This window comes from Zalophus californianus, chromosome 8, assembly GCF_009762305.2.
Source record: "Zalophus californianus isolate mZalCal1 chromosome 8, mZalCal1.pri.v2, whole genome shotgun sequence".
NCBI lineage: Eukaryota > Metazoa > Chordata > Mammalia > Carnivora > Otariidae > Zalophus > Zalophus californianus.
Genome location: NC_045602.1, coordinates 52,722,537 through 52,780,598, shown reverse-complemented (window position 1 = coordinate 52,780,598; position 58,062 = coordinate 52,722,537). Strand labels below are relative to the sequence as shown.

Genomic DNA, 58,062 nt, shown 5'->3' with positions numbered 1-58,062 from the left:
ACTGTAACCCATTCCTCATTCTTCTTACCCCACTCTGTATAATACATCATTTGCTTATTTGTTCTAATTACCATATCTCCTTCCACTAGAATATCAGCTCAATTAAAATAAATATTTTAAAAAATCTGTTTTGTTCACTGATTTTTCTCAAGCACCTAGAACATTGCTTGCCACTTAGTAGGAACTCAATAAATATTTGTCCAATGAATGAATGCTTTTTGCACTGGGTTTTATACTCCCTTTTCCAAGTTCAATATTTCTTTTTATCCAACTTCTGCTCCTTCCATCCACACTGTTCTTTATGTTCACATACTGTATTTTGTTTTGTTTTCTTTTGGAGGGGCGGGGGAAGAGTGGAGGTGGGGTATTTTACTTACAAAATGGGATCTTATAATACCCATCACTCAGCCACCAGTTTTTTTAACCTAACAATACCAGGAGAGGTCCTACATTCTTTTTAATGCTTGCATAATGCTCTACTATGTGATAAGGGCACATTACTTTTATTCATATCTGCCATTACTTTCCACCTTGGACCACCCCATCCCTGGTCGCCCTCATTTTCCCTTTCACTGATCACTGTTTACCCATTCGTCTTATGCCCAACAGTCCCCGGAACATAGTGGTCACTCAGTAAGCATTTGTTGCTCCATTGGTCTGACAGTGATTTGCTTTGTGCATTCTCTGACACGGAGAGACTGAAAGGACAGAAGAGGGCACGAGTGAAGAAGTGATGCTCCACCTGAATAGAAGGAGAGTAAGGTGGCGAGCTGGGGTGAGCCTCCGCCTCTGGTGCCCCTGGCGCCTTTGGTGTGTCCCAGAAGTAGGGTGCGTTTCGAAGGGGCGGGACATGCTTGGGAACCGAGCGGACCATGCTTGGAAGCTCCTGGAGGACGCCCCGCTCCTTGGGCGGGGCTCGGAGGGGCGAGGCCGGTCGGGGGCGGGGCGTGCGGAGCGCGCAGACTCCTAGCAGCCGCGGACTATAGGGCGCTGCTGTGGACTGCTGCGTTCCGGGAGCCATGGGGCTCACGGCTGGGGAGCTCGTCTCGTTGTTTCTGGGGCTGTGGCTGCTGCTGTGCAGCTGGGGGTGCCCCGGGAGCGCCGAGCTGCGGGCCCCGCCAGATAAGATCGGTAGGTGACGGGGGCGAGGGACGACACTGAAAGGGTGCGGGAGCGCGCCCCGCGCCGGGTGGCCGCTACGCAGTGCACCAGGCCCCGCGGCCGCTACGTCCACCAGGCCGTGCGCGCCGAGTCCTCCGCGCAGGTCGCGGTCTTCTCAGTTCGTGACTCAGGGTCGCTGTCGGTGCCACAGTCACCGTGTCTTCCCGGGACCTTGTCGATGTGCCCACTACGGGAATGGGCGGTGGAGGGAGTATCGGGGCGGGCGGCCGCCAAGCGCCCCTTGTGCCCCTGTCTCAGAGGCCTGGGGATCTGCGGAGGCCGAGGACCCTCTCGCCTCCTTCGCTTGCTGCGTCTTTGGGAGGCCAGTCTTCTAGTTCTGGAGCGACCGGCCGCCTCGCTCTGCGGATGACAGGCGCACGCGGTCACAGCATGCCGAGCAGTGCAAACAGGCAGACCCGTCTGCTTCCCTTGGTAGGCTGGACTGGAACCCCGTTCCCCACTTCCACTTTGCTGAGGTCAGCCTGCTCCCAGAGGCCCTAGCTTGCACAATTCCTCTACCTAGGACTACTGCACAGCCGAAATAATCCACTCTCAAATTTCAGTCTTGGTTTTTGCCGTGTTTGGTTTGCTTTCTTGTTCCCCTTAAAGCTTTGTTTTGTGGGGGCATTAACCCATCTATATTAATGAGACAGAACAAATCTTGGCACAGATGGCGGCCACTTTATTTAAAATGCGTGCTGGAAAGGCCCACCTCCTCTGTTGCCATGCGTTGGGTGCAAAGAAGGTTGTGCAGAACCAGTGGTGCCTCAACAAAGAACTATGAGAACCTTTGGGGATCTGTCCCCCCAATCCAATGTCAATTTGTACATTGATGTACTACCACTTTTGTCCGAGGGCCGTGTCTGTCCAGATTCAGAGAGTTCTGTCTTCAGCAACTGTCACTTGCCCCTGGGTCCCCAGCTTCCCTAAATTGGTGATAATAGCCTTGACTAACATCTGTTATTCAAAAACAAAACCCACATAGCTGGGTAAGAAGGAAAGAAACTGTTCTTTTTTTTTTTTTTTTTCCCATCCATAGCAATTATTGGAGCTGGAATTGGTGGCACTTCAGCAGCCTATTATCTGCGGCAGAAATTTGGGAAAGATGTGAAGATTGACCTGTTTGAAAGAGGAGAGGTGGGAGGCCGCCTGGCCACAATGACTGTCCGAGGGCAAGAATATGAGGCAGGAGGTTCTGTCATCCATCCTTTAAATCTGCACATGAAGCGTTTTGTCAAGGACCTGGGTATGTAATTTGTTCTTAGAGCTAAGCAGATTTCTTTGTGACCATCCATGGATATGTTTATCAGAGAGGGAACTGAAACTTTTCCGCCTTATTGTCTTTTACAGAGAAGTTGGTAAAACGATTTTCCTCACTTTGCTGCTAGCAATTAGTGCAAGCTTAGTTAGGAGCCACTTTCCCGTAATGGGACACTAGTTATCTGTATCTTCAGTTATCTGGAATTACAGCCATTGGGGGGGTGGGTGGGGATGGTTGCTCTTCTTGGTTCTTAAACCTCTGGGTTCATGTTAAAGAATCAAAGAATGGTTTGAGTTAGCAGAAACCTTGTGTACTCATTTACAGCTGGGAAAATGAGGCCCAGAGGCTTTCGGTGTCTAGCTTAAAGTCACTCACACAGGTATGGGTCCAGACATGTGCCTAGAACCTGGGACATATGACTGCTTCCCTGCCAGTAGAGGAGCTGGACAGGTTGGGGGAAGTCTGGGAAGCCTCAGCAGGCCCTTTGCTCAGAGAATATTGTGTAATTTTTGCCTTCTTATGTTTTTGCTATCTGAAATAGCCAATTATGCAAAATAGGATTCACAAAGGAATGGCGATGCCTCCTTTCCCTCTGCTGCTTTCCACGTCTCCTATGGATGCTTCCTGAGCCACTTTCCTCCATGAGGGCAAATATATGCCAGGAGCAGTTAATGCTGCAAATATTCATGTCTGATGTTTCTGTTTTTTTTTTTTTTAATTTTTTAAAAAGATTTTATTTATTTGAGAGAGAGAGAGAGAGAGGATGAGCAGGAGGAAGGGCAAAGGGAGAAGCAGACGCCCTGCTAAGCGGGGAGCCCGATGCAGGGCTTGATTCCGGGACTCCAGGATCATGACCTGAGCTGAAGGCAGATGCTTAACTGACTGAGCCATCCAGGCGCCCAACATTTCTGTTTTTAAATTGAATTCAGTTTGTATTCTGACATTTTCCTTGGACTTTTTAGTCTTTTTCAACTAAAAATAGCCAGTCTGATTTTGATATGTGTGCATGACCATCTGACCCATCCTTTAGAGATCTGCTTTAGGACAGTGTAGTGAATGAATAGTGTATTACACACTGTTCTAAAGATAGAGCTCCTTTAATATGTTTCCTGAGAACTGGGGGAAGCCCAGAATTCATGCACTTCAGAGTGTCCCCCTAGCTTCAGATGATCTTTCATTTGATCAACATAGAAACCCTGAGTTTAGCTAACCCTTTCTCTGTTTTTGCAGGTCTCTTTACTATTCAGAGCTCTGGTGGCCTAATGGGGGTGTATAACGGAGAGACTCTGGTGTTTGAGGAGAGCAGCTGGTTTATAATTAACATGATTAAACTAATTTGGCACTATGGATTTCAGTCCCTCCGAATGCACATGTGGGTAGAGGACATATTGGACAAGTTTATGAGGTAATTTGTCCCCCTTCCATTTACCCTAAGACCTTTTAGTTAGATGATCGTTAGGAATTTTATTTCTTGAAACAGTTCTCTACCTAATTGTAAGGCCTGTTTGTCAGATTGTTAGGTAAATGGTTTGCATAAAATATGCAGACCGTTTATCCACTTGAATATTGAAAGAGTAATTTTTGCTTTTGAAAATGTATTTTGCAAATGTTTAGGTTTTTTAAAAAATATTTTATTTATTTATTTGACAGAGAGAGACATAGCGAGAGCAGGAACACAAGAAGGGGGGGAGTGGGAGAGGGAGAAGCAGGTTTCCTGCTGAGCAGGGAGCCCAATGCAGGGCTCGATCCCAGGACCCTGGGATCATGACCCAAGCCGAAGGCAGACGCTTAATGACTGAGCCACCCAGGCGCCCCTAGTTTTGCCACATACACTTAAATGCTCTACAAATGTTAACTCCTTGAATTCTTATGACAGCTCTCTCAGGTACTGTTATTAGCTTCTTACAGATGTGGAAGGTGGAGGCATAGAGGTTTCAAGTGTGCAAGAACACCAACCTAGTAAGTGGTGGAGTTGGAGTTCCCACCCAAGTATTCTGGCTCCAGAGTTCTCTCTCTCTCTCTTTTTAAGATTTTATTTATTTATTTGAGATAGCAAGAGAAAGAGCGTGAGCAGAGGGAGAGGAAGAAGCAGGGAGCCTGACGAGGGGCTCTATCCCAGGATTCTGGGATCATGACCTGAGCCGAAGGCAGACGCTTAACTGACTGAGCCACCCGGGTGCCCCCAGAGTTTTCACTCTTAATCTCTGCACTGTGCTGATGTTGTATAGGTGAATGAGGTAATGTGTATAAAAGCTTGTAGACAGGATCACAAAACTTAAATGAGACATGATGTTTCATTTAATTTAATGAATTGTGACATGATGTTTCAGTGAGCCAGTAGCCTGAGGCAGAGTATTGGTTCTGTGCCCCAAGAATTTAAATTGAGATACTGAATCCCAGGACTCTTCCAGGTAGTGAGAATATAACAGGTGCCACTTTTTCTTCTTTATGTTTTTCTGTATTTTCAAATATTTCTATGTGTATTGCTTTGGTAATTAGGAAAAATGATATAAAATAACCAGTCTAACCTTAAAATATGCAGCCAGCCTTTTTTTTTTTTTCTTTTTTAAGGCTGTTGGCATGTACTAATTTTTATGCTGGTTTACAATTTTTAGATGCTGGAGAAATTTAACTTGTAAGTGCTAATGATATTTCATTACTATGAGTTTCAGTGTAGTGAAATAATTGTTAATAAGGTAAAATTACATGTCATATGTGACCCAGTATTGACAAGGACAGATATAAGGATTGAGTAGGATAAATATACTCTAGTTTTTGTAACTTATGGTAGTTTGGGATTTCTCTCTCTTTTTTTTTAAAGATTTTATTTATCTGACAGAGAGAGAGTGCATGAGTGAGCACAAGCAGGGGGAGCAGCAGAGGGAGAGGGAGAAGCAGACTCCCCCCTGAGCAAGGAGCCCGATGTGGGGCTTGATCCCAGGACCCTGGGATCATGACCTGAGCCCAAGGCAGATACTTAACCGATGGAGCCACCCAGGTGCCCCTGGGATTTCTCTTTCTAAGCATCGTTGTTAGGTCAATTCCTCAAACACTTTTCCAGTGGGCACATTAAGGTCAGCTACAGTGCAGATTGTTTTAAAGTAGTCATTCATTCATTTATTCATTTACCAAATATTGACTGCCTATTATGTGCCAGGCACTATTCTGGGTCCTGAGGATGTAGAATAGAACATGTCCCTGTCCTCAAAGAATATACATTCTAGTAGAGAGACAAGCAGTAAACCATAACTAAGAAAATATTTAGAATTTGCGTAGAGATAGCCAGTTTGTAAAGAAGGAAGGTAGCATGTTGCTGCATGCTCAACAGGAAAATCAAGTTCAGATGGCATCAGATACAGCCCCTATGTCTGTTAGTTTTCTTACCGGTGGCTTACTTGACATGTAGAGAACTGCCCTGTGAGAAATTAAGAAATCACTTTTAAAGTGAATTCTGGATATTATAGAACTGTGAAATAGATGCAGTGATGGGATAGATTATACTTTTTTTTTTGATTAAGTAAACTCTATGCCCAATGTGGGGCTTGAACTCGTGACCTCAGAGATTAAGAGTCACACGCTGTATGGACTGAGCCAGGTGTCAGGTGCCCCAGGATTATACTATTTTTGATTTTAAAGTTTATTACCCTGAGATCAAGAGTCGCATGCTTTTCTGACTGAGTCAGCCAGGCATCCCTATTTTTGATTTTAGAAAACAGTTCCCCTACTTTATGGAATTACTGCCTACCTCTGGTCTTTGATATTTGATTATACAGCACTGATTCTTATGCTGTTCAAAGGGCCATGCACCCTACATTTCTGTTTCTTTCAATAAGTCAGGAACAGAAAAATTTTATTTTGGTAGTTTTATCATATCCTATGAGAAAGCTGGAGAGAAGGCTGGTATTGAGCCAGCATGTGCCAGTTGTTAAAGTAGTTAAATACTGCTGGACTAGTGACATAGCTGTTGCCCTCTGTGTTCCCACTCCTCCCTGTCTGCCTCCTGCCCAAACCCCTTCCCCCTGCCACCAGCAGGGAATCTTGACTCAGTTCTAGTGCTGTCGTCAGTCTACTTTCTGTTTAATGCTATACCAGTTATTAAATAAATGACCCTTGAATAATTTGGGGGGGGGTTGGGGTGCCAATCCCTTGCATAGTTGAAAATCTGTGTGTAACTTTTGACTTCCCCAAAACTTAACTGCTAATAGCCTGCTGTTGACAGGAAGACTTACTAAGAACATAAACAGTCAATGAATACATATTTTATATGCTGTGTCTAATGCTTACAATAAAGGAAGCTGGAGAAAAGAATGTTAAGAAAATCATACAGAGGGGCACCCGGGTGGCTCAGATTGTTGCGTGTCTGCCTTCAGCTCGGGTCATGATCTCCAGGTCCTGGGATCAAGCCCCATGTCGGGCTCCCCTGCTCAGTGAGGAGTATGCTTCTCCCTCTCCCTCTGCCTCTCCCCCAGCTTGTACGCCCTCTCCCTCTCTCAAATGAATAAATAAAAATCTTAAAAAATCAAGGAAGAGAAAATATATTTATGGTACTCCCACTATATATATCTGGAAAAAAAAATAACAAAAAACAAAACCCATGTATAAATGTACTTGCGCAGTTCAAACCTGTGTTATTCAAGGGTCAACTGTATTTGTAATATCACCCCATGCTGGAGATACTCTGGGATGTTGCAAAAATCAGAATTGGGAACAACAGAGGTTGCCAAAGAGTAATCTGGAACAACAGATTCCCCTGCATTTCAGTGAAGCAGTAGTTCTCAACCCTGGCTGCACATTGGAATCACAATCTTTTTTTTTTTTTTAAAGATTTTATTTATTTATTTGACAGATGCAGCGAGAGAGGGAACACAAGCAGGGGGAGTGAGAGAAGGAGAAGCAGGCTTCCCACAGAGCAGGGAGCCCGATGCAGGGCTCGATTCCAGGACCCTGGGATCATGACCTGAGCTGAAGGCAGACGCTCAACGACTGAGCCACCCAGGCGCCCTTTTTTTTTTTTTTTTAAGATTTTATTTATTTATTTGAGAGGGCGAGAGTGAGCAAGTGAGCACAGGCAGGGAGAGCGGCAGAAGATGAGGGAGAAGCAGGCCACCTGCTGAGCTGGGAACCTGACGCAAGGCTCAACCCCAGGACCCAGAGATCATGACCTGAGCCGAAGGCAGACACTTAACTGACTGAGGTGCCCATGGACATTGGTATTTTTTAAAAGTACCTCAAGTGACTCTTACCTACGGTCAAAGTTGCAAATATTAGGTTAAAATGTGCAATTGGATAATATTCTTGAGTTTTTTTCTTTCTTTGAATAGTATAGAAACCTAGAGCCCTTGCTCAAATTTTTTTCTCCCTATTTTCAGTGTATATGACAAATCCATTTGGGTCCCCTCTGGAAAAACTTTTGGGAGATTTGCTGAGCAGCTTTGGAGAAGTACATTGTCATTTTTGTGCTTCCGTTTCAGAGTGCACAGTGTGAGCGAAGGCCCATGTGACAGTAGTAGTAAACCATGACATTTGAAAGAGGGTGATAGGCAACACCCCACACCCATGCGAGTATGCATTCATTTTCTTGTTGGTGGAGCTGCTTGGGGTGGAAATCCTGTAGCCCCTGCTGTCCATACTTTCCAGGTTAATTTCCAGTTCTGAGCATTTATTTATGCAGTTCTTCTGGTTGGATGCTATTCCTTACTCCAGAGTCCAGTCTCTTTTCTCAGCCCTGTCAGCAAAGCCTTCCCCTAAATCTCTAGTTGCCATTCATTTCTTTTCAAACATCCCATAAGTGTTATATGGAGCACAGCACCCACACACTTGTGTTGTTCTATGGTATGTACAATAATTAGAATACAGTAGATACTCAGATGTTTGTTGAATTGAATCCTCTGGTTCAGTGATGGCTTTCTGTTGAGATATCTTGGTTTCTGGGCTAGGTTAAAGCTCATTCTTGTCTCTAGCACTTAGTGTGTTTCTGAGGAAATATTAGATCCTTAAAACATTTCTTAATCTGAGACTGATAGGATTCACAGTGAAAGGCTTTATAAACACCCTTTCTTCCTTCCAGTTACTCCTAACAAATATACTGAGTCATATTTTACTCTTTTCTCTTACTCCTTTCCCAAATCCAGTCTATCTTTAATCCTATCAGTTTTTAAAATGTATCCAGAATTTCACTTGTCACCACCATGGCTTCTACCACTTTGATGCAAGCCACTATTATCTCTCTCTCTTTTTTTTAAAGATTTTATTTATTTGAGAGAGAGAGAGAATGAGAGATAGAGAGCACGAGAGGGAAGTGGGTCAGAGGGAGAAGCAGACTCCTGCTGAGCAGGGAGCCCGATGTGGGACCCAATCCTGGGACTCCAGGATCATGACCTGAGCCGAAGGCAGTTGCTTAACCAACTGAGCCACCCAGGCACCCAAGCCACTATTATCTCTTGTCTGTATTGTTGGAGTAGCTCCCTGTGGTAGGCTGAATGCCTCTCTCCCCATGCAAGATGTCTACACCCTAATCCCTGGAACCTGTGAATGTGTTACCTTACATGATAAAAGGGGCTTTGCAGATATGATTAAGTTAGGGATCTTTTTTTTTTTTTTAAAGATTTTATTCATTTGAGAGAGAGAATGAGAGAGAGAGAGAGCATGAGAGGGAAGAGGGTCAGAGGGAGAAGCAGACTCCCCGCTGAGCAGGGAGCCCGATGCGGGACTCGATCCCGGGACTCCAGGATCATGACCTGAGCCGAAGGCAGTCGCTTAACCAACTGAGCCACCCAGGCGCCCATTAAGTTAGGGATCTTGAAATGGGAAGATTATTCCCAATTATTTAGGTGGGCCCAGTGTAATCACAAGAGTCCTTATAAGAGGGAGGCAGGAGGATCAGAGTGAGTAGCAGGAAATGTGATGATGGAAGTAAGAGGTTGGAATGATGCCAGAAAGGTGCCATGAGCCAAGGAATGCAGGTGATTTACAGAAACTGAAAAAAGCAAGAAAATGGACTCTTCCCTCAGAGCTTCCAGAAGGAACCAACCTTGCTGACACCTTGACTCTCTAGACCAGTGAAATTGACTTTTGGATTTCTAACCTGCAGAACCATAAGATAATAAATTTGTGTTGTTTAAGCCACTTAGTTTGTGGTAATTTGTTACAGTAGCAACTGGAAACTAATATACCTCCTAACTCACCTCCCTGCTTTTGCCTGTGTGCTACCACTATCTGTTTTCAGCATAGCAGCCAGCGAGGTCTTTTTAAAAATCTAGGAGTCATCATATTACTTCTCTGCTCAGAAACTTTCAGTGGCAAAATAGAGCTACCCTATGACCCAGCAATTGCACTACTAGTATTTATCTAAAGGATACAAGGGGTGCCTGGGTGGCTCAGTTGTTAAGCGTCTGCCTTCGGCTCAGGTCATGATCCCAGGGTCCTGGGATCGAGCCCCACATTGGGCTCCCTGCTACGCGGGAAGCCTGCTTCTCTCTCTCCCACTTCCCCCCTTTCCCTCTCTCATTGTGTCTCTCTCCGTCAGATAAATAAATAAAATCTTAAAAAAAAAAGGATACAAAAGTCCTGATTTGAAGGGGCACATGCACCCAGTTATAGCAGCACTATCAACAGTAGCTAAATTATGGAAAGAGCCCAAATGTCCATCAACAGATGAATGGACAAAGAAGATGTGGATACACACACACACAATGGAATATTACTTAGTCATCAAAGAGAATGAAATATTGCCATTTGCAACAATGTGGATGGAACCAGAGTGTATTATGCTAAGTGAAATAGAGAAAAGACAAATATCATGATTCCACTTATGTGTAATTTAAGAAACGAAACCTATACATGCGGGAAAGGAAGGAAAAATAAGATAGAAACAGAGAGGGAGGCAAACCATAAGAGACTCTAGTTAAGAGAACAAACTGAGGGATGCCTGGGTGGCTCAGTTGGTTAAGTGTCTGCCTTTGGCTCAGGTCATGAGGGGATTGAGTCCCACATCAGGCTTCTTGCTCAGCAGGGAGCCTGCTTCTCCCTCTGCCTGCTGTACCCCCTGCTTGTGCTCTCTTTCTGACAAATAAATAAAAGCTTAAAAAAAAAAAAAAGGGACAAACTGAGAGTTGCTGGAGGGGAGATGTGTTGGGGGATGGGCTAAATGGGGGTTGGTATTAAGGAGGGCTTGTTGGGATGAGCACTGGGTGTTATATCTAAGTGATGAATCACTAAATTCTACTCCTGAAACCCATACTATATGTTAACTACCTTGAATTTAAATTAAAAATATAAACTTTCAGTGGCTGTTTCATGCAGACTAACAGCCAAAATCTGTACAATGGCTTGAAAGTCCTGACATAGGTAATCCTATCTCCTAATTTTTTATTTCCTGTTTATTATGGGCAGAATTAGGCCCTACCCCCTTCATAGGTTGAAGCCCTAGCCCCCTGTACTGCAGAATGACTATATTTGGAGATAGGGCTTTTAAAACATTTCTTATTAAAAGATTTTATTTATTTATTTGACAGAGAGAGTGAGAGAGCACAAGCAGGGGGAGCAGGAGGAGAGGGAGAAGCAGGCTCCCCGCCGAGCAGGGAGCCTGATGCTCAATCCCAGGACCCTGGGATCGTGACCCGAGCCGAAGGCAGATGCTTAACCATCTGAGCCACCCAGGCAACCCTGGAGATAGGGCTTTTATTTTTTTTTTTTAAAAAGATTTTATTCATTTGAGACACAGAGATAGAGAGCATGAGCAGGGGGAGAGGCAGAGGGAGAGGGAGAAGCAGGCTCCCCACTGAGCCAGGAGCCTGATGTGGGGCTCAATCCCAGGACCCTGGGATCATGACCTGAGCTGAAGGCAGATGCTTAACCATCTGAGCCACTCAGGTGCCCAGAGGTAGGGCTTTTAATGAGGGAATTAAGTTAAAATGAAGCCATTAGGGTGGGCCATATTGGATGTGACTGGTGTCTTTATAAGAGATTAGAACACAGAAGAGACACCAGGGATGTGCATGCATATAAGAAGGATAATGGGAGGACACAATGAGAAGGTGACCATTGTAAGCCAAGGTGTCAGTCCTCAGAAGAAACCAAAGCTGTCAATGCCACGATCTTAGATTTTTAGCTTCCAGAACTATGAGAAATAAATTTCTGTTGTTTAATGCACTCAGTCTGTGATACTTTTTATGGCAGCCCTAATGAACTAATGTATTGTTGATCTTCTGCCTATTTGTTCTATCCATTATTGAAATTGCAATATTGGAGTCAACTAGTATTGTTAAATTCTGTTTCTCCCTTTAGTTCTGTCAGTTTCATTTCAGATATTTTGAACTCTGTTCTTAGGTGTGTGTATGTTTATAATTGTTATGACTTCCTCATGGACTAACCCTTTTATCATTATAAAATGTTCTTTGCCTCTGGTAACAATTTTTATCTTAAAGTCTGTATTCTCTGATACTAGTGTAACCACTCTAGCTGTGTTTTGGTTACTGTTTGTATGGTATACTTTTTTCCATCTTTTTACTTTCAACCTATTTGTGTCTGAGTCTAAAGTGTATTTCTTGTAGACAGCATATTGTTGGATCATGATTTTTTTTTTAATCCATTCTGCCAGTCTCTGCCTTATGATTACAGTGTTTAGTCCATTTATGTTTAATATAATAACTGGGGAGGTAGGGTTTATGCCTGCTATTCACTTCCTGTACATCTTATGTTGCTTTTGTCTGTTCCTCCATTATTGCCTTCTCTTGTTTTATTCATTCGTCATTGATGAACATTTAGGTTGCTTCTACCTCCTGGCTGTTGTGAATAATGCTGCAGTAAACATGGATGTTTAATCTGTTTGATTCTGTTTTCAGTTCTTTATATTTACTTTATGCAGTTACTTTTACCAGTGCTCTTCATTTCTTGATGGGGATTTGAATTTCTGTCTAGTGTATTTCAGTCTGAAGGACTTTCTCTAGTCTAATTTCTTGTAGGGAAGGTTTGCTAGTATTGAATCCTGTGTTTTTGTTTACCTGGGATTAATTTAATTTCTCTTCATTTTTGAGGGATAGTTTTGCTGGATATAGAACTCTTGGTTGATAGACTTTTCTTTCAGCATTTTAAATATGTCATCCCACTACACTGTGGCCTTCATGGTTTCTGATGAGTAGTCAGCTGTTAATCTTTTTGAAGATCCCTTTTTCTGGATCACTTTTTTCTTGCTGCTTTCAGTATTGTCTTTCCAGTTTATTATGTTTTGGGGTGTGGATCTTTTAAATTTATCCTGCTTAGATTTAGCTTCCTGGGTGTGCAGATTAATGTTTTCTTTCAAATCTGGGAAGTGTTTGGCCATTATTTAAGTATTTTTTGTTACCCCTGCTTTTTTTCTGCCTTTCCTACAATTCCCATTAAGTGTATGTTGGTATGCTTTATGTTGTCCCACAGTTCTCTGATGCTGCTCATTTTTCTTTACTTTCTGTTCCTTAGTTTATAATTTCAACTTACCTTTAAGTTCACCGATTTTTCTGCTATTTCAAATCTGCTATTGAGCCCGTCTAGGGAATTTTAAATTTCAGATATTGTACTTTTCAACTCCAGAATTAAAAAAAAAGTTTGACTCTTTATTGATATTTGGTGAGACACTGTTGACATACTTGCTTTAAAACCTTAAACATGGTTTCTATAGCATGGGGAGGGGTGGGGGGGGACAGCTGAGCAGGGAACCCGACTCAGGGCTTGATCTCAGGACCCTGAGATTGTGACCTGAGCCGAAATCAAGAATTGGCTGGTTAACTGACTGAGCCACCCAGGCGCCCCAAATTCTTTCCTTTTAAAAAAATTTTAAATCTCCACACCCGGTGTGTGGCTTGAACTCACAACCTTGAGTCACATGCTCTACCTGCTGAGCCAGCCAGGCACCTCTGGGTCATACTTTCTATGATTGTTTCATGATTTTTGTTGAAAATGGGACATTTAAAGTAACATTATATGTCAACTCTGGAAATCAGATTTCCCAGCTACCTCAGAAACTGTTGTTAGTTTGGTCACTTTCTGGGACTAATTCTGTGAAGTCTGTATTCTTTGTCATGCATAGTCACTTAATTGTGTATTGGGGGGTAAGTTTTCAGTGCTCTGGCAGGTGGTCTACTTTAGCTTTTACTTCCTGCTTGCTCAAAGCCTCAAGGTCAGGGGCACCTGGGTGGCTCAGTTAGTTAAGTATCTGTCTTCAGCTCAGGTCATGATCGCAGGTCCTGGGATCAAGTCCTGCATAGGGCTCCCTGCTCGGTGGGGAGCCCGCTTCTCCTCCCTGTCTGCTGCTCCCCCTGATTGAGCTTGCTCTCTGTCAAATAAATAAAATCTTAAAAAAAAAACAGGCTCAAGGTCAACCAGAGGTTACTTTAGTGCCTTCTAAGGTCTTTCCTAGGCACGTGATAACCTTGTACATAGTCATGGCCTTCTGGGGTCAACAAGAATGTGTTTTTAATTCCCTAGGTTTTTTTTTTTTTTTTTTAAAGATTTTATTTATTTATTTGACAGAGAGAGACACAGTGAGAGAGGGAACACAAGCAAGGGGAGTGGGAGAGGGAGAAGCAGGCTTCCCGCGGAGCAGGGAGCCCGATGTGGGGCTCGATCCCAGGACCCTGGGATCATGACCTGAGCCGAAGGCAGACGCTTAACGACTGAGCCACCCAGGCGCCCCATTTTCTTCTTTTTTTTTTAAAGTCTTTTGGTCAGCCTCTTGTTAGCCCCACTTGTTATCACCACCTCAGGTAGCTGTGATTTTAAATTGCCCCTGATTGTTTTTTTTGACAGATGCCCCCAGGATGGGCTGTTTGTACAGATCAAGCTCTGAGGTCAAGTTGAGACAAGCCCCAAGGATAGAGCTTTTCAGTGAGCTGTCAGGCCAAATAGTGGCACTTTGGAGGAGCTCCAAACCTGTCTTATCCTCTCGTGGCTGCCAGGTTGTAAGTTTCACAGGTATTATAGTTGCAAGACTGCTGGTTTTGAAGGCTACCTTGCTGGTCTGAGGGGAATGGGAATAGGGCAAGTTAACATGCCACAGGGCTCATTGTTCGTACTGAGATTGAGCCATTTCTCTTGAAAAAGTACTCCTGGGACTTTGGCAAGTCTGGTTTTTTTCCAGAGTTTTGAAAAAGTTGATTTTTGCCAGTGTTCTCATTGCTTTTATGTAGATTTTCTGAGGTCCTTGCTCCACCCTTCCAGAAGTGTTTCATCTCTCACCCCCCAACCCCCACCCAATACTTTTATTCTCACTCTGCCTCTTCCTGCTCTCCTGGATCTGTTTAAACTGCACAGGCCTCATTGTTCTTTGAACACATCAGGCATGCTTCTGTCATGAGGCTATTGCACCACACTTTTATTGAAATATTTTCTCCCCTGGATGCTCCAGTTCTCACCTCCCTCAGGTCTTTGCTCAGATGTTACCTTCTTAGGCTTTCCTTGACCACTCTACTTATTTTGGGGGACCATCTTAGAGTTGCAACTCTACCAACTCTAAGCCTTCTCAGTCTTCCTTTTTGATGTGCTTTCTCCTTAACATTTATCATTCTCTAAACTGTTACATAATTTATTCACATTAAGTTTTTTACTACCTGTTTCCCCAACTAGAACACAGGATCCATTAGGCATTTTTTCTCTCTTGTGTTGACCTTTGCATCTTTAGCACCTAGAATACCTGGCTCAAAGTTAATGCTTCATAAATATTTATTGAATGAGTAAATGTTAAGGGTTATACAAATGTAGTTTAAAAAGAAGAAAAAAAGGCTGTAAAGCAGTCTGATTAGCAGAAATTACACATCTAACTTTTTAGTAAATATGTATTCTAATGCAACTAGTATTGTAAAAGTTACAGTGTTCAATGATTACATGGTCTCTGTTGTCTCACACCTAGGAGGCTTGATGGAGTGGGGTTGGGTCCCAGGCAGGAAGCGGCAGGGAGTAATTTCTTTATGATATTATATGTATTATTTAATTGGCTGTTTTGTCTTGCTGACCATTAGCCAAAGGTCATTCTTCATTTTATGAGATAGTCTATTTTCTAAAGAACTCCGTGTTTTCATCCTCTACTTTTTCCAACTTCCTAGGGACTAGAAACCAATTGATAAGGTTGGAAGAAGTTATTTTAGTTTTTGTTTGGGCACGGGTATCAGTTTCTCTGGCAAAAATGTATTCAATGTTTTGTATACTACACTGTTAGACAGTAGGTAATACTGAAATGGATGGGACATTGTCTCCTGCTCAAAAAATTTACAACTTTGAGAGAAGAAAGTTGTTGTAAGACAGAGATCTTTCTTTGGTCCTTATTTCTTCCTTTGTTTCACGTACTTATCTGTGTTTGTGCCTTATTATCTGTCCCCACCTGTAGGCTCCTTGAGGGAAAGGAATCATCTTTCTCATTTTTTTATCTCTTGCAACTTGAAAAATTACATCTTGAATTACTGTGTGGATGTCTGTGAGGTTCAAGAAAATGTTAGGTGGTATTTTCTAAAAATTAAGTAATAGTTGAGCAAGACTTTACAGAGGAGGTGGGATTAAGCCCAAAGTGTATTCTAGTTGGAGAAGAGCTAGTGCAGTGTTGGGGAGCAATATGCAGAGCATATTTAGAGATCAGTGAATGGGTCAGGTGTGTTCAAGTGGATGGTGTGAGTGTGTGAGTTTGTGTGTGTGTGTGTGTGGTTGAGGGTAGAGGGGGCAGCTTGTGCTTGAACCTTCTACTTGTCATGTGACTTTTAGACAAGTTCTTTTACTTGTGTCTCTATCTGCAGTTAGAGCAAAGAGTTAGACTTGATGAGTTTGGCTCTAAAATCCATTCCTTTTTTTAAGGTCAGGAGTTTATTTAGTAAGCAGGTTGTTTTTTGATAAGTCATTAATGACTAAAGATGGGGGTGCCTGGGTGGCTCAGTCGTTAAGCATCTGCCTTCGGCTCAGGTCATGATCCCAGGGTCCTGGGATTGAGCCCCGCATCGGGCTCCCTGCTCCACGGGAAGCCTGCTTCTCCCTCTCCCACTCCCTCTGCTTGTGTTCCTGCTCTCGCTCTCTGTCAAATAAATAAAATATTTAAAAAAAATAACTAAAGATGTATTTTAGAACTTCTGGGAGATTCATAAATGTTTCAAAGAAAAGAAACGGGAATCAGGTAGATCAGTTACTCATTTTAGTAGTTTGAATATAAATCCCGAGTTAAGATCAGGGAAATGAGAATGAAGTAACAAGAGAGATGTTGGGAAGACTGGTAAGGTTTTCTTCTTGGGTGGGAGAACCAGAAAGAAGTGAAAATATTTAAGTTTGAAATTAAGTGAACTGAGGGTGACATGTACGATGTTAGGAGTGAACTAACATCCCAATCTACATTTTGGTTGGGATAGGGAGTGGGTGGAGAGGATCAAGCCTGGTGGAAAGATTAATTTTAGACATGTCTAACTGCTGCTGGAAGATAAAAAGGTGAATGAGAACAAGACCTAGGACATACCCACTTCTTTAAAGGTGCTCCCAGTGACCATATTAATGCAGAAGAGTATATAAAGGACAGTGTACTACCTGAGGAGGTAGGGGTGGGGATAAGAGCTTCTGGGATACCTGGGGAAGATAGTGACTGAGGTGCATCTTAGATAGGTAGAAAATCATTAGAAGGAAATATGCTAATTCCCTTCCCCTTATCTTGTTTGGTGTTTAATGGCCACTTCTCTGTTTTTCAAAAAGGATCTACCGTTACCAGTCTCACGACTACGCCTTCAGCAGTGTAGAAAAGTTACTACATTCTCTAGGAGGGGACGAATTCCTTGGAATGCTTAACCGAACACTACTTGAAACCTTGCAGAAAGCAGGCTTCTCTGAGAAATTCCTCAGTGAAATTGTTGCACCTGTCATGAGGGTCAATTATGGCCAAAGCATGAACGTCAATGGCTTTGTGGGTAAGCCAAGGCTTGGAAGTTATAGACATTAATTAGTTCACAGAGGGGGCTTACCTGATACTATGGTGGCTCCTAACTTTAGGCCATGAGTTGGAGAAGACTTACCTTTCTCTGAAACCTCAGACATGGTTGGCAAAATTGTGTATAAGTAGATCTGTGCATTTTTAGTGGGGAGAGAGTCCTTAGCTTTCATTGCGATTTTTGCCCCCAGTGGCTTTTTGGCAATGTCTTGGAGCAAAACTCACCTAAATTGGGAAGAGTGGGTAGAGGGTCTTTTACAGAGTCAAAATTAAAACACATTTTTTCCTACCACTGACAGGGGCAGTATCATTGTCCTCTGCTGATTCTGGCCTTTGGGCAGTAGAAGGTGGCAATAAACTTGTTTGCTCAGGGCTCCTTCAGGCATCCAAAAGCAACCTTGTATCTGGCTCAGTAATGTACATAGAGGAGAAAACAAGGACCAAGCATACAGGTGAGCCTGAAATTCTATTGTTCCTAATTTACCCTCTAGAAAATAATTGCTTAGGGAGAAAAACCACTCTTCTGTCATCTCTCAATTCCAAATGATGGAATTATAAATTGTGTATGTTGCACCGCATGGAAATATTCCCAGATGTGCTCAAGTACAGTGACACATCTCCTTGGATTTAAAAATAATCTCATTCTTAAAAGTATAATTCCATATTTTGTAGTTACTGATAAAGTATCATTTCTATTCCAGTGGAAAACTGCCTGAATTTGGCACAGTTATATTAGAGGGTAAAACTCTTTTTAATTCCTTAGAATTATCTTTTAACTATTTTATACTTTATAAACTGCTATGGTAATAAAATTATTTTTGGAAGGTATATAGAAGAGAATGCTAGAAACACTAAAACATATGCTTCTTTCTTCTAGGAAATCCCACAAAGATGTATGAAGTGATCTACCAAATTGGATCTGAGACCCGTTCAGACTTCTATGACATCGTCTTGGTGGCCACTCCATTGAATCGAAAAATGTCCAATATAACTTTCCTCAACTTTGATCCTCCAATTGAGGAATTCCATCAGTACTACCAACATATAGTGACAACTTTAATTAAGGGGCAGTTGAATTCAACTCTTTTTAGCTCTAGAGCCTTAGACAAATTCGATCTCAGTACAATCTTAACTACTGATAATTCAGATTTGTTCATTAACAGCATTGGGATTGTGTCCTCTGTAACAGAGAGTGATAATCCTCAACCATTAACAGATAGGGGATATGTTTGGAAGATCTTTTCCCAAGAAATTCTCACTAAAGAACAAATATTAAAGCTCTTTTTGTCCTATGATTATGCTGTGAAGCAGCCATGGCTTGCATATCCTCATTATAAGCCTCCAGAGAAATGCCCCTCCATCATACTCCACGATAGACTTTACTACCTCAACGGCATAGAGTGTGCAGCAAGTGCCATGGAAATGAGTGCCATTGCTGCCCACAATGCTGCTCTTCTTGCTTATCACCGCTGGAATGGGCACACAGACATGATTGACCAAGAGGACTTATATGAGAAGCTTAAAACTGAACTATGAAATGATCACTTTTTTCCCCCTTCTGGTTCCAAATGAAGTATCACTGGCAAAGAACACAATCTGAGCAGAGATGATTTTGAATCAGATATTTTGCTGTAAATTAGTATTGTTTAACAAAAGTAATCCCAGTGAGTTATGAGAAAATACAAGTTTCTAATTAAGTGTGACAGTGTTAACTACTGCATTTATGCCATCTCCAAAATTTAACTCTTCTCTTAATATCCATCAACAGTATAGAATCACCTGGAGTTGTTAAACATGTGGGTTCTCTAGCTCCTCTGGACATTCTGATTTACTAGGTCTAGGGGGTGGGGGGGCCTTGGATTTTGAACAAACCTTTAGAGCATTTTAAGCTGAGCACTTGAGGAAGAGTTTAAAGACAAATTTTAGTGGGGGACTAGTTCACTTGTGCTTTACAGCTGGAAGTGACCTTCAGTCAGACAGTTATAACTACTATGGGAACTGGTATCATAATGTCTGGCTTTATTAATTTATATCCTTTTTCAAAGTAGATGTGCCCATGCCAGAAGCCTTGACTTTCTGAATGTTCTTTTGACTGCTTCTGTCTTGATTTTATTAGGGGTGAAATTCAGAAGCCTTAGTAGTTTAACTTTGTCACACAAAAATCTCAAGCAAAATGAAAGCAAATACAGGCTATTAAGAAATTGGCATTCTATTATCAAATCCTCACCTATGGAGCTCTAAAAAATATTGCTAGACCCCCATGCAACCAGAGATTCTGATTTAGCTGATTGAGGATAGGATCTCAGCATTGTAGCTAAAAAGTTCCTAAGGTGCAATTTGGGTTGAGAATCACTGATATGGGGGTTTAAGATGTCTCCAAAGGATTTTCAGTGCCTTAAAAGTCCCAAAAAACCTAACGCATTATCAAAGCAGATTCATTTTTTGAAGAATGATTTCTCTCAACAAGAACTCTAGTAGTAATCTTGATAGTAAGCACTGTCAGTCTGACAACAGAGACAACTTAGATTACTCCAGAACCATCAACACTAGAGTAGGATATTCAGAATGATACCACACTTGATCAAATCCAGCACATGTTCAAACTGTTAAATGCTTCTAAAACTACTGCAATGGGGGTTAGAAACTGGTTGCTGAAACCTTGTTTTTAAGGCAGTAGTTCTTAACTTTGGCTGCACATTGGAATAACCTTTAAGATTTTAAAGCTTCTCAAATGATTCTAATGTGCAGCCAAACTTAAGAACCAGTTCTACATCTACTATATAAAGATTATCATGAATGGTTTTCCTTACAGTCAGTCACTAATAGGACAGAATGAATAAAAGCTTGTGAATTCTAAAAGTAACTGTAACAAAGTTTAACATGTATTGTTGGGGAAAAAAGTCCATCAGATTATGGCAGCAGCTACTTTCACAAAATGGTGTAAGAAAACAGTGATCCTTAATTAAAATGATTTGTCTCTACAATTGTGAATGATTAATATGCTGATAAAACTGCCAAAATGTATTTGATGTAAAGGCAGGGATTAAATTTATAGTTTGTCAAAAGGTCAGCTCTTTAAAAATTTTATTCTTAACCAGTATGTTAAGAGGCAGTCACATTTTCCTTTTGTGGTTTTAATGAAGACAGTATTGTAGAGAATGTAATATTGTTATATGTGTGCTAAAGATTGATAAATAAAAATTGGTAATGAAATAGTTAATTCACTTATAGACTTGTTTTGCAATGGGATATATTATTTACTTAGAAGGACACCAATGTACAATGTTGCCACTGTATCAGACCTACTCTGATTAAGTTTTCCAATAGGGCATCTGAAACTGCTTCCTTCAAGAACAAAACAGATTATTAATGTATCAGGCATAATAGTTTTAATGGAAACAGCATTAAATAAGGATTTTTTTTTTTTTATTGGAAGAAAAATACTATCAGAGCCTGTTATACTTAAGTAGACTACTGGATTTGTCTTTGTACAGAAGAGAATGGTAAAAATTATGCAGGAGTTGACTGAAAGCCAGTTCTACTCCAGTGGTTCTCCAACTTGAATATGCATCAGAATCACCTGGAGTGCTTCTTAAAAATACTGCTGGGCCTCACCCCAGATTTTGTTTTAGTGGGTTTGGAGTGGTAGATGAAAACAGGCATCTCTATTAAGTTCCTAGGTGATGCTCTTGGTCTAGGAACTGCACTTAGGAGAACCAATTCTGTAATTTAGCTCTATGTGGTTGCAAAAAAATGCCTGTCAACATCAGTGAAGATTTAAAGAGCTGCTGGAGAAGGGAATAAAAATGTACTGCACTTGATACCAACTCTCCTTATTGTGATTAAGTTGGTTTGATCCCTCTAGCTATTCTTTGGCTGTAAACACTTTCTATAAAGAGGAAATAACGTTTTAGACATATATATATATATAAGCCATCCATTGTGTTCTGTTTTTCAAGTACCTTAGTCACCTCTGTATACCCCATTCTCTACAGTTTTAAAGTGATTCAAGATTTGTAGGCTTTTTACAAGATCAAAAAGTACAGGCCTAAGCATTTGCTTGATAGGGTTCTTGAAGTTAGGTTTATGATACCACCATTTGCAATTTATCTTTCATCTGAGTTTGTGTGCCATAAAATTTATGACCTAGGTGAATATGGGGAGGATTATAACTATTCTCTATACTCCACAAAGAACTACAGTACACTGGAATGTTTTTTTCTAGAGTTCTATTCTTGTATTAAAAATTTTTCCGTGTTTATGTTCAAAATAAACAACTGTATCATTACTTCCTGTGTTTTACTTCAATTGCACTATACTTGGAACGTAGATGTACTTGGAAAAAGTACATCAAAACTACAAGAGTTTCGAAAATTGCAGTTAATGTTTCAGAAGAAACCCGCTCAGGTATGCAGGTTCTTTCCATGAGAAGATGGAAAAAAGGCATCCTTGCCATGCTTCATATTTAATCAGATTCTTCTATATTAATGCATAAAAGCTTTAGAACAAATCAATCTCAACGAGGAACAATTCATGTCAGAAAAAATTAGAGCTAATGATCAATTTTCTACATTCAGAATGTCTGAGAAAGCATTTTTGACTATTATAAAAGTTTATTTAACAAAAAAGTTCAATATGAAAATGCACACGACCTGATTTTTATATTGTAGTAAAACAGGTACTATGGAGGGGACATGTGGAAGCAGTTGATTTCTTCTGATGAACACACCCATTGTTTATACTCGCTCCAACGCTTCTAACATGATGATACTATTTCCTCGTATTACCTAAAAAGAAAATTTGAAAAGAACACAATTTATTTGACAGACATCGATGAAAGAATTTTCACAAATCCATTAATGGGTTTTCAGTATTAAAGATTAGTTTGTGAGGCTTTTTTCAAGCCACAGGGATACTAAGTCTTAGTCATGACAAGAAGCCAGGAAGCCCTTTTTAAGTAAGATGTACTTTCTAGATTTAACAAGACTAACAAGTACCCTTTTGAGAACGCTAAGTCTCCAATGATTGATTTCTCACCTTTTAAACTGCAGTACTGAAATAACATACCCATCTCTGTCCCAAGCGATCCATAAGTCAATGGGAAAAATGTACAGTAGAATGTCAGTTTAGGGGTGTAAGATCACTTAGGGAACAAACCAGGATGGAAATTGTGAAAAGTATGCTTTGTGAAGATGGCATTTCAGTCGGTCTTGAAAATGGGGCAGAATTTTGACAGGAAGATAGAACTTTAAACAAAATTGAGATGAAAAAGTGTAAGGGGATAAGGAAAGATTCTAATTTGTAGTAAAAGGTTATGATGGGAAGTAGGAAACAGAGTTTGCAGCCAATCTTAGAAGGCCTCAAATGCCAGTGTTAAGGTACTCGGAAGACATCATGAAACCAACAATAAGCCAATGAAAGCTTCACAGTCAAGGGAATAACCACTGTTCTGGCAATGTAAGAATGGGAGAGAGCTTAGGGGCAGGAAGAGAAGTTATAAAGAAAAGGCCCTAGGAGCACAGTGCCTAACATAGTAGCCATTCCATAAATGGAGATAAGGAAGGATCCTTACGAGCACAGGTGAAATGGCTGGTAATTGAGTTTAAAATGGGTAGAAAAGTAAGTTAAACTAGAAGGCAAGGGGACTGTGAACATAAGGAACATAAGGAACCCCCGGTGGACTGTAGGTCATACTACAGATCAGGTCAAGTAGAGCAGGAAAGGTGAAAGGACAGGAGGGTGATGAGAGGAAATAGTAGAAATGGAGGCATTCTGAGTAAGATTCAAAACAGAGCTGTGCTTGTAGGCAACTGGAGTAAAAAAAAAAAAAAACCCAAAACCAAAAAACACCAAAACATTTTTTCTCCCCTCCATTCTATCTGCTCATTTATTACATATACTGTTTATTTATGGTCTTCCTCACCCAAATGCCATTTTTAGGAGGGCAGGTGCAATATCCCCAGTGCCTAAAGTGGTGGCAGGCACACAGAGGGCTCAGTAAGCACCTGTTAAATAAACAAATGACCTTGCATGTTTACTGCAGCTGACAGAGGGAAAGGAATATGACAGGTGGGACAGTGTCTTGGAGACTGGCAGAGACAAACAGCAATGAGTATGATGAGAAGGTGGTGAAGAAGAGCAGCATGAAAGGAGAACAATGCCCTGAAGATGATGGGGACTGAAGGAGCCTACAGACTTTTATTCTTCCTCTGAGTTAGGGATGGAAACGAAGAAAGCTAAACAACAGGCTTATCTAGTTCTCAGGGTTTTAATTCCTGGCTTATTTGCAACAGATGGTCAACATCAAATCTCACTGATCGAAGCACGAAAAACTACTAGCCTTCTTTCCTATCTCCCCCTTAAATGTGTCCATTTCTAACCCTAGAAAGGGGAGGGTAGCAGAGAAGTTATTTCAGATAACTAAGATTTTCAGATTTGAGGATTTTCTGGAGCATTATTAAAAAACAAAATACAACTGTGTCACTTTTATCAACATTTTCTATAATAGTAGGTATCGCACACATCTTTGCTTTCTCACATAACACATGGAGTAAGGCTAGTGGGTAGACACTTCTGCTGTATAGTAATCTTCCTCTTTTCTCATTGTGTTTAGGCCTAATTCTCCAAATCAAACTGGAACCATCAGGTCCAGAATTCCATAGTGCTCCTTTTGTGCTTCAGTGCTAGTTTTTACAAAATGCTGTTCAGGCTTTTAGTCTTTTGAAAGGGCACAGCTATCTAGTAACAAATACAAACCTAAAATGGAACTACAGAACCACAAAGCTGGTAAGAACTCCTGAACTATGCAGCACCTTAATATAGAATTTTTATTACATTCTTAGGGGAGCTCTGGGGTGGAATGAAATCTTAAAGGAATAAGAGAGGTGAGGCCACTGACAACTATGGGAATGTTTCAGAAGAGGCTAGCTGAGACATCATTAGGTAATTATCCAGCTGACAGATCCCCAATTCAAACTATCTCCCCCTCAGAACACATTTTTTTTTTTTTAAGATTTATTTATTTTAGACAGCACAGGTGGGAGAAGGAGAGGGAGTCTTAAGCAGACTCTGTGCTGAGCATGGAACCCCATGCAGGCTCAATCTCATGACCCTGAGATCACAACCTGAGCCAAAATCAAGAGCCAGACTTTAACAGACTGCACCTCCCAGGCACCCCAGAACACACACATTCTTAATACTACTCTACACATAACAGCATTAAGTCATTTCAATGGTCCCAGTGGATCACTGACTTGGACAAGGGAATTGCAAAGCCAATGTAACAGTCTCCTTTGCCAAACTTGTGAAAACAAAACCGTAACCTATTTGTTTTTCTTCCAACCTCAGAAAAAACATTCTTGCGTTTTCTTTAAAATGTCTTTTTTGGGGCACCTGGGCGGCTCAGTTGGTTAAGCGACTGCCTTTGGCTCAGGTCATGATCCTGGAGTCCTGGGATCGAGTCCCACGTTGAGCTCCCAGCTCAGCGGGGAGCCTGCTTCTTCCTCTCTCTCCCCTCTCATGTTGTTCCTCATTCTCAAATAAATAAATAAAATCTTTTAAAAAGTCTTTTTGTTGGGGGCACCTAGGTGACTCGGTTAAGTGTCCGACTCTTGCTTTCAGTTCAGGTCATGATCTCAGGGTCCTGAGATCAAGCTCTGTGGGAGCTCCACGCTGGGGGTGGAGCCTGCTTAAGATTCTCTCCCTCTCCCTTAGCCTCTTCCCCGTGCTCCCTCTCTCTCTCAAAAAAAGTCTTTTTATTAAGGACAATTAATATGTTGTCATTGCTCCGTTTTCTTTTTCTTAAAGATTTATTTAGTAGAAAGAGAGAGCAGAAGTGTGCAGGTGGCTGGGCAGAGCGAGAGAAGTAGACTCCCCCAGCTCAGCGGGAAGGCTGATGTGGGGCTTGACCTCATGACCCTGAGATCATGACCTGAGCCAAACACTTAACTGACTGAGCCACCCAGGCACCGCCTACTATTTCATTTTCAAAGTGTTAACTCAGCTGCAAGAATTACTGCCTACTAATAGAAATTTTTTTTTTTGGTCATATGACAAGCATCAGAGGTGGAAGAGCCGACTGCCTAACACAGTAAGTAGGTGCTCATAACCAATTTCTGTGTAAAGACTAAGCCCATTAAAATTTAGGGGGAAAATTTCGAGAAAGATGCATGATCTAGGTTTAATCCCTTCTTGGATAAAATCCCAAGAAGTGTCACACAATTCTCTCAAAAATTATCTTCCCAAATTAGAACTGACTTTTAGATATCAAAGTCCTTCTTCAATCTTTTTGGCAAATCTGTTGAGATATAAACTAAAAACCTAATTAACCCCCTCTTAGAATGAAGATTACTGAATCTGTAAAAGGAAAGGCTAGAGAGAAATCTTGGGGGTGTCTGTGGGTTTTTAGAAGAAACTGGTTGATAATGATTTGCCCATAATTTTATTCATCTTTCAACAGAAGTTCAAGGAGAACGTACCTGAAAGGAAGGTCCATTTGCATAAAACTTGGGGGGTGGGGTGGGAGTCTCATTTCAAGGGATTCTCTAAGCTATTTTTCCAGCCCAGACCATTGATCTGCTTTTCAAATGAAAATGCATTTGAAAGAAGCAATAACATACACCTTGGAAAAAGTGATTAAAAATTATGAGGCAAAAAAAAAAAAAATCAAGGCTAATTAGGAACTCTTACCATCTTTTAGAGGTCTTTATGCTCAATGATTTGCTGAAGTGAAGTTGTCCTTTTTGATTTACTTTTCCCAAGAAACTTGGGACTTACTAACTTACTGGGTATATTGTCCTGTGCTGGACAAAGAGTGGGATTCAAAGCCTGGGTCTTGCTGATAAACATCAAAAACTTTTTCAGTAGTCATACCACCATGGCCTAATGAATGTAGAAATGTTTGCTCCTATAATTAACTCAGTGTATTTTTTTCCTATTTTCTTTCATGTGAATGGCTGTCACTGTGATCATCCCTTGCAACTTTTACCTTGGCCACTTTTAAATTTGGGTGCAATAAACCAGAAAATCTGGGTTAATTATATACACAACTAAAATAAAAAAGTATGATGGTAGACTAGCAGATGTGCATCACACACTTGTTAGATAGGATCTACATTTTAGTAAGATCTTCTGGGAGCTCATAAGCATGTTAAAACAGCATAATGAAGGACTATAGGTCTCTATTATAAAGCTCAAAAATGGGGGCGCCTGGGTGGCTCAGTTGAGCGTCTGCCTTCGGCTCAGGTCATGATCCCAGGGTCCTGGGATCGAGCCCTGCATCGGGCTCCCTGCTCTGTGGGAAGCCTGCTTCTCCCTCCCTCACTCCCCCTACTTGTGTTCCCTCTCTCGCTGTGTCTCTGTCAAATAAATAAAATCTTAAAAAAAAAAAAAAAGGCTCAAAAGTGATTTCCTACAGCTATTTCAAATCCAAGGACTTCAGAGGGTTCTGCATAAGATTCAGACCTAACCTATAGGTAGCTAGGATACTATCACAGTTAAATGACTGCCATATGTTAAACTAAAAGGAAAATGGAAAGTCTAATCTTTGCTGTTATTTACCTAATTTCAATTTAAACCAAGACTTTAATAGAAAGGAAGTTAATCCTTATTTCAAAATATGAAATCTCTAGGAGAAAGCTTCTATCTTTACTTACCACCATTCCAATATTGTTCTGTTGCCCACTAGTTGCCATCTCCACACATTCATCTATCACAAGATTCATAAACGGATCGAACCCCCGTAATATTCCTTGGACATGTCTGCCACCATTTAATTTCACTATAGAAAGGGAAAAAATAGTTTAATAAAACTGACCAATAAATATCAACTATTCATTAAAAATTAGGTGGAATTAAATCCAGGTACTTGAGAAATATAATCCTCTACCCTTACTATATGTCAAGTAGTGGGCTAAACATTTCACATTTACTTCCACATTTAAACTTATAAAAATCCAGGTGGGGGATGGGTGAAATATATGGGATTAAGGAGTGTACTTGTGATGAGCACCAGGTGTTGAATGGAAGTGTTGAATCACTATATTGTACCTGAAACTAATACAACACTGTATGTTAACTATTTTGGAATTAAAAAAAGGTAAATACAAAATTTAACTTACAAAAATCCTATCAAGTAGAATTATTCTAACTTTTCACGAGGGAACTAAAGTACAGAGCTTCTTAAAAAACTGGTTCAAGGTTATACAGGTACTGTGGGCTAGAACCTGGATTCAAAGGGAAGGCTGCTTGCCTCTGAAGCCCAGGTCTTAACCCATATATCCTTCTAGCATTGTATAGGTCAGATTTTTAGTCCTGGTCCAAGTCCTTTGTTTTTAAAGGAAAAAATATTGATACATTTTTAACTATCACAAAATAGGAAAATCCCATTAATTTTGTCTAAGTGAGGGAAGGCTTAAAGGAAATAATGAAAAGTCCAAAGTACTGTGCAATTTGGTAAATATCAGAAATTAGGCAAACAGAATTGTCTGGGTAGGATTTTGATAAACCTCCTTAATTAATGGGTGTGAATTAGAGGTTCTGTGTGATTTAAATTTTTATGAAGTTGCACCAAACATTATATACTGCCAAGACACATGTAGAAAGCAATTAATTAAAAACAAAACAAAAAACACAAGATACTTACATGACAATTTCTTGTCCATAAATCTGAAAAAGCAAAAAGGGGTACAAATTACATAAATGATTTAAAAATTTTAAGCATAAGCACAAAAGTAGGTACAGTCAATACGATTTGCTAAAATTGCACAATAAAAATAATGAAATTTAAAATAGTAGAAAACCTGTACTGTTGTAGAGAATAATGGGCTACCTCATTTAGCACTTACACAATGTAATTTGGGAAGGGGCAAAATAATAAATAAAAATGGAATGAATTTAAAATATATTAATGCACATCAAACTAAGTCTTTATATGATGTGAATTACCAAAACATTCTTGTTGTTCAATACTGACCTAATGTTTGATGACTAGATTTTATTATTATTTTTAAAGATTTTATTTAATGGGGTGCCTGGGTGGCTCAGTTGTTAAGCGTCTGCCTTCGGCTCAGGTCGTGATCCCAGGGTCCTAGGATCAAGCCCCGCATTGGGCTCCCTGCTCCGGCGGCAAGCCTGCTTCTCCCTTTCCCAACTCCCCCTGCTTGCGTTCCCTCTCTCGCTGTCTGTCTCTCTGACAGCGAGAGAGGGCACAAGCAGGGGGACTGGCAGACAGAGGAAGAAGCAGATTACCTGCCAAGGAAGGAGCCTGATAGGGGACTCAATCCCAGGACCCTGGGATCATGACCTGAGCGGAAGGCAGACATTTAACCGACTGAGCCACCCAGGCGTCCCCAGATTTTATTTTCTTAAAAAAGATTTTATTTATTTATTTTTTAAATTTGCTTTTTTAAAAATTTTTTTTAAGGTTTTATTTATTTATTTGAGAGAGAGAGAATGAGAGATAGAGAGCACGAGAGGGAAGAGGGTCAGAGGGAGAAGCAGACTCCCTGCTGAGCAGGAAGCCCGATGCGGGACTCGATCCCGGGACTCCAGGATCATGACCTGAGCCGAAGGCAGTCGCTTAACCAACTGAGCCACCCAGGCGCCCTTAAAAAAGATTTTAAAATTATTTTTAAAGTAATCTCTATACCCAACATGAGGCTAACTCACAACCCTGAGATCAAGAGTCATATGCTCCACTGACTTGAGTCAGCCAGGCACCTCTTGAGGACTGGATTTTAGAGCCATAACAGAAAAACAAAGATTTGTTTATATTTTGGTTATTATCAAAACCAAAGTTGTGAGGAAACTAGAAGGTAATCAAACCATATCCAATTCAATAGCTATTTTATTTTATATTTGAGACAATAAGGAGTGTTGTTTTAATATTAAGCATCACACTTGTGTTCAAAATATTTCTCAACACATAAGTATTTTTTAGCAAAATAAATACATATTTTGAAGCTTTAAAAAAATCTGAATTAAACAGGGAAATCCCATCTCAGCAGGGTATTATGGAAATATTAAGCCATGTAACCAAACCAGTTTTTACCCCTTCCAGTTACAGCCTAGAAAATATGAAATTTCATGCAATTTTTAAAAGTTTATTTGAGAGCGTGCGTGCACAAGTGGGGGAGGGGCAAAGGGCGAGAGTATTAGCAGACTCCATGCTGAGCATGGAGACCGAAAGGGGGCTCCATCTCACCACCCATGAGATCATGACCTGAGCTGAAACCAAGAGTGGGACGCTTAACCAACTGAGTCACCCAGGCGCCCCTGAAATTTCATGCAATTTTAATGTATAACATGTAATGGGAGAATTCGGAGATAAGTTTAACACACAGGCCTGGGGCACCTGGGTGGCACCTCGGTTGAGCAGCTGACTTGGTTTGGCTCAGGTCATGATCTCAGGGTTGTGAGACGGAGCCCCTAAGTAGGGCTCGGCGCTCAGTACGGAGTCTGTTTGTCTCTCTCCCTCTCCCCTCACGTGTGCTAAAATAAATAAATGAAATCTTTAAAAAAAAAAAAACCAAAAATATGTAGTATGATATATAAAATAATCCATTTTAATAGGATAATTATATACAACACAGCAAATATAACACACATGAACTTATTTAACCCTTATGATGACTTTGTAAGTTATATATTGTTATTACCACCATTTTATAGACGAGGAACTGAGGATCAAGAAGATTAAGTAAATTGTTCAAAAGTCACAGAGGAGGTGAGAAAGTTTGAGCAAACGCAAATGGTTCAGTTTGGCTGGAGAATGCAGGCACTCCATTAGTGTGTGTGGTATTTGGCACTTGTAAGATTTCAGATGGAAGAGTTTAAAGGCTGTGTCAAGAAGCCTAGACTTTATCATTCAGACAGTGATAAATTATTAAGGCAAAGTCCAGTCATTGGCAAGACCACTGTGGCAGTGATTTTTAAGAGGCGGGATGGAGAATCTGGGTAGGTTTAGATATCTCAACCTTGGCATATTAACATCTGGAGTCACATAATTCTTTACTGAACAATGTCCAGTGCACTGTACAATGTTTAGCAGCATCCCCAGCTTCTACTTACTAGATCCCTGCCAGTAGAACCAGACTCCCTCCCTCCCAGTCAATAACCATGAGTTAAGCTAAACCAGGAGGAGGGTATAAAGAGTAAAAAATATCTGTGAGAAAGTAAAGGAAAAAAAAATCTGAAGGTCATTTTGGAGGCAGGTCTCAAAGGATTTTACAATACATGAAATCTAGAGATGAGAAAAATATTAAAACTAGGTTCGTTCTCTGAAATTCTCAAATATCTGTTAAGAAAAAAAAGAATCTGTTAAGAAACAAAAAAGAAAGTCCAAGATTACAAGTAGACAATGTTCTTTCGTTAAAAAATAATTAGCATTTCACCAGTTCTTTAAGAATCCAGAGGATACTTCTAAGATTTTACCAGCTCATCAATAAAAGAATGTTTTAGATCAGCATTTTCAAAATAATTTCTACTTTTCTTAATGTTAGACTTATGATTAATAATTCTTTAAGGGATCCAACTAAAACACAAAAAATGGCTTTGATACAGATGTACCTTTAAATGTAAAATTATTTTTTTTTAAAGATTCATTTTTTTGAGAGAGACCAGTGGGGAGGGACAGAGGGAGAGATAAACACTAAGCAAGAGCTGAGAGCTCCACATGGGGCTGATCTCACCACCCTGCGATCACAATCTGAGCTGAACCCAAGTGTGCCACCTAAGTGCCCCTAAATGTAAAATTACTAAATACAACCTTTTCTTTAAGTCTGACTTCTCTATGAGGCTGGTAATAAGTGAACTATACACAGGCCAGCTGGCTGTTTCACAAATCGATTCCTGAAATCAATTTTTCATACTTTGTGCTATCCAACTACCGTGCGCAGAATTCTGGCATTACATGGTATAAACGAGACAGACAAATAATTAGGAGGCATCGAACATGTTAAGTTCAGTCACGAGTGCGGAGGTTAAAGCTTTAAAGTAGGAAAATCCTGTTTTGAGTGGGTTTTACTGGGTGCAGAAAAAAAAATCCCTAGTTTTCTCTGATTAAAAAAATGAACGTTCTCAAACAGCTCTGTTAATAGAGCGAGAGATCACATAACATTCAAGTTTAACTTCAGCACAAGAAAGCAAAAGAAAGGAATGGGATTTCTAAATTAAAGCTCAAAGAAACAGCTACAACACACTCTAAGATTAAGGTGGCTTTTGACTCATCTACTATTAAACACTTCCATTCCGCCCATCTTCTTAGTTCTTTATAGAATTACTCTCAAGCCACTTTATCTAGAATTTAACGCTATTCAAGAAGTTCAACAAAGGATGGCATTCCAGGATCTCCAAGTAAGGAGAAAGAGCGAGAGGGAGCGCGTTGAGAGACGTGGGGTCGGGAGATGCACCCAGGAAGGCGAGACAGCAGAATAGACACACCTTTTCTGTCACTAGTAACCATGCCATGTCAACCAAGCCGAAACGAGACGTCGGCGCGGGCTTTAGGCGCCCAGGCGCGAGACCCTTTGGGGTTCTCGGCGGCCTCGTGCCGGAACATGCACGTCAGGCACACTGCAGGAAATGGAGAGGACCTAAGGAACTCAAAGCACGCAAAGAAGCTGCCACTTGGACGCGGCCCTCTCACATACTTACTTTTTCAACTCGGGAGGGTGAGCTTTGCTCATGGTGTCTACTGCGCGAGCTCAAAGATGCCTCCAAACGGAATTCGTGGCGTCCCACACGTTCCCCCGGTAAGCCCGGCGTTTCGCGTCTGACGTCACCGATCCCGCCAGCCAATCAAATGTCGGCTGATTTCACATTTTACCTCGCGATACTTTGGGGGCGCCTGAATTTATCTGTCTCGTGTTTCCGATTGCGTCACCAGCGATTGGCCAAGATAGGGTTAGGGGTGGGGCCAGTCGTCTTCTCAGTTCCGTTTCCTCGTTTGTAAAATTGACATAGCAGCTTGGTCTCTAGTTTCTAGGCGAAACCGGCTTATCCCTTTTTGTGCACTTCCTTGGTTGCCTTCTTCATATATTAAGTGAATATAGGTTCTGGAGTAGTGGGCCTCTAATAGTTCTTTGGCATGTATTCCCGCATATTGTCACGCTAAGCCTAGCGTTCCAGTAACATCAATTAGCGACCTTTGGACACCAGAGAAGTAGGGTGATGTAGCGTTTCTAAGAATTTGAATCTAGAGCGCGGAAGTGGATTACCTATTGACAGTCCTCCAATTCTTGTAACACTGCCTCCAGAACCCTACTTGATGTGCCTTGCTCCTATATAAAAAACGTGAACGATCTCTAATGAGATACTCTTGACTTGAAAATCAACTCAAGTGTAAAGTGATCTCCGATTTGTTCCCACTTAAGTTACCCAAAAAAAGGCGAATACATATGTATGAATAAAATACAAATTGGGATTATAGAAGACTTAGGCCAAAATAGTAAAGCCTTGGTGATTCTAAGTAGGGGACGAGTCTCCATAATTCCATTCATTCCTAATGTTCAGGAATGGCTCTATTTACTAATGATAGTAAAGACTTAATTAAACTCATCACATAATTTATACTGTCTTGACACTCAAAATCCTAGACGTTGCATTTTCTCAAGAGGGATCATTAATTACCCTTTCCATCTTGCTGTTAGTGTTTAGTTGAAGCTAGAGTCCTGAAATGGATACTGAATTTTTTTAGCCTTAGTTTGTTTTTTAATGAATGGACTTTAAGTCATAGTGCTGTAGCCTGCCCTCAGTTCTTCCCATTTACAACGAACCTGCATTTGAATCATAGTTCATAAATAATTTTTACTCTTCATGACCTCTTAAGAAACTTATTTCACACACTACAAAGAGAAGCATCCTAAGAAAGTTATATATTCACTACCCAGACATAAGAAACATCTTAGTGGAGGAAAAACTAAACCTTTATTTTTTAAAACTGAACCACTAGGAAAATATATCACAGCCTTGAAACACCAAACACAGGCTATATTATCATTTCAAGTAATAAGCTGGTAAAAAGACAGTAAGGTCCTTATCAAAATGAAAAGGTGCTAGAGCTGGGGCAGGAACACTGCTTGCTGCAAAGGCCCCAGGCAAAAGTGGTATTTGGTAATAGGGGGTTGCCCCTCTTTTCCTTTAAAGGAATCACAGCTCACCCCTGATTGCCTACTTTTTCTCCATTGACCTTCCTGTTGCCAAGGGATTGTCTCAATAGGGCTCTGTTATTTCAGGGGGCAAAATAAGCAATACTGAGTTTAGGCCTTCATTCCATTCTGTTCTATAAAAACCAGGTTTTTCCACATCCAGTATTTAATAACTCTCATAATTAAGAAGACAACAGTTCCTCCTTCAATGTTCATTCCTGGATACTGGTATATAGTGCAATAAAAACCCCCTTTCCCTTCAAGGGAGAGTGTCACTTCCGAGATTGTCTTGTTGCTCTTCTGCAGATAGCCTCAGGGCCCATCATGGCAGCGAGTGAGAGGGAAAGTCCGCTTCCCATACCCAGTGTAACATCGCTTGTCATGTTTTAACAGGGTCTCCTAGCTGAAAGATATAACATATATTTCAAGAAATGTATATCCACATCTTGATGGCCAGGAACAGATATCCACAAGAACTGTTCAAAGTTCTTATCTGACTACCTCTCCCAACTCCACATCTTAAATCAATTTCATGCCCTTGTATGTAAAACAAAACCAAGCAAAACAAAGACCCAGAAATCTTTTTTCCCTTCTAAATTAGTAACCTCGTGGATTTTGTTTTACAGCTTATAGAAAACGATTTGATGATCCTTCTGGTAAACAGGAGGTTGGCAACAAACAGAAACACCTCTGCTTATACCACCAAATCATAGGCAGGTTAGAGGAACCTGCCAGCCTGCTGGTAGCTGTGTACTGAGAACAATCTGGTATCTTGGAGGGCTCTGGCTTGGTACAAGGAATCCCTTGAGCCAGGACAAGCACATGAAATTTAGGCTAGCAAAAACTTTCCTGTGACCATCTCTAACCCAAATTTTAGCACCAGTTTTTTCCATTTCACTTTCTAGGGTTGAAACATAAAGGAACCAGTATCCAGAGGCAAGTGACACATGCCTCACACTTGCTGCCATCCTTAATGTCTTCATAAACTTCACTTAAAAGACCAAAACTCCCATTTCTTTTTAAATAGATTCCTGCTGGTCAGCCCCGATGGCCAATTGCGAAGACTTCTATTTCCCAATGGACAAGAGAGACTCCTTCATCTTCTTGGTCATGGTCGGGATGAGGTGCATGTGGTCATCCACACACTTGGTCACACAACTCTCGAGCTGCCGTTTCACCTGAAGCTCTTTACTTCCCGCATCTATTGAATCTTTGGCTTTGTCATTGCAATGCATGGTGCATCGGGCCAGGCGGTCCTGTGGCAAGAAGGAAGAGGGCAGAGAAGGCTGAAAGGCTGGCCTCCATTTACCAAGTGCTTACCATGTGCTAGGCCCCTTTCTACATATTTTGGCCTCACATATATAATCTTGATCAATTAAAGGGACACTATAGTGCAATTAATCAAGATTATCCTGACTGAAATAGAGGGTGGCACCAGGAGGGTCCAGACAAAGCATGACAAGAAAGCAATGAATGATAGAATAAATTATACAGAAGCCCCCTGCAGAAGAGGGAAGTAACTAGAACCTACCGTTGGTCAGCTATAGTTAAGACTTACATTTTGATTCTTTAATGTCTGTCCTTGCTACAGAAAAACACTCAAAAAATATTTATTGAGTATCTACTATGTGTCAGGTACTCTTCTAATGCTGGGGAATACAGCAATGAGTAAAACATAAAGTTCTTGCCCTCATAGAACTTACATTCCAATGAGGGGAGTTAGACAAAATGGGGGGAGATGTTGAAGAAGCAGTTAGATATATGAATCTGAGTGAATCTGGTCTACAGATACGAATGAATGTAGGAGTTGTCAGCCTATAGACGATATTTATTACAGATATTTGTAGCTATGAGACTAGAGAATTAAATCAAAAAAGGCCCAAGGACAGCGCTAGCACTCCGATGCTCACAGGCTGGAGGGGAAGAGCAGGAAAGGAGGCCAAGAAAGGACAGCCAGGGAGAGAGGTGGGAAACCACAGAGTGAGGTGTCTTGGTGCCCAACTGAACAAACTGTTTCAGGAGGCAAGTGATCACTGCGTCAGCGATGCAGACAGGCTGAGTAAGATAAGGGATGAGAAATGACCACCGGATTTAGCTCCACAGAGGGGAGTGGCCAGCACAGCTCTGGCGGAGTAGAACAGTCTAATTAGAGAGGACTACAAAGTGAACAGAAGGAAAAAGTTATATAGCAATTCAAGAATCAAAATGTCAAAGACCCTATTGTGAAAATTAGCTGTCAAAATGAACACAAAGAAACCTCTGTGGGTTCAGGAAATTGGATAAGTTTGTCCTTCACAGTGTCAGTATTTTTGAAGAATTCCGTAGAGCAGAATGTAAAAATTGTATATTAGATACAATTTGTCCCATGTGAACAGGATCTCAGGCTATGAAAAACTGGTTCAGAAGTGGGCTCTGCTTTCTCTGGCTCCAGGAAGGTATAGTCATAGGAAGGGAATAAAATGAAGTTGTGGCTACCCTTTTCTCCCGAAAGAGATCCGGTAGATACCTTTTGCTCTTAGTGACCTCAGAGGGGCTTGTGAGGAAGACATCAATGAGTCAGTATTACTAATACTTCATATAAATGACTGTTCTTTAGTGACAGAGGAGCTGCCCTCTAGGTATAGCAAACAGGGGTGGTTCTGGGTGGGCAAGTCCAAAACATGACGGCAGGATATTGTGCTAATCTGCACCTCTTTATGACTAGCCTACTCCACTTTCCTGGGGATTCTACTAGTCTAAGAATGAATTAATATGTATCTTAGAAAGCTTTATACTATACGGTATATCTATTTCGTGTCTATGGGGGGAAAAGGCTCTTGGTCATGAACTCCTTTTTACATCATTTCTTCTATGGGGAATACTTATAGCACTCAACCTCCAGGAGTTTTCCCCCAAATTTCAAACCCTGTGAAGACTGGCTGGCCACAGGACTGTCACAAATGTTAAAAGAACCAAGATATTAGAGCCAAGAGTTTTGAACAAATAAAGAGCAACACCAAGGCCTGATGTCCTCTGCTTGGGATATTTCTCACCTGGAACTTCTCCAACTCACTGGTCACCAAGGCCTGAGCTTGAGCCAGAGGCGCGTGGCAGCGTTCAATGCACTGATGCACCTGCTGCATGGAGGCCTGGCTGTCCTCACAGCAGCTGGCACTGCACCGGAACATGAGGCCCTGGGGAGGGAGGGCAGAGAGAGAGAGGTTAGGCAGGAAAGCCTCTGGGGCAGAGATAACCATGGAGTGCAACAGAGGAGCATCTATATTTGCATCTCTCCTAACAGGCACCAAGAACCTAAAACCACAAATGGGAAAATTATCCCCGAAGCCCAGCAGAAGATTTCACGGCCTTTTTGCTGCTAGCTCATTGGCACTTGGTGCATCGAAGGCTGGGGTGGACGGAGAAGGTGGAGGTGGGTCCGATGAAGTCAAATTCTGAAAATCAGGTACCTATACCACAGGGTTCAGAGGTCAGCAACCTAGTAATGTACTTTCCACCAGGGGGCAACCGATCCATTATCAATGACCCAAGAAGCACTACAACAGAAACCCCACAATTTTGTAAGAGAGGCAGGACCAAGAGCCACATACCATTTAGGGGATCAAAGCACAACGGCATATAAAGCAGCACTGTGTGGAGCAGACACTAAAACGGGCATGACACGGCCACTGAGGAAGCCAAGCGCTTTTGCCTTTCCGGTGTTTCACCTTGGCCGTGCCCTTTCTGGGCCTCGGTCCGCTCACCTGCGGAAGGGGCAGCACAAGACAGGAAGGCGGGGGAGGCCGAACGCCTCGCACTAGGGGCTTTCTAACGCTGGTCCAGGGTCTAACAGCCCCTCCCCGGAGCTGGCCTGGGGGGAAAACGGCTTCGCGCGTGGGGAGGGAGCACAGATTTCATTCGCTCGGCGGAAGCTCCACGAGTTGAGGGTGAGAGGTGCTTCCGAGGGGGCCGCGGCGACCCCAGGGACGCCCCGACTCGGGTCTGCAGGGAGGCGGGCAGCAGCGTACCGCGGCTGCGAGAAGGGAATCGCGGACTGCCAGGACTCCGCGCCATGACCCCCGCCCGCTACCTGCATCTTCCTGATGTTCTCTCTCTCCAGGCTCTTCACCATGGAGTCCACCGCCTCCTGTACCCGCAGCTGCTGCATCTCCGCCATGGCGACCCCGCGCCTCACCCACTCCGCGCCGGCGCCCACATGGAGTCCCGCGCTCGGCCCGCCCTCTTGCTGCGGCTGCCCGGGTCACCGCCACGCTTCCCCGCCCACGCCGCCGCCTAGCGTCGGAGAGGAAGAACTGCAGGCGCCTGCCGCGCCCCGCGCCCCGCCTCCCCATCGGGCTCTCAGGCGTCTGCCCCGCCTCCCCTCGTGGCCCCGCCCCGCACGCCCGGCTAAGCCTGAGCCCCTATGGGGCTGGAGGGGGCGCTGGGACTCACTGTCTCCTCTCTCCTTTCCTGTCTTCCTTCAGTCTTAAAAAATATTTAATCTGATTAACATCCAGATCAAAGCGCAGATCTTAAGTATATAGCTCTGGGAGTTTTAACAAACCTTGCCCTTTCGTAGTCAATCTCCACCCTTTCTCCCCCTACTCTCCCACCCTGACCCCAGGCAACCACTGATCTGCTGTTACTACAGATTAAATTTTCCCTCTCCGTAATTTCATATATGTATGTACAGTCGACCCTTGGACAATGTGGGGTTAATGTGGGATTAGGGGCCCTGACCCCCACCCCAGTGGAAGATCCCCACATAACTTTTTTTTTTTTTTAAGATTTTATTTATTCGACAGAGAGACAGCGAGAGAGGGAACACAAGCAGGGGGAGTGGGAGAGGGAGAAGCAGGTTTCCCGCTAAGCAGGGACCCGGACGCCCTGGGATCATGACCTGAGCCAAAGGCAGATGCTTAACGACTGAGCCACCCAGGTGCTCCCCATGTAACTTTTGAATCCCCCCAAACTTAAACTAATAGCTTACTGTTGACCAGAAGCCTTACTGATAACAGTCGGTTAATATATTTTGCATGTTTTATATATTATATACTATATTCTTATAATAAAGTAAGCTAGAGAAAAGAAAATATTAAGAAAATCATAAGAAAATACATTTATACTACTGTACTGTATTTATTGAAAAAAATCCCTATTTAAGTGACAGGTGCAGTTCAAACCCATATTGTTCAGGGGTCAATTGTACATGTGTTTTTAAGGTTGTGTCCCTCTTACACTGCTTTAGCTACTCTCACAAGTTTTGAATATAGTATGTTCAAACATTTTCTAATTTCCATTACAAATTCTTCTTTGATTCATGGATTATTTAGAAAGGCACCTCTTAATTTCCAACCATATGGATATTTTTAAGATAACTTTTTTTTTAAGATTTTTATTTATTTGACAGAGACACAGCGAGAGAGGGAACACAAGCAAGGGGAGTGGGAGAGGGAGAAGCAGGCTTCCCACAGAGCAGGGAGTCCGATGCGGGGCTCGATCCCAGGACCCTGGCATCATGAACTGAGCCAAAGGCAGATGTTCAACGACTGAGCCACCCAGGTGCCCCGAAGATAACTTTTCCTATCAATCGGAGAGGCGACTGAATTACGGTTACCAAACATACTCTGTCTTTTGAAATTTGTTGAAACTTGCTTTAGGACCTCAAAGACTTTTCTGACTGCCTACTTCCCCACCCCCATATGCTCCTCTGTCATGCATTCCCTTAGCATCCCATACTTACCTGTGACAGTGCTCATCACTACTACTCATTACTTGTCCTGTGTTCTTTTTTCTTTTTTTCTAGAGTAAAACCTCTTCGAGGACAAGGACCACGTTTATCTTTTTCATCGTTCTTCCTAAATTCTTTGCTTAGTGTCTGGCGTATACTAACCCATTATTAAAGGTTTGTCTAATGAATGAATAATTTATTTTGTTATAGCAGTAATTAATCAAAAATATTTGGAAACCAGACAAAAGCAATAATAGAGAAATTAAAAATTTTAAATCCATAAATACTACCCTACTATTTTAAATGCCATTGTTGGCATTTTTCTTAAATTTTTTGGATTGAACACGAAAAACATTTATTTCTCATAAATCAGCTGAAGTTCAGCTCATGCGGCAGCTCCAGGACTCCAGTCTAGTTCTAGTTGTGCTGCTGTCTCCAAGGGCCACACCCTCCTCTGCATGGTCTTGATTTCTTTCTTTCCAGTCCCTTTTCCTATGTGGATTTTTTTTTAAACACTGAAGTAATAGAATATATATATTTTGATATCTTGCTTTTAAATTATAAGTACTTTCATGTCATTATGTACAAATAAAGGGAAACGTAGCATGTGGCTAATGATCAATGTTAGGGAGAAGACTGAAATTATAATACAAATGGAAACACTCAGTAAGTCCTGGGATGGGGGCTGGTAAAACCCCAGATGGTGAAGCAATCCAAGAGCTGAGGGGACACATCTAACTTTGTAGAACCCTAGGATGGTGACCAGAATCCAGAGAGATGACTGCATGGTAGGTCCAGGTAGAGAGGGCCTCAGGAAGCCTGAGAATATCTCTTTCCCATGGCCCAAGATAGGAGCTACCTAATGATCTCTCAGCATTGGGGAGAAGCACAGAGCCTGAAAGTAGAGAGGCAGAGCTGGACCTGGACAAATCTTGTCACCTTGACTTTGGACTTCTGGCCTCCAGAACTGTGAGACATTTCTGTTGTTTTAGGCCACCCAATTTGTTGTGCTTTGTTACAGTAGCCCTAGGAAATGAATGCACATGTGAAATAATATTCAGCATCACTAAAAATTTAAGAAATAAAAAACATCAGTGTTTTTTATAGTACTGTTAAATTTGTTAGATATCAGGTTAAAACCAATCGTAGGTAAGAATGAGAGAAGGGGCGCCTGGGTGGCTCAGTTGGCTGAGCCTCCAACTCTTGGTTTCAGTTCAGGTCGTGATCTCAGGATCCTGAGATTGAGCCCCTTGTGGGGTTCCACGCTCAGCGGGGGGGTCTCCTTAAGACTCTCTCTCTCTCCCTCTGCCTGCCCCCCCCATGCTTACGTGTGTGTGCACATGGTCTATCAAATAAACACATCTTAAAAAAAGAGAATGAGAGGAGAAAAGAACATTCATACAGGTGATGATGTAATGATGTGAATGGTGGTGGGGACTTAGCTGTAGGGCAAGGCTATTGGCAATACATATAAGCCATAAATATATGAAAACCCCTTGACTCAACAACTCCGTTTAAAGGAAGAACGTAGGGAAATAATGTTTGGAAAGACATGAATAAGTAGGTTTACTATGGCATTTACAATAGTCATATTTGGAAGCAAGTAAATGTGTAACAGGAAACTGATTAAATAATAAAAGTACCATGCAATGGAGTGCCCTGCAGGCACAAAGCATGATGCTGTAGAAGTATTTTTAGTGACATGAAGAGATGTATGTTCCATTTGATTGGGGGAAGAAATCAAGTGACAAAGGAGTGTACATCATGATTATATATATATATATATATGAAAATTTGAAGAATTATACAATAAAATGTAAAGGTTTGTTATATATTGGTGATGAGATTATAAATGATTATAATTTTCTTCTGAGTATTTACATGGAGTTTCTAAGTTCTCTGCAATTAATGTGTCTCTCTTGGTTATATAAAAATTCTCTCAAAAAAAACTCAAAACATTTCATCATAATCGATAAGCAAGAGAGCAAGGATTGATTAGCTCAGGTAATACTGCAGCTCACTCAGCAACACTTTAAAATTATTATTATATTTGGGGCGCCTGGGTGGCTCAGTCGTTAAGTGTCTGCCTTCAGCTCAGGTCATGATCCCAGAGTCCTGGGATCGAGCCTCACGTCGGGCTCCCTGCTCAGCGGGGAGTCTGCTTCTCCCTCCCCCTCTGCCTGCTGCTCCCCCTGCTTGTGCTCCCTATCTCTCTGTCAAATAAATAACATCTGTATAAAAATAAAATTATTATTTTTATTATTAGGTACTTTCCCCATAAAGACTTAAGGTCATGTAACTGCCCAGATACGCTCTTTGGACACAAGGTTAGCATGGGAAAGCTCACTACATGGCCGCCGGTGCTACGGATTTCTGTTTTCATGCCAACAGGTTGGCCTGTCCGTAACCATAGCTGTGCCCAGATTGCTGTAATGACAGCCTTGCCTCACCCAGCTTCCTGAGAGGACGCATTCCTTCCTCCTTGGATCACAGAATGCTATTCTGATTCCTGAAGGTGTGGCCAATCCTAGCTTAGTACCTGCTTGCTGAGGACCCGCCTTGACTCACTCGATCTTCCGATCTTCCGTACCAACGATCTGATTGCTACCATGGGATTTTATTTTATTTTTTTTTCTCAGCTCCTTCAACTTGAAGAAAACACCCTCCTGCTCACTTCTGCTGTCCTGCCCATGTAAATCCCTCTAAGGTTTAACAGAATTTTCTTTCCTCTGTAACTTTGGAAAGGCAGGTGACCTGGTGTGTGGCAGGTTTAATGGAATTGCCAGAGTACACAAAATATTTCTGATAGACGTATCCTGGTCACGTGTTTACAGTAGTTACTCATGAGGATCTGCTGTTAACCTCTCCATAGATACATGTGCACACATGCACATAAACACACACACAACTATGTAAAGAACTATAAAGCACCCTATAATTGTTATCTTATTATCAGGGATGCTTTGGGCTCACTTTTTAAAAATTTAATTTTATTTTTTTAAAAGATTTTATTTATTTATTTATTTGACACAGAGAGAGAGTGCAAGCAGGGGAACAGCAGAGGGAGAGGGAGAAGCGGGCTTCCTGCTGAGCAAGGAACCTGATGTGGGACTCTATCACAGGACCCTGGGATCATGACCTGAGCCAAAGGCAGACGCTTAACCAACTGAGCCACCCAGGCGCCCCTGGGCTCACTTTTCACTTTGATTCTTTTGAGCCTATCAATGAAGTAGAAATAAAACCATAAGGACAGACATGGGAGTAGCTTTTCCGCTTAAGGAGAGATTTGTGACTGGAGCCTAAGCCTCTCAATGAGGGCAGGTCCTGCATTGTATTTTTTGTTCCTTAGCAACCATTGACTGTCTGGAGAGCGAACTGACATTTACTGAACACCTGGTATGTGCCAGGTACCCTAATAACTACTTTGGTTCCCAAAGAGCATGTTCAGAGACCTTGGGTTACTTGTTTCATTTCTCCAAAAATGGTGCCTTTTTGGGTTGTTCTGAGGAGTAAATGAAATAACCATGTAATCAGGACTGGCACATATTTGGTAGTAAATTGTTCATTTATTCACCAAAGTTATGTGTTAATCAGTTGACAAAAATGTGACCCTAGGCTTGCAGGAACCCTGCATTTCCCTGTATTCCCTATATTTCCCCTTGGAGCAGTTCAGTATTCGCTAATTCAGTGCTCATGGCAAATTTATAGAACTTTGTGAATAATGAGAATAGACCATCCTTTGCCTCACCCAAGGTAGTGGCCTCTGCCTATAGAGGTTCATTAGTGCCTAAGAAGATTTGGGTGCTGAGCTAGGCAACTAGAGAACATCTCCAGTAAGACATCCATATTCCTAGAGGCTGTAGCTTGGACCCCGGGGCAGGCCCTGCCTTGGCCTCTAGCACTTGGTTTACGAGGCTCAGAGTGGAGTTCTCTCTCCTCTGCACCCTGCTGTCCAGGTACCAGCATCATGTTGCTGCCTGCTCCCCCACGCAGCCCAGAGGTACCTGGGGGAACCTTATGACTTAAGCTTTTTCAGCCTGTGGCCAAATTTTCTGGAAGGACCATGTACTGCTTTTATAAATGTGGTAAGAAAAAAGAGAACCCTGAACAGAAAAGCTCTCTGGGCTGAGGGCTGAGGTACTGGGGGTGTCTGAGCTTCCACCCCGTGTGCAGACCCTTTCCTCAAGCATGTCACCGCCTGATAGTTTGCCCGTTGCTAGCCCTGCCCTGCCCCCTGCTAGCTCACAGTCCCTCACCCACACCCAGGCCAATTTCTCTTTGCTTTCTGCCTTGTTTGACAAGATTAGCAAGATCCATTCCCAAGAATGGGTACTGAATTTTACAAAATTATTTTCTACATTTATTAAGATGAACACAGGGCTTTTCTTCCTATTAATAAATTGTATTAATAATATTTATAATGTAGAACTGTCTTTACATTCTTCAGCTAAATCATACTTGGTTGTGGTATGTAATTCCTTTCAATACTGCTGCATTTAACTTGCTGTTGTTTTATTTAGGATTAAAAAATACTGTTCATAAATGAGAATGGCCTTATGGGGATGTAATGCACACATGATGACTATAGCTGGTAATACTGTATTGTATATTTGAAAGTTGCTGAGTAGATCTTAAAAGTTTTCATCACAAGAAAAACAATTTTGTAAAGATTTTATTTATTTATTTAAGAGAGAGAATGAGAGAGAGAGAGAGAGAGAGCATGAGAGGGGGGAGGGTCAGAGGGAGAAGCAGATTCCCCGCCGAGCGGGGAGCCCGATGCGGGACTTGATCCCAGGACTCCAGGATCATGACCTGAGCCGAAGGCAGTCGCTTAACCAACTGAGCCACCCAGGCGCCCAAGAAAAACAATTTTGTGACAATGTGTGGTGATGGATGTTAACTAGACTTAGTGTGGTGATTGTTTTGTAAAATATACAAACATCGAAAAAACGCAAATATTGAATCATTATGTTGTACAATGGAAACATAATGTTTCTATGTCAATTATATCTAAATTTAAAAAAATGAAAAAAAAGAAACGAGAATGGTCTATAGAGTTTTTTGACTTGTACTTTTCTTGACTTTGGATTCCACATTATTTAAGATTATGGAATCTTTCCATTTTCTATGATTTACACTTATTTTTATTAATTAATTTTTTAAAAGATTTATTTGTTTTAGAAAGAGTGCAGGGGGGGAGGGGCCGAGGGAGAAGGAGAGAGAAACACAAGCAGACTCCATGCTGAGCGCGGAGCTTGGCCCAGGGCTTGATCTCATAACCCTGAAATCAGACCTGAGCCGAAATCAAGAATCAGGTGCTTAACCAACTAAGCTACCCAGGCACCCCTATAACCTACATTTAAATGAGTTTTGAGGAGGAAGTCTCTGTTTATATTGCACTGACTAGTCTTTGGCCAATCAGCAGTTACTGTGTCAATGGGTAGCTAGTCTAATTATCACTAGGTCCCCGATCTTTTCTCTGCTGTGACTTGGATGGTAACTTTTTGGGGTCTTGCTCAGCTTGTGTCCCTGACCCCAGGACCCACCCCATTCCTGCCTTATTTAGGGCAAACTCAGCCTTGACCATAGTCCTCCTGAGTCCCCTCAAAGATGGGCAGCCCCTCTTCTGCCCTGTGGCCCCTCCTCATTTCCCAGTACTTTCCTCTTGGCTCTAGCCAACCCCCTTACGGCGGATGGAGTAGGTTGGGCCATCTGGTAAAACTATCAGGGCCCAGTCATTCAGAGGTAAGTCCCAGAGACTCCTGCATTGTTGATCAATCCAAATCTGCTCTTACTTGGGGTGAGGGGACAATTTTTCAAACCAGAGTCAAACTGCTCTCTGAGTCCTGCATGCCTACCTTGATTCTCCTGATCACAACCGTCTCTCCAAGTCCAAACTCGGTCTACCCAATGTTTTTCCATGAACCTCTGGAAGCCTCAGAGTATGCTATACAAATCTTTAGTATCTTATTTCTATTTTGTTGATAATCTTAAAAAAGGTACAATCATGTCTTAGACTATCTGGATGACCAAATTTTGTATAGATTCTCCCAGGCGATTTCAGGATCCATGTTTGCATCTCTGTTTACCATCACATCAGCACTAAGTCATATCCCCCCAATTTTTTTTTAACTTATAAATTGAAATATTTTCTCTAACTGCAACCTTGGATAGGCTAGTGGACAAGTCTGCAACAACAATCTTAAGCCTGGAAATTTCCTTTTCAAAAGAAGTCTATACATTCTTCAAGTTTCAACTGTTCTAGATTGCTTTGTCTGAGACCACTCCCTCTGCCAGGGGAGACTCCTTGGAGTGCTTGTGCTCACTTTGATACCTTTCTAGCCATCCCTTGCAGTGTCTCCTCCTAATCCACAACTGGAATCTGCATCAACACCTGCTTCCAATCCATGGGCTTTGCTGTGGGTGAGTGAGGGCTTGGGCAAGACCTTTGGGTACAAGGAGAACAGAAGGTCCTGAGCCCCTCCCCAAGTAGGCACCATGGTTTTCATGTTGCATCTCCAGGTCCCAGCAGCAGGGGTAACTACACAAAAAGTTATAACCACGTGGCAGCTTTTCACCAGCTTCCTGGTGTGAACTCAGGGGAAATCGGGGCAGCTTGGAGACAGTTGTTTTACCCCGTGGGGTCTGTATAACGACACCACTGTACACAGTGGAGATGAATGGATCTGATGTCATTGTGGCTTCTGCCCGCATTGTCAGCAGGGAGTGGGAGTATGCTGGACACACTAAGGACACACAGGCAAATCAGATTTATCTATTTAAGACAGTTATTTATAAACTCTCTAGATGGTTTATACATATAAAGAAAATAATAAAATATCCAAATAAGCCCCAAGGACCAGCTCTCTGTTTTAGCTACTTAGCATCTTGAAAATTCCAGCAATAGCTCCAGTTCTTCTGCTTCTCCTCATGAATGCCAGGAGCCCACCAGTCCCTCAGGGGCCCCGGACAGCCCTCAGGATGGAGACCAGAAGAGGTCCTTAGCATGCCTGTGAATCTCCTCTGTATCCTTTCTCCTCTTAAGAGTCTGAAACAAAGAATAACTTACCACTTGGGCAGATCATTTCCTCTTCTTGGACTCAGTCTTCCCAACCAAAAATGAGGTTAAATCAGTGTAATAAATTCCTCTTCTGGGGGCGCCTGGGTGGCTCAGTCGTTAAGCGTCTGCCTTCGGCTCAGGTCATGATCCCAGGGTCCTGGGATCAAGCCCTGCGTCCGGCTCCCTGCTCGGCGGGAAGCCTGCTTCTCCCTCTCCCGCTCCCCCTGCTTGTGTTCCCTCTCTCTGTGTGTCTCTCTCTGTCAAATAAATAAAATCTTTAAAAAAAAAAAAAAATTCCTCTTCTGTGAGGTGATCCTCCAAATCCTAAAATCAACCAAAACCAAACTCTCAAAACAACACAGGTATTTTTTTCTTCAATGTGTTTAAAAACATGCAATAAAATAGAAAAACACACACACACACACACACATTGTGGTTATTATTTTGTAATAAGCTATCTTTGAGGGGGTGGTGCTGCAGGCCTGGGAATAAGAGGTGGAGGGTAGGCCGCAGATAGGCAGAGGTGGAGGTCGGCCATCTCCTGGATGATCGCTGCCCTGTCAGGTCTCTTGTAACTATTACAGAATTTTTTTTTTCTTCAAGATTTTATTTATTCATTTGAGACAGAGAGATACAGAGAGAGAGCACCAGCAGGGGAAGAGACAGAGGGAGAGGGAGAAGCAGGTTCCCTGCAGAGCCAGGAGCCAGGCGTGGGGCTCGATCCCATGACCCTGGGATCATGACCTGAGCCGAAGGCAGACGCTTAACCATCTGAGCCACCCAGCCGCCCCCACTGTTACAGAATTTTGTCAGAGGTTGTGCTTTTTGTTCTTTGTGCAAGAAAAATTAGTATTTTCACTCTATTATGAGATAAAATAACATAAATATATACATTGAATCATTTTGTGTAGCATTTAACTTCCCTAGGAGAGCATTTTGACTGCTTCATTGAAGCCAAGTGACCTTGCTCACATTCTGTTGATGGACGATGGTTAAAACAATGTCTGTTAAAGTTTTTGAGAAAGCATTGGGTTGTAGGGCCTTTACATTTCTTTTAGGCCTGTGAATCTACATTGATAGGGATGGAATTCCGGGATGGAAAGAAGAAAAAAAGGTAGGAGGCCCCATCCAGTATGATCTTAGGGATCTATCAAAGCAAAGTGTGTGTATGTGTATATGCAGCTGTGTGCACAGTGTGTATGAGAGACCAACACTGAGGTACAAGGAGGCTGAAAGTAACCTGAATGGATAGGGACTGCTCCTATCAGGAAACACCTCACGTAAAGGGTCTACCCAGGAGTCCTTCTACAGCTACACACACACCCGACATACCCAGAAACACGATGAAATACACCCAGACACACACAGACATGGATACACAGAGACCCACTCAGAAAGACAGATGCGCACACACACGCAAACATGTTCAGATATACAGACACACACGCAAACGCTGTTTTGTATTCTTCCATGAAAATACAGTCAATTAGGGGGTGCCTGGGTGGCTCAGTTGGTTGGGCAACTGCCTTTGGCTTGGGTTGTGATCCTGGGGTCCTGGGATTGAGCCCTGTGTTGAGCTTCTTGCTCGGCGGGGAGCCTGCTTCTCCCTCTCTACCTGCCGCTCCCCCTCCTTGTGCTCTCACACTCTCTCTGTCAAATGAATAAAATCTAAAAAAAAAAAAAAAAAAAGAATACAGTCAGTTAGGTGCATCCACAAGAGAAGACAGGAGAGGCTCAGGAAAACAAAGTTTATTACACTTATGGGTCCTAGGAAGCATGGCACACCGTACGGGGCCACATGCGAAAGACAGCAAGCAGCATGCTCAGGAGGCAGGAGCAAGGGAAGCACTTAGCTCATGGCCTTTACTGGGGTTTCCTTGGGAAAGGCAAGGCAGAACTGGGTGAACAGTTTAGGATGGGCTAGTTTGAATAATTTCAGTGGGCTCTGAGCTCTAGGGGGTGTCCCTAGTTGCTGGGGCAGATTGGGCAGTCTGGTAAAGTTTGCAAGACCTTGGCTTCTGAGGTGAAGCCCAGCTGACTCTTGCAAAGTTTATCAATCCAAATCTGCTCTTACTCAGGGTGGGAGAACATTTTTCTTCCTTTTTTTGGTGGCTGGTTCTGGAATGAGTAAGGCACAAGGATATTGCTTCCAGGCCAGACAGACGAGGTGAGGCCAGGCGCTCATTGCTTCGTTTGCATGTCAGGGGTATGCTCCTTGCTGGGCCACAGGAAAGGGCAGTCTCTCGTCAGGAGGGAAGATTTTTAAAGATGTCAAAACATGATAATGTACTGAAAATATTTATTATAATATATCTGGGTGTGTTCTGTAATATATATATAACATATATAAGAGCAACATATTGTAATATGTATTACACAACACACCCAGATGCAGAGTCACACAAAGACACAGACATATATTCTTCCTCAGAGATACAATCTCTCTTTTTTTTTTTTTACCAATCTCTTTTTTAAGAGATGAAGGTCTTCCAGGCTTGGCCCCCGCTTTCAAGCAATCCTACATGAGGTTTCTTGACAATCAGGGCTATTTCCAGTTAATCCATTGTGCAGGAAGACCTCTCAGTATTCTGACAAGCTTAAAGGCCTTTGCATGATAGAGGAATTCATTTTCTAGGGGAATGTGAATTTCAAACGTGCTGCTGACAAGCCTCCCCGTGATTTAGTAATTTTCAAACTTTAGTATGCAGATGATTCTCTGGGAGGCGGGGTTGAGATGCAGTCTTGGGCCACACGCCTCTGATACAGTAGGTTGAAAGAGAAGCCTAGGGATCTGCATTTTTACAAGCCCTCAAGTGATTCTGCTGCAGGAGTTTCATGGAGAAACATGGCATCAAACTGTCTCAGAAATCCCATTAATGTAACAGAGTATTTACTGAGAGAATCAAGGTACTAAGTGTTCTAGAAAAAACATGCACAAACCACCTAGAACACCTCTTGGGAATCACCTTTTTTTCTTGCTCTCACAAGCAGAAGTCTTCTCTGCTCCTCTTTTTAGTCTGGATGAGAAAGCTAAGTGGGCCCACCTGTAAGGTGCTCACAAGGTACTAGAATTCCCAGGTTCTTGACTCACTGCAATTATATTGGCTTCAGCTGGCTTTGTTTTTTTTTCGTAACTTCTGGGATTGCAATAATAGTCTGGCTTCTCAAAACTTTAAACATTTTATATGACTCACAGGAACAAACACATTTTATTTCTTGATCCAGTATAACATACAAACACACATATATATTGAAACAAATTTCTCAATACTTAAGCCTTTATGATTACATTTTCCATTCTGTTCTCAACTACTTAGTTTTTATTTTTAAAATTTTTTAAATTTATTTTTTAAAAAGATTTTATTTATTTATTTGAGAGTGAGAGAGAGCAGAGAGAAAGAGAGAGAACGAGCGGGGGGGGGGGTGGGGTGAGGGGCAGAGGGGGAGGGACAAGCAGACTCCCCGCTGAGCAGGGAGCCCTGGGATCATGACCTGAGCGGAAGGCAGAAGCTTAACCGACTGAGCCACCCAGGCACCCCTCTTCTACTTAGGTTTTAAAAACATACTGGTCATAATACACTAGATTGAATTCATGACCCACTGTTCTAGTTTATCTCTTGCTGCATAACAGATCACCCCAAAACTGAGTGTCTTAAAACAGCACCAATAATTTTATTACCTCTCATGTTTTCTGCGGCACAGGAGTTTGGGAGGAGCTCGGCAGGGCTGTTGCGACCTAGGTCTCCAGCGGTTGTAGTCAGTTAGTGACTGGACCGGGTCAGGGTGGGGCAGAATCAGCTGTCTCTCAGGTAGTCTTCCCGTGGGCTCGTGTGGGCTTCCTCACGGCACGGCAGCCCCAGGGCAGTTGGATTGATTACATTACAGGTGGCTCAGGGTTCCAGAGCTGAGAACCAGGAAGATAGCTTAGTCACACAACATCACGTCTTCCGTCATCACAAGCCCACCCCAACTGCTGGTGCAGGAACTCCGCCTCCCCATGGGTGGAGTGACAAAGTCGCATTGGAAGAAGTGCCGGGGGTGGGGGGGGGAGGGTGAGGGCAGGTACTGATGAGACCATACCCACGTAGAGGGCACCATTGCAATTTAAAAAACACTCCTCTAGAGGGCACTGTTGTCATGTGACATTGGATCCATTTCTCTTTGGGGGACGACGGGGCCGGGTGATGGGTAGGATGTGGGGAAGAGAGAAAAAGGAATTTGAGTATTGGCGAAAGTGGAGCAGCTCATCCTTTTTGAATGGATCATTCTTTCTGTTGCATAGAACACGTGATGGCTGGGCTGGGTGCATATGGCCATGTGGATATCCTAGGGGAAAGGATTCCAGCAAAGGAGGAGGAGGGCTGCTGACCTGCGTGCAGGCTTTAGGTCTATGTGCATTTCCCCCAGGACCTAGCAGAAGGCCTTGCACATGGTCTGCTTTGGCAGTGAAGTATAAAGTGCCTGCATATCACCAGGCAGAAGTCCAAGCTATGGGTAGGACAGTGGCACTCCAACACCCTCATGGAGGTACAATTCCCACGATTCCCAATAAAACATGGCTGCCTCCATGCTTCTTGTACTCAGGGACTAGAAATGATGATTTGGAAGAATATTGAAGAATATTGTGAGCTTGTCCAGGGACAGTGTATAAAGTGAGAAGAGAAAGGGCCCAAGGAGAGAAAACTGAGGAACTTCAACATTTAAAAGAGAAGAAGAGGTGGCAAAGGAGACTCAGAAGGTGAAGGATGGTCAGGGAGACAGGAGGAGAACCGGAGAGCATGGTGACAGGGGCTGGGGCAGGCTTTCTAGAAGAGGGAGCGGCACTGAGGGTCAGGTGTGGCAGCAAACTCAAGACTTAGAAGAGACCATCAGATCTGGCAACATGGCAACGGTTGGTGACTTTTATGATGACATTGGCAGGAAGCCAGGTGGGCAGGACATTATCGGGAGTTCAGTGGTCATGAGAGGGAGGATTAAAGCGTAGAAACTTGAGAGGGAGACAAGGTCAAGGTTTTTATTTATTTATTTTTAATCTTGGGCAGGACAAAGTTTGTGCATAGGTGGGGAAAGGAGACAGGGGAGGAGAAACCAGGCTAAAAAGGATTGATTGATACATCTGGCCCAGAGGGGATGGGGCTCCAGGTCCAGATGGAGAGCGGAGTCTTAGCCTTGGAAGAGCAAGGTGGCCCTTTCTAGTGAGAGAGAGAGAGAGAGAGAGAAACCAATAAAACAGGAAAGAGGTCAAGGTTGAGGGAGAAGGAGGGGTGGTCGGCTGAACTAGTTCAAGCGGCTTCTGTTTCCAGAGTGAGCAGTGAGGAAGGGGTAGATGGCTTGGAGAAATTTTCAGTCAGTCAGATGAGTGAAAAGCTTGTTTAGTTTCAACTTACACATATTTAGGACCCACTCTGTGTTAAGAGTTTTCACAGAAATTACTTTATCCTTCCAACAATGTGGTAACACAGAAAGCATCACTACTTGCAGGCTTTATCCTCTTCGTTGGTGAGTTCCTTTCTTTACTTACGCATGAAGAGAATATGGCTGTGAGGATACAAGGGGTGTGCTTATTCCAGGTCAGTTCGAGAGCTCACAGAAGGGATATCATCTAGCCCAGGGACCCTTGGCGAGGCAAACTGCCTATTTGAGACAAGAGAGAGCAACCCTGTTTCTGTTTTGAGTGTGGAGGAAAGCCTTCTTAGGACATTTGTTCAAGGTCTAGGTAAAGGGAAGAGGAGGAGCTGTTGAAGTCTGCCTTCAGGAATAAATGTGGAAGGGGCGCCTGGGGTGGCTCAGTGGCTAAGCGTCTGCCTTCGGCTCAGGTCATGGTCCCAGGGTCCTGGGATCGAGCCCCGCATTGGGCTCCCTGCTCAGCGGGAAGCATGCTTCTCCCTCTCCCCCTCTCCCTGCGTGTGCTCTTTCTCTTGCTATGTCTCTCTGTCAAATAAATAAATAAATAAAATCTTAAAAAAAAAAAAGGAATAAATGTGGAAGACGAGGTCCACCGAGGCAGGCGGTGCGGTGCAAGCAGCATGGCCCCTCTGCTCAGTTCTTCCTAGCTTTGTACTCTTAAACAAGGCACAGAATACTGAGCCTCTGGTTTTTCATCCACCAGAAGGGGTTAATTCTCCTGACTCTACGCATTTGTGGAATGCAAAGTACCTGCAAATCCTAACCACCCCAGAGCTGCTATGTTGTTATTTTATTTCATTTACCATCTCAGAGACAGTCAGGAGCTCCTGTCTCAACACCAGGACTGCAAGACCGTGGTAAAACTTCAGAATATTTGTAACATCTACCCATTTTATCCTTTCTTAACATTCCCTCTTATCCCATAGTGATTAGCAATTCTTTTTTTTTTTTTTAAGATTTTTTTATTTATTTATTTGACAGAGAGAGACACAGCGAGAGAGGGAACACAAGCAGGGGGAGAGGGACAGGGAGAAGCAGGCTTCCCACTGAGCAGGGAGCCCAATGCGGGGCTCGATCCCAGGACCCTGGGATCATGACCTGAGCCGAAGGCAGACGCTTAATGACTGAGCCACCCAGGCGCCCCACGATTAGCAATTCTTAAAATGGTGATTCCTGGGTACTTCATCTCTGGGGGATAACACAAAAAGGGAGGTGGGGAGACAGTGTCTGACTCCGCCACTTGAACTGGGGAGAGCTCGGGGGTGACCCAGAGGCTAGTGTGGTTGCAGCTGCAGGGAGAGGGCTTGCCATGGGTGGGAAGGGGACCGGCAGCATCTGGGAGGGGCGTTGGCGCCCAGCTCAAAGGCAGGCCTGGGAGGGGACTCAGGCGAGGGGACTCTCCCACTCATGGTAGATCATATGCGAAGGGAGGGCTTCCTTGCCACTTCCTTGCACTGAGCCACCTACACTGCCCGGAGGCTGGATGGCCGCTCTGATCCTTTGGTTCTGTGTTTCCTTGTCCCTCCTGCATTTACCTTGATCACAGTACGACCCTCTATGCTCACCTTACCTGCATCACTCACCAGGCGGGAGCTGCTTGAGTTGGGACAGGTGGGGAGATTTTGGTGGCCTCTCTCATCTGATCCAGGAACACCAAGGTCAGACCCAGTCCAGCTCTTCCTTGCCTTGCTCTGGACAAACGACTGAAGCAGCTCTGTGGGCCGATGAACGCAAGTCCGCAGATTGCCCTGGCTATGAGAAGTACCCGACCAACCCTAGGGCCAAGGGATGGAGGCAAGAAGTAGAGGGCCACTTAGTGATTTTTACTTTTTTTATCCCAATAAGTGGACCTCTGCTGTAAGAAGCAGGATGCTAAATGCTTAACGGGACTGGCTGGGCCTTGGGCTGGCCATAGGTGCCTCTCTCTACTGCAGGCCATGGCTCCCATTGGACAGTGGGTCTCTCTGGTTCCAGCAACCACTCCCTCCTGTTCCGCACCAGGTCTAGAGACAGTAACAGCTCCCACAATTGCTAGTTGCAGGGTTCAGCACAAGATTGTTGCTTTCCTTTCTTCCTGTTAGAAGGTAGAGGAAGGTCAGTAAAGTATCCTCCAGGCTGAGAAGACACTTTAAGACTGAAAAGCGAAGCAAGCTCCTCTATACCATTTACACAGTTTTATCTTACCGACAGGGGAGATGGGGTAAGCAACTCAGAAGGCACGTAGCTATTCTCCACCAAGTCCGGACCTTAAGTCTCAGCTTTTATAGAGCAAGGGGCATGGTGGTGGAATCATGGGGTAGTTATCTAAAGTGGGGCCTCTGTGCACCAATCATCTCTACTGGTTATCTAAAGTGGAGACTTCTGTGAGCCACTTTAGGGGAAGATCAGAACAATGTATATTCTGGTCAGGGCATACGTTAACCTCCACGGGGCCTGGACATGTAGCGCTAAGGGAGGTCATTGTGCGGACGTGAACAAGATGGAGGGCCCAAGATGGAGTCAGTGTTGTCAGCACTCTCACATCTGTTCACATCATTGTCACTCATCTCTTTATTACACTCTCCTCATTTATGCTGCTGGGTGTGCCCCTGCTTTTAAGTTCAGACTCTTCCTTTGAGTCCTTAGTGCCCCAGTCTTAGTTTCATAAACATCTTGCTCAGCTTTAGGAGTCTTGGAGGGTCCTTCAGATGTTACTGTGTTTTCCAAGAATTCCTTCCCTGAGGTCCTTCCCTGGGGGCCCTAGGAACACGAGTCGAAGAATAAGGTTTTGTAAGCCCTTATGCAGCCCTCTTATTACCCTCTTTGTCCCTTATTCCACCCCCGCCCTGCCGCCCCACTCCAACCCCTAAAACCCTGTCTTTAGAGGGTCTTCCTCAAGAAGTCTAGGGATATGTTCTGGAATAGGTGTTCCAGTCTGTTCTGAGGGCCCAAGCCCCTTTAGAACAAGAATCACAGTAGGATATAACATTAAGATAAAGATATCAGTTACAAAAAAAGCATACGTTATATGATTTAGATAAAGCCTCAAACCAGGTAAAACTAATTGTGGTGTTAGAAGTCAGCACACTGGACCACTGATAGATCAACGGATAAAGAAGATTATATATTACTCAGCCATAAAAAAAGAATAGGTTTTGCCATTTGTAACAACATGGGAAGATCCAGAGGGTATAATGTTAAGTGAAATAAGTCAAAGAAAGACAAACATTATATGATTTCACTCATACGTGGAATTTAAAAAACAAAATGGGGTGCTGGCTGACTCGGTAGAGTATGTGATTCATGACCTTGGGGTGGTGAGTTCAAGCCCAATGCGGGGCATAGAGTTTACATTAAAAAAATGAACAAATTAAAAAGAGACAAAAAAACCCCAGACTCTTCCTAATTTTAATTTTTAATTTTATTATTTATTTGACAGAGAGAGACACAGCAAGAGAGGGAACACAAGCAGGGGGAGTGGGGGAGGGAGAAGCAGGCTTCCCGCGGAGCAGGGAGCCCGATGCGGGGCTCGAACCCAGGAATGACCTGAGCCGAAGGCAGACGCTTAACGACTGAGCCACCAGGTGCCTCCCAAAAAACCAGACTCTTAAATATAGAGAACACACCGATGGTTGCCAGAGGGAGGGTGGGTAGGGCGATGGGTGAAGGGGATTAAGAGTACATTTGTTGGGTGTTATATGCCAACAATGAATCAGGGAACACTACATCAAAAACTAATGATGTACGGTATGGTGATTAACATAACATAATAAGAAAAAGAGTATATTTGTTGTGACGAGCACTGAGTAATGTATAGACTTGTTGAATCCTATTGTATACCTGAAACTAATACTATGTTCATTATACTTAAATAAAAAATAAAAAAGAAGTCAGAATAGTGGTGGGGAGAGGGTGGATAGCTCCTGGGAGAGGGCACAAAGGGCTTCTAGGATGCTGATAAAGTTCTGTGTTTTCTGTTTGCTAGTTGTACACATGTATTAAGTTTGTGAAAATTCACCAAGTTGTACATTTATAGTGCGTGCACGCTATCATATGAATGTTGTCCTTCAGTTCAAGGTTCAAAAAATATTTATGCTATTTCCAACAGCAACAAAAACTGTGAATCCAGGAATAGGCTTAAGCAGATATGCAAAACCTTTATGGAGAGCATAAAATACCAAATGGTTAATTTTATGTGTCAACTTGGCTAAACTATGGTACCTAGTTGTTTGGCCAAACAGCAGTCTAGATACTGCTGTGAAGGTGTTTTTAAGATGAGATTAATATTTAAATTAGTAGACTTTGAGTAAAGCAGATTACTTTCCATAATCTGAGACACCTGGGTGGTTCAGTTGGCATAGCATGCAATTCTTAACCTCAGAGTCATGAATTCAAGCCCCACATTGGGTGTAGAGCTTACTTAAAAAAGAGAGAGAGAGAGAGAGAGAGAGACAGAAGAGACTGAGGTCCCCAGTGGAGGAAGGAATTCTGTCCTTAGGCTGCCTTAGGACTCAAGACTGCAACATTAACTCCTGCTATAATTTCCAGTTGGCCTGCCCTGCAGATTTTGGGCTTAAGATTCTCTCCCTCTCCCTCTGCCACAACTCCCCTCCCTCACCGCCACTACTCATGTGCATGCACGCATGTTTTCTCTTTCTCTCTTAAAAAAAAAAATTAGAATTGCAAGTTTTGTAGAGGGATGATTTTCTGAGGTCACCCTTTGTATATGGGACCTTGAATTTAATGGTGAGGCATTATGAATTATAGGGAATAATTCAATAAATATGCTGAAACTCTATGATGGCTTTCCATAGAGAAAAATAAAATTAAATACTTTTCTCATAGCACATACAACGAAAATCCCATATAGATTAAAGATCAAATGTAGAAAAGTGTAAAACTTTTAAATAAAACACTGAAGAATATTTTTGTAGAGTAGAGAAAGACTTCTCAAATAAATCCAAAAACTCTCATGAACCAATCTGACAATATTAAGATTAAAACCTGGCAAATACTATAACATTTCATAACCAAAGTTAAAAAGACAAGCTATAGACTGAGTGAAGAAGTTGGCAATGCATATAACTGACAAATAATTAGTACCCAGGATATATATAGAATTGCAAATCAGTAAGTAAAAGACAGAAAATTGGCAATGGATATCAATGGGTAACTCATAGAGAAAGAACCTGAATATCCACAAACTTATGGACAGATGCTCAACTCCACTGGTAATCAGAGAAGTACCCACTGGAACAAGCTAACATTTTATTTTATTAAAAAAATTTTTTTTAAGTAGGCTCCATGCCCAGCGTGGGGCTTGAACTTACGACCCTGAGATCAAGAGTCACATGCTCTACCTGACTGAGTCAGCCAGGTGTCCCTAAAATAAGATAACATTTTAGAATCATCAAACTGAAAAAAAAAAAAAAGAAGTCTGATCAACTAAGGGCTGATGAGTATAGGTGTAAATGGGAACGCTTACATATTACTGGTAGGAATGTAAGTTATTTCAACTGTTTTGAAGAATAATTTGTCAATGTCTAGGGGAGTTGAGTGTATATATATATATGCCTTACAACCCAGCATTTCCACTCTAGTCTATCCCCTCGAGAAACCCATACTAGTGCACAAGAAGGGCCACTGCATTTCTTTGTAGAGGGGAGAAGTGGGAACCCAAACGTTCCTCAGTAGGTATGTGCTATAGTATTTTCTCTACTTCCTCTTTGTTTGAACAGTTTCCTCTACCACTTCCTCCTATCTCTCTCTCTGTCTGCCTGGCCCCAGCACGGGGATCCATGTAGGCAAGAAGCCCAAGAAGCATGAGTCTATGAGGAATGTGTACAGAAGCCTCTGACGCTGGTCCTGAAAGTGGGAGAAAACGAGGCCCTGGCTAAACAAAACAAGACAAAACAAAACCCCAAAAAACCCAGCTTTGAGATATAATTCACATACCATATAATTCACCCATTTGAAGTATACATTTCAATGTTTTTTAGTATGCTCACAGAGTTGTGCAACCACTACCATAATCAATCACTGTTGGCTTTATTTGATTTTGGGGGGGGGCTCAAAAACAACAGAAATTTATTCTTTTATAGAGAGGCTAGAAGTCAGAAATCAAGGCGATGACAGGGTTGTTTCCATCTGAAAGCCCCGAGGAAGAATCTGTCCCATATATCTCTCCTACTTTCTGGTAGCTGCTGACTGTCCTTGGTTTCCTTGGCTCACGGCTGCAGCCCTCCAATGTCTGCCTCCATGTTCACGTGGCCTTCTCTTCCGTGTGTTCTCTCCTCTTCTCATGAGGATACTTGTTATTGGATCTAGTGTTCGTCCTGGGACATAATTTAAGCCTCTTTTTTTTTTTTTTAAAGATTTTATTTATTTATTTGAGAGAGAATGAGAGACAGAGAGCATGAGAGG

The 58,062-nt window shown here is 42.5% G+C and overlaps 3 protein-coding genes across 4 annotated transcripts; 1 reads left to right on the top strand and 2 right to left on the bottom strand.

The window, feature by feature from the left end:
- The first annotated feature begins 969 nt into the window (after nucleotides 1–969).
- PCYOX1 (prenylcysteine oxidase 1) lies at nucleotides 970–21,630 on the top strand. The gene is made up of 6 exons (XM_027622041.1): nucleotides 970–1,131; nucleotides 2,201–2,407; nucleotides 3,653–3,827; nucleotides 17,111–17,322; nucleotides 17,642–17,794; nucleotides 18,220–21,630. Exons 1-6 carry the CDS (start codon nucleotides 1,020–1,022, stop codon nucleotides 18,876–18,878), a joined length of 1,518 nt encoding a protein of 505 aa, XP_027477842.1. The 5' UTR covers nucleotides 970–1,019; the 3' UTR covers nucleotides 18,879–21,630.
- Nucleotides 21,631–21,935: 305 nt separating this feature from the next.
- On the bottom strand, nucleotides 21,936–32,130 carry SNRPG (small nuclear ribonucleoprotein polypeptide G). The gene is made up of 4 exons (XM_027622042.1): nucleotides 31,995–32,130; nucleotides 27,985–28,007; nucleotides 26,996–27,120; nucleotides 21,936–22,129 (listed from the first exon to the last, which is right to left on the bottom strand). Exons 1-4 carry the CDS (start codon nucleotides 32,024–32,026, stop codon nucleotides 22,079–22,081), a joined length of 231 nt encoding a protein of 76 aa, XP_027477843.1. The 5' UTR covers nucleotides 32,027–32,130; the 3' UTR covers nucleotides 21,936–22,078.
- A 1,117-nt stretch (nucleotides 32,131–33,247) lies between these two features.
- FAM136A (family with sequence similarity 136 member A) lies at nucleotides 33,248–37,739 on the bottom strand. Of its 2 annotated transcripts, none has more exons than XM_027623777.1 (3): nucleotides 37,554–37,739; nucleotides 36,520–36,660; nucleotides 33,248–34,743 (listed from the first exon to the last, which is right to left on the bottom strand). In XM_027623777.1, the coding sequence occupies exons 1-3, from the start codon at nucleotides 37,638–37,640 to the stop codon at nucleotides 34,555–34,557; spliced, it is 417 nt and encodes a 138-aa protein (XP_027479578.1). In that variant the 5' UTR covers nucleotides 37,641–37,739; the 3' UTR covers nucleotides 33,248–34,554. The 2 variants fall into 2 exon arrangements, with proteins under 2 accessions (XP_027479578.1, XP_027479579.1); XM_027623778.1 differs by lacking the exon at nucleotides 37,554–37,739 and adding an exon at nucleotides 37,075–37,541.
- Between the last annotated feature and the right edge of the window lie 20,323 nt (nucleotides 37,740–58,062).

Excerpts from the sequence above, each read along its gene's own strand:
- PCYOX1 (XM_027622041.1), top strand. The coding sequence starts at position 1,020 with ATGGGGCTCACGGCTGGGGAGCTCGTCTCGTTGTTTCTGGGGCTGTGG. Across the intron at positions 2,408-3,652 it reads GCGTTTTGTCAAGGACCTGG|GTCTCTTTACTATTCAGAGC; the intron begins GTATGTAATTTG and ends CTGTTTTTGCAG. Across the intron at positions 3,828-17,110 it reads ATATTGGACAAGTTTATGAG|GATCTACCGTTACCAGTCTC; the intron begins GTAATTTGTCCC and ends TTTTTCAAAAAG.
- SNRPG (XM_027622042.1), bottom strand. The coding sequence starts at position 32,026 with ATGAGCAAAGCTCACCCTCCCGAGTTGAAAAA. Across the intron at positions 27,121-27,984 it reads TATGGACAAGAAATTGTCAT|TGAAATTAAATGGTGGCAGA; the intron begins GTAAGTATCTTG and ends CCCTTTCTATAG. Across the intron at positions 22,130-26,995 it reads AGAACAATATTGGAATGGTG|GTAATACGAGGAAATAGTAT; the intron begins GTAAGTAAAGAT and ends TTTTCTTTTTAG.
- FAM136A (XM_027623777.1), bottom strand. The coding sequence starts at position 37,640 with ATGGCGGAGATGCAGCAGCTGCGGGTACAGGAGGCGGTGGACTCCATG. Across the intron at positions 36,661-37,553 it reads AGAACATCAGGAAGATGCAG|GGCCTCATGTTCCGGTGCAG; the intron begins GTAGCGGGCGGG and ends CTCCCTCCCCAG. Across the intron at positions 34,744-36,519 it reads GTGAGTTGGAGAAGTTCCAG|GACCGCCTGGCCCGATGCAC; the intron begins GTGAGAAATATC and ends TTCTTGCCACAG.